Genomic DNA, 60,948 nt, shown 5'->3' on the forward strand with positions numbered 1-60,948 from the left:
AATTCTGGTACCTTTGATTACTAATTAAATATTAAATTTTTCAGTAACTTTTTCATCATGATGAAAACTTATTACAAAATTGTTTAAATAACATCTCTGTGATGTAACAGAAATGCAACCTTATATATAAAGTGGAAATACCCACACATCTGAATAATTGGCGAATTTTTCTTAGGGAAACACAGATGCTACCCCTGCTTACATAAAGCTTTAAAAAGGGTAATAACTCCAGAATTGTATAAGCGACGATACCCAAATTTGTACTCGATACGAGTTTTGTGATATTAAGCATTATGTATAAGTTGTGGCAAACTTAAGTTAAAGAACGGAAACACAAAAATCAATAACTTTTCTATTTTGAAAGGGGCATAACTCTAGAACTCTTAATGTACCGCCGACAAAATTCAAACTTGATCTGATTTGTGTGGTTAACGCATTGTGTATACATTGTACATTTCATAACATTTGGTTTAGGCAAACTAAATTTAGAAATCAGAAATCAATTTTTGTAGGTACGGACGAGCTAAAGATCTCTAAATGATCCCTCTACTACGGCGGGAGCATAACAAAGGTTTGATGTAGTCCATGGAAACTTGGAATCCATTGAACAGTAATTTGGCATTTTTAACTCTATTTAATTAAACCTTTATAAAGATATTTGTACAATTTTCCTGATGTTTAAAATTCAAGGACAAATAGTATAGAAGTTATCATATAATGTTTAAGTACTGATTTTTGTCAATTTTACATTCAAAAGTTTAGTTAATAGGTAGGAATTTTCCTAAATCGATAAATTTAGAAAACCTGAATCAGCTCCATCATATTCCAAAAGAATAATTGAAGCATGAAGAAAGGTACACTTACATGTTAAATGTAATGTGTACCAGGATATGAAATAAAACACACAAATGTATAAAGGCGATTAACTGTAATATAAACACAGCATAAACTTATCAGGTAAAATGTAACACGTATTTTAAAATACAAGGTGTATAAGATGCTCTTTGTGAAATATATGGATTAGGTAGGGAGCATGTGTTTACAAATGATCTTCATGATAATCTCAGTATCGAACAAACTAATTAAATAACAAAGTACAGGTAGGGAAATGCTTAATTTTACGTTTTTTTTTTACTATCTGCTAAAAGTTACTATTTTGGATTGATAATCAGGTCACCAATTCTTGGAAAACAATTATTGCGTTGATCATTGATCTTGTGCTCACGTGTCAAATTTCATTTATTTTTCATCCACGGTCTCAACATATTACCACATTAACAATAAATCCACAAAATTCTTTTTAGGGAGCAATTTTGAGGTTTATGCAGATTGTAATGTTTTTATTTATTTCAAGATGTAATTAGAAAACTGACCATTTTGCCTTGATGTAAAATGATCGCAGTAAACACGAATCTCTCTCTCTCTCTCTCTCTCTCTCTCTCTCTCTCTCTCTCTCTCTGAATATAAGCATTATAGATCACGTATAGCTTCCAACAATTCACAAAATATGTCATTTTAGAGACTCAGATACATTTCGTAGTGGGCTTGTTTTTCATACGCAATGTAGAAAATTCATAAAAATGCAGATATAGCAAAAGAAATCATTAGAATTCAGATGAGCTTAACTCATATGGTTTGCCCCTTGTAGTGTCTGGACTTTCTTCACATTTAAAACATTCTATATATATATATAGTCCCTGTTGTAAATAGAGACTCGGGGGTAAGGGAGTTTGATTTTTATGTCACAGATATTGTAGTAGCTACTAATGATAAGTTGTCGTTTCTCAGTCAGTTAATGCAGTTAATGACATTAGGGTGACCAGTGTGAATCCATAGGATATCTCCTCTTGAAGATAACACGAGCATAAAAACATACTGGTACAGGATGAATAAATGTAAGATCTGTTGTACAATCTTTTAATATTTTAAACCTCTGTTTCGGAGTGCTTTTATCAGAACCTTCTTCGTCAAATATCTCATGTCACTTATAAACTTTAGTGATACACTTTGACAGATAAGTTTGCCACGGCTGGTTGTATTGTTATTCCCAATAGGGTATCACCAGCCAAATAGTCAGAACTTCTGTGTTGACATTAATTATCATTGATATGGTCATAATTATAAATTATGTTTACAAAAATTTGATTTTTTTCAAAACTTAGGCTTTTTCTCCTCAGGAATATATGACCTCAGATGTATTTGACAAAACGTTTAGGAATTTTTGTCCTCGCTGCTGTTCAACTTCGTACTTTATTTTGCCTTTTATTATAAATTTCGAGCGTCACTGGTAAGTCATTATGTAGACGAAACGTGTGTCTGGTACAAATACAAATTTTCTATTCTGACGATTTCTTTGACGAGTTAATTTACAAGTATTGCAGTTAAGACAACAAGCCTGTTCATATGTTTTTTCACACTTGGCATCACGGAACCTAATGTTTCCTTTCAATCTGCCTGTTTTGATATGTTATATATGTTAAATAGTATGTAATATTTGGTCATTCTAAGGTCAATAGAACCGTCCTTACACTTGTCACAAATTAGTAAGTTACACTGAATACATTTCCGGTATATCTTATGTCCACCTTCACATAACTGACTGTGATTTATCCTTTATGTAAAGAACTTGAGAACGCCTATCAAAATTTATCAGTGTCTGTAGGAATAATTCCTTGGCTGCAATCACTACTATATATCAATTTAAATCAGCTTTATATACGGTCTAAATCTCTTTACCATTGCAACAATAGTGAATATTTTCCTTCTCTACATTTTGCACATTTTTTTCTTTTCTGAGCCAAAGGAATTATACTACTGTGTTTCATGTTAAATGATGTATAATTTAGATACACATGTCTGTTCTAGAAAGAAATACCTGATTCTTTCTTAAAATTATTCCACTTCCAGCAAAACTTTATATGAACTCGAGACTGATATCAATTTTTAAAAACCTTTTAACTTAACGAAAAACTAAGTGTTTTCTAACCAAGGAATAGACTACCTTAGTTATTTTTGGATATACATTTTGTAATGTCGGTCTTGAAAGTTCTTTACTTTCGTACTATATTTTGCCGTTTGGTTTGCTTTGAGTTGAGCCTCTCTGGTGCGTCAAAGTAAGAAAGTTTAATTCTGGTATCAATGAAGAGTATATACTGACTAGTGACTTACATTTCAAACAGTAAAACCAACTGTCTAGTTATATAAAAAGTGGGAAACGAGACACAAATGAGAAACTTGTGTCTGTAGAGTCTGAGTTACATTGTACCCGATCAAATATATAACCCATTGTGAGACTGTGTACTCTCGGAAACAAGGAAAGCAAATGCAGTATGTATATGTTGAGTGCATTTTATTTTCAGGTTCAGACATACTGAAGGTAGCCTCACCTCGATGGTATATGGTGATATGAACGGTACTTCCTGCTTCAACAAATTGTAACTTCAAACATGTCAAAGATGCTGGGTCCAATCTACTGAATTGAATACTCATTAACAATACGCAATGGATATAGTACAAACAAACATTGGGACCAAACAGAAGGTGACAAAACAACGTGACGCTGATGACAAGTTCGGACTGTATAATGTTCGGGCTGTTTTATTCCTCATTCTGTGGTATATATTCAGTGCCTTTACATTGTTCTTAAACAAGTATATTTTATCATCACTGAAAGGAGATCCTGCAGTACTAGGTATGTTCTTAAAAAGCTTGTACCTAGAGTTTTACGTTGTTTCCAATGAAACTAAAACTAGGGAATCACATCAACTACTAGTATAAGCAAAATCTAAGATAGAAAATGGAAATGGGAATATTTCAGAGACAACAACCCGACAAAAGAGCATATAACAGACGGAGGCCACCAATGGGTCTTCAACGCAGCGTAAAATCCCGTACCTGGAGGTGGGTCTCAGTTGGTCTTAAATAAAAATGGACGTCACACTAAATTCCGAAATATATAATTAAACAAAACTAAAGTTCATGATCAAGAAACATACAAGACTAACAAAGGCTAGAGGCCTCTGACTTGGGTCCGTTACAAAGGTGCAGCGGGGTTACACTCCCCCTCTCCCTATACCTCTAGCCATTTTTTTTATTAAAAAAACACAACAATACGCACAGTCAAAAACCTTTTAAAGAAGTAAGAGTTCGATGTCAAGATAGGTAACGAAAGAAACTAAGCAAAAGGACAATGAAACACAAATTAACAAAGGACTACTAGCGGTTACTAACAATAAAACTGATTAAGGAAGTATGTCTTCATCATGAGAAAAATCAAGCTCAACCCCTTCCGTTAGTTGTTAAGTATCATAACATCATAAAATATACGAGAATAACATAACCCATATCATGTCAACAACTGGTTTTACAACGGAACAGACGAAAATACTGAACTGCATCTACAACAAATGCTAACTTATATTACTTTTATTTTTTGTCTATCTGATGAGTTAAGCATTTTTCAACTGATTTTTATAGTTCGTTCTTATGTTGTACTGTTATACCACTGTCCCAGGTTAGGGGGAGGGTTGGGATCCCGCTAACATGTTTAACACCGCCACATTATTTATGTATGTGCCTGTCCCAAGTCAGGAGCCTGTAAGTCAGTGGTTGTCGTTTTTTTATGTGTTACATATTTGTTTTTCGTTCATTTTTTTTTTACAGAAATAAGGCCGTTAGTTTTCTCGCTTGAATTGTTTTACATTGTCTTATTGGGGCCTTTTATAGATGACTATATGCGGTATGGGCTTTGCTCATTGTTGAGGCCGTATGGTGACCTATAATTGTTAATGTTTGTGTCATTTTGGTCTTTTGTGGATAGTTGTATCATTGGCAATCATACCACATCTTCTTTTTTATATTACATAAACACTGATTATTTTATTACCACTGCTATATTCCTTACTTGGTACAGGAAATTTTATGAACCTTTGTTTACGGCTAGCCAAACATCCCCCTTATATGGCAATGTTAAAACCGTTTAAAAGAAAACAGCATTACGTGATATGAATACAGTACAAATAAACGCAATTACACTCAGGGCTGAGAAATACATATATAAATAATATAAGAGTACACTATAACATACACCAAACCTCTATTTCTAATGGATCTTTTTGGTAGAATTTTTTTGTAAAGACTTCTTTGATATTAAAAAGATGATTGTTTTGTATAATAAACCAGAAAAAAAGGGAATTTAAGTCATACAATGATTGAAATGTATGTAATTTTGTCTCCCTACCAGAAAATGATACATATCCTTTGGATCAAATGTCCTTTGAAATCATCTAGCCCCTTTGTGATCTTAGGTACAATGAATGGTGGTGTAAGCTTAATTTTTGAATCTGCAATAAAAATTATGTGGTAAATACTTTTGGTTTTATTTAGGTGGCATGCAAATGGTAATGACAACCATACTTGGATTTATACAAATGAATCTTCCATCAGGGTTTTATAAACCCGTCATACGAGAAGGGAAGCCACCTAAATTCTGGAAAAATATGATATTACTTGGTTGCATGAGGTAATTAATATTGAAATATTTCAGAGCGATTAAAATCAACAGGTAACAAGGAAAAATAACTTCATGATAAACTTTAAATAAAACAATGATTCACGAAACACATACATAAAATTACAGATTGAGCCGCATAAATCTAATTATGTGTGATAACGTGCTCTAGTAGAGTAAATAGAAGTTTCTGTTCTGCAGTCGTGACAATAACATATTGGTCTATAATAGAAAAAGAACTGTTGTAATTCAGCAGAAATCTTGTTTCATCCTAATTTTCTGAGCCTTAATATCATCTTTAAGAAAAATATATAGACCTCTGACTTATTGAATTACCTATTAATGTCATATTGTCAGTAGTATATTTCCATTATTGCATTTTGCAAGAAGACAAGTTGAAATATTAAAACTCTAGTCAATATATCAGTAAGAAAAAACTTATCTGAAATTATTTAATGCTTCAAGCCGGAAATAATTAAAACTCTTATCCCTTTATTGCTGGAATAGGCATCTAGTGCAGTGAAATTCGAACCGTTAACGTTTATAGTAATAAAGCATTTATTTCAATTTACATACGGACTTTCCAACACCAAGAGAAGAACCAGTTGTAAACAACAACAAGCCAGCTTGTATGACATTCCAAATGAGAAAAATTAAAAACGTACCATAAAGATCGCCTTTTAAACCCGTGAGAATTCAAATTTCATTCAAATCAGAAATAAGAGATGACTTGTTGAGAACCAAGACCTTTAAACTGTGTCATACCAACATGGATGTATACTACAAGTTCGTGGCTTGCGACAGAACAAAATATTGAGGGCGGGTTAAACATATTTTAAGCATTCAATCACCATATAAAATGTGTGTTATTCTGGCATGAGTAAACCCCATTGAGTTGACTTTTATTTAAATTTTAGATTTTGCACCGTATTCCTAGGGCTAGTAGCGTTAAAGCATGTAGCAGTTTCACTTACAGAGACAGCTAAAAGTTCAGCGCCATTATTTACGTGTTTTATTTCGTATGCTTTGATTGGAGAGTACACAGGAATTTACACATTTATGTCTCTGATTCCAATAATGAGTGGATTGGTCCTGTGTTCTGAATTTGAACTTAGTTTTAATGCTAAAGGCTTTATTGCAGCCTTAGCTACAAATTTAACTGATTGGTATGTATACATAAATGCAGTCTTGAATTTTATACTTATATATTAACTGGTCCAAACACCTTAAATTAGTTTGTATATAGAAAAAGAATTATTCAAAAAGTATACATATTTTATTTTTGGACTAGACATAAAGACAACTGTTAAATTGTCTATCTGAGTATATTTGTAGACACACATACTAAGTATATAACTATAAAAAAAAACAATATTGAAATTACATTTGTGTACATACATAAAGAAATGTGATGATAAGTTAGGAAGGGAAAAGCAAATACCAACATCATTTAAAACAGCCTATGACGACGAAAAATAAATATCAATATAGCAAACAAATTACGCCCAAAAGTCAGCAACAGTCTACAAAACGCTAAACTGAAAACAAAGGACTGAGTAACATGAATACAAACAAACCTCAGAGGAGGGGGTCGTAAGTGCTATGGGGCGGTGATGCACAAGTAGCACTAGATCAATTGTGCATGGCAATTGTAAATTCGGTTGTATTTGTTGACTTCAAAATTGAGTAAAAGAAACTCAATCAATTGCGTACAGGGTACAGGATCCGTATCGTAAATGTGGTTAAACCTCGATAATTCGAACTTGAAGAAGCTCGACAAACACTATTCAGATTAATCAAGGTTTGATTCAGGAGATGTCGTGTAATCCCGTATCAATTATATAATTTTTTTTACTGAAAAAGAAAGGTATGTTAAGGTATCGTATTTCCCTTGGTGATCTATAAAATAAAATTGAGAATGGAAATGGGGAATGTATCAAAGAGACAACAACCCGACCATAGAAAAAACAACAGCAGAAAGTCACCAACAGGTCTTCAATTGAACGAGAAATTCCCGCACCCGGCGGCGTCCTTCAGCTGGCCCCAAAACAAATATATACTAGTTCAGTGATAATGAACGACATACTTATTTCCAAATTGTACACATGAAACTAAAATTATAATAATACAAGAAAAACAAAGACCAGAGGCTCCTGACTTGGGACAGGCGCAAAATTGCGGCGGGGTTAAACATGTTTATGAGATACCAACCCTCCCCCTATATCTCTAGCCAATGTAGAAAAGTAAACGCATAACAATACGTATGTATACATGTAGTGTTTTGCACTTCCTTATTTTGATTTTGAAACAAACACTTTTTTAACAATCATATATTTTTTTGTACCAAGTTGTCCTGTACTGCAGACCTCAATTAGGTCGGAATCTCACCACGCTACTGTTTGAAACACTTTGAGATTTTATCTTTTATGTCTTGTTTTTTTTTGGGTCACACATCGTTATCAATATAATAATATGTAATGCGACTTTAATACAAGTGAGAGGTTTAGCTAGCTATAAATCCAGGTTTAATCCGCCATTGTCTAAATAATAAAATGGCTGTACCAAGTCAAGAATATGACAGTTGTTATCAATTCGTTTGATGTGTTTGAGCTTTTGATTTTTCTATTTGATTATATACGAACTTTGCATTTGAATTTTCATTGGAGTTCTTTTTTTCTTTTTTTTTTCTTTGTGTTATTGGAAGACTTATACAAAAAATTACATCGGGAAAAATGTACTAGTATAAATGTGTAATTTGTAAACCTAAGTTCTCTCTACTTGTATTAGAGCGATTCTGTTGTTTTTGGGTTTGTCAAATATTATTTTTACTCAAATTATTTTCATTTATTGCATACTGCTTTATCTGTCTAGATGAGGAAAATCTACATGTAATTGAAATCTTTTTTCTTTTCAGTTTGCAGAACGTGTTTTCAAAATCATTAATAAGTGGTGAAAAGTACAGATATACGTAAGTAGAATTTATTTCAATTGAACCTCAACAAACAATATTGAGGACACAAATGTATGTGCATCAATTGAGACGAGCGTGATTTCCTATGGAATTGACAGTATATACATCTCTGGTTATATATAGCTCAAGTATGCTTTAATAAATATTGATAAAATCATTTTAGTGTTATTATCTATGAAAGAGGGGCGAGAGATACCAGTTGAAGATTCAAACTCATAGATCGAAAATAAATTTACAACGACATGGCTAAAACCGAAAAGGACAAACAGACATATAATAGTATACAAACCACAACATAGAAACCTAAAGGCAAAACAACACGAACCCCACCAAAGACCGGGGTGCTCTCATGTGCTATGGAGGGTAAGCAGATCCTGCGCCACATGTGGCATCCTTCGTGTTGTTCATGGTACTAAAACCCCGGTAAATAGTATTATTCTGTAGGTCACATTCGTAAATAGGGAATTATATCTGTCTTTCTATTTAATGACAAACAAAAATTTAGGAAAGTAGAGCAAGGACTGTGATAGATGTGAAACCGGTTGCGTCGACAGAAATTAAACGTGAACGTCTCCTGCTTTATATGCATCGCCTACCATGAATAACACTAGTTGTTTACCTAATTTAAATGTGTTTCGGTCGTAATAAGAATACATTTTTGTTTGGAAAAAAAAGAAGGTTATAAGTAGATTGGTTTGCCAATGACATGATAATTGAAAACAAAAATTATTTACTATATTAGATTAAGCACAAATTGTAAAATTTAAGTTTCATAAAAAATCATCTTCCAAAGTTTCAACATCAAAACAATACATGACAGCATACTTATTCTTCAGTTTCACAGTAATCATTTGGCTTTCATTCTTTGAAAAAGACGAATTCCACAAAACACTGCATACAAAACTTTAGATGGATCTTCATGATTCCTAAAAGCAGAAGTGAACTATGTGCTCCGGAAGGGTAATTATTCTCTGTTCAACATGTGGCACTCGTTTAATTTATGATTATACAAGAACATATGGGGTGTTATCCATCCATGACACAAATCAGTTCATGCACAGCAAAACAAGACACAAAAAGCAAAGGAACCGCGATTTTAAACAGACTAGCCAAATTGCAATTGTACAGAAGTACATAATCAATGTCAATTCCAGCTTATATATTCGTGTACAATTGTTCCTCTATTACAGGCCTGTGGAACTACAATTTTACACTAGTATTTCATCATTAGCTGTACAAATTCCAGCGTGTTACTTCATGATAGATATGGGTTCTACTAGTAAGACATTCGATACTTTTACGTTCTCAGCTTACGTAGTTGATGGAATATGCTTTCACTTTCAAAGTCTATCAGCCTATGTTCTGATGAGCTACATATCACCGGTTACTCACAGGTAGGTGTAAACTTATCTATATATATATTTTTGTTATAGATGGATTCTGATGCCTTCAGTTGTAACGTTCTTTGTATGCTTTGATAAGTTAAATGTTGTGTTTCGAACACAAATAAACGGTACAATGATGGATGAGTCACTCTCCTATAATAGTTATCAAAGGTACAAGTTATAATTTATTACGTTAGACGCTCGTTACGTCTACATAAGACTCATCAGTGACGCTCATATCAAAATATTTATAAAGCCAAACAATTACAAAGTTGAAGAGCATTGAGGATCCAAAATACCAAAACGTTGTGCCAAATACGGCTAATCTAATCTATGCTTGTGATAAGTAAATCCTCAGTTTTTCAAAAATTTCAAAGTTTTGTAAACAGGAAATTTATAAAAATTACCAAATTATTGATATTCATGTCAACACCGCAATGTTGACTACTGGGATGTGGCATCGACCCAGTGGTGTAAATAGTTATCAAAGCTACCTATTTAGTTCTATATCCTTTACCAACTGCAGTTTATGGTATTATCGCACCGCGGGTAATTTTATCACGTTGTGATTGGTTTAACGCCGTCATGTGCTGACCCCATATGAGACCGTAAGATGTAAGGGAATTTCATAGGGGTCATGATGCGTTATATGATGCTCCTTATTGCTATTCTGGTTTCTAGATGAATGACATTTGGCAATGAAAGTGTGCAAACAGGATACTATCAACCAACTTAAATTTTTTTCGGGCGATTTATTCTGTGTGTTCTTTCGTGAGTAGGAAAATATCACGAATACTTATCGTCGGAAATATCTAACACTTTTCTCTCTGTTAATACAATAACGAAAATTAAAAAAAAACACGCAAATAAATCAGTATCCGCAAACCTAAGTTAGTTTAAAGTATTCATTCAGAAAAAAGAGGGACGAAACATACCAAAGGGACAGTCAAACTCGTAAATCTAAAACAAACTGACAACGCCTTGGCTAAAAATGAAAAAGACAAACAGAAAAACAATAGTACACATGACACAATACAGAATCTGTATTTGAATTTTCTCAGACATTTCTGTCAAGCTCTTGTAAAATTTGTATATTGTATTTTCTGTTGCAGCGTTGCCAATACAGTTAAACGAGCATTGCTTATTTGGATATCTATATTATTATTTGGTAACCCTATGACATTTCTAAGTGGACTAGGGACTGTTATTGTTACCATTGGTGTTCTCTTGTATACCAAGGCTAAAGAGGTGGACCACAATAGGAGAGAACTTATACAGAGTTATCCAAGGCTTGGAGAAACAAAAGATGTTTGATTTTTAAATACATATGATAAGGTTCGTGTTTCTATAGGATACTTTATGAACCTTCAATAGGAATTCTCAACTTGAACAACAGCTGGTTTCATTTTCCATTTTCTACATTTGAAAATGCCTGTACCAAGTCAGGAATATGACAGTTCTTGTCTATTCGTTTTTGATGTGTTTTGTTATTTGATTTTGCCATGTGATTATGAACTTTCCGTATTGATTTTCCTTTGAGTTCAGTATTTTTGTGATTTTACTGGTACCTTTAATAACTGTTTACTGTTCACCATTGAAGACATAATTTTTTTTTAAACATTACTTACTTCTGTTTGTGAATTACAAAATGTGATTGGCAAATCATGTATTATTTGGTGATTGGATTGTGTTGTTCGTAAGTTCTGTAATTCTTATTTTTAAGTTTGCTTGAGCCAAATATTATTTGTTCCTCTTTTTCTTTTTCTTTTTTTTGGGGGTGGGGGGTCAGGTTTAAAGCAAAATCTGCGAAAAAGAGTTCCCTTTATATGAATTTCTTTATATTGTGTATGGTGATAACCAATGATGAATGATGAATGATGTCTTGCGCTCGGTAGCATAGACTTCGGAGCAAACAATGTGTCATTTCAATATTTGAAAATAGAAGAAATTTGGGATAGCGTTGATTACTGCAATCCAGAAATCTATTTGGAGTCATACCATTTATTAAGTGTTTATTTCATATTCGTAGGCTGAAAATACCTAAAAAAAAAAGCCAAAAATGAGGTTTATTATAGCTTAATTTTTCTATAAAAAATAGAATATCGAATGTTCAAGATCTAGAGATATATTTCCTACTCGATTGATGATATAAGAATACACAAATTCAGTTATAAATTATAGCATATGCGTATGTTCAGCTTATTTCAGTTCTGTTCTCCCTAAAGGGTTGTCAAATATCTACTTCCTGACCTGTGATGTATAACAAACAGCGCAGATTTGACGATGATTACAACCTAGTTAATCAAACTGCAGTGTGGATTTCAAAATCGGAGAATATTTGCTCAAAGAATGATCATTAGCATGCATTATAGATGTAAAAAAGCAAGTAAAGGAAAAGATGAATTTACTACTACATTTAAAGCTTTTGTATTCATGCAATAATACATTTTTATTGGGAGCAATGTATTATTGGGTGTAAATGAAGGTGCTGTTAATAATGCCGTACTTTCTGAATAAGGTTTATTTCTACTTTCATTGTCACTCCTAAAAACACAACAAATTTCTGGCTTCATATCATTGATATAAATTGTAATATTATGGTAAAGAAAACATACAATGAAAACTTTAACTTGTGTTATGTTTTTTTTAGTAAAATTTAAAATGTTATTATGTAAACTTGGTTTTCAGCATGTCTAGGAAAATCCAAATACTATGTCAGAGACAAAATTACTTTCAAAAGAAAATAGAGGAGCTGGATACAAGCTCTTTTTTTGTGACTCTAATATTGCTGATAAAGATAGTCATGGCAATTAACTAAGAACATATCGAAAAGTTAAATATAATTTTGAATGAGAAAAATATATCATACTGGACCTTAACAAAAGTGTTGTTTCAAAAATTGTAAAAATCAGAATTAGTAATAGCAAATTATTATTAGAAGTTGGTAGATATACAAGAACACATTTAGAACAGAGAATTTGTCCACTTTGCAAGGTTTGAATTGAAGGTGAATTCAATTTCCTCGTTATATTTATTAGAAAAATATTTTTTTTATAATTTCAGTGATATAGTTCAATTGTTTGTTAATATGTTTGCACAAGATTAATTTAGTTCCATTTTGAAAAGTAATGATACTGACACTAGAATTGTATGTGTAGCTGGAATAAGCGATATGTATGATTCTAACATTCATTTACAGCAGATTTAATTTTTTACTATTGTAGTATTAAAGTTTATTGGTATAGCTTGAATTAGTAATATAGTATAAATAACACCTCCACGCAATGTAGATATAAAATATATCTCTATTATCATTGAAAAATATGTCTCCGTATATTTGCTTTTTTGTGGGTTTTTTTTGTAAATGTCAGCTGGTATCATTCTTGTATTTGAGTTTACACCAATAAAATGCTTTGATTTGATTTGATTTGATTTATTGTTGAAATAGTTCAGTCGCTTGAGTAATGGTAAAGCTTCATTTTTAAAAAGTTTTTAAGACTGCTTTAAAAAAAATATGGTTAAGACTTAAAATTTATTATATTGCATTGAATTTGAGGTTGAGACCATTGTAAATTTTAAATGATTGAGAGGAGTTGGTTGTGATTATGGCTATTGTTTTAAATTATGCTGTGAGGTTGAAACCACTGTTTTAATGAATGTGTGTGATTCCAACCATTGTTTTGAATGATTGTGTATGATTGAAACCATTGTTTTGAATGATTGTGTATGATTGAAACCATTGTTTTGAATGATTGTGTGTGAATGAAATCATTGTTTTGAATGATAGTGTGTGATTGGAAAATTGTAATGGATGATTGGTTGTGATTTCAACCAGTGTCTTGAATTATTCTGTGAGGTTGAATCATTTTAATTAAATGATTGGATGTGATTGTAACCATTTTTTGAATGATTGAATACCTTCGTAACTGTTGTTATAGGTGAATGGCGTGATTATATTGAATTAGTATACCTTACATATATTTATTCAAACAATGACAGGGAATAATTCAGTTGTTTTTCATTCAATTGCAAGAAAGGACGTTGGAATTGATTTTGTCGATCTTTTGAGGTGAGCCAATTACACTGGATTACTAGTATAAGAGTTTGTTCTTTGTTCTTATAATGAAATAAAGATACAGTATATCAAGCCATATTATTATAGTCGTCCATCGTCATGCTAACTTAAACAGTTATTGAGCACAGAAAATGTAAAAGACATATGTAACTTTGGTGAATTTCAATTCCATGCATCTTTTAACCTCAGACTCGGACTTCTCTTGAACTGAATTTTAATGTGCGTATTGTTATGCGTTTACTCTCCTACTTTGGCTAGAGGTATAGGGGGTGAGATCTCATAAAGTTAACATGTTAAACCCCGCCGCATTTTTGCGCCAGTCCCAAGTCAGGAGCCTCTGACCTTTGTTAATCTTGTATTATTTTTAATATTAGTTTCTTGTGTACAATTTGGAGTTTAGTATGACGTTCATTACCACTGTACTATTATAGTATATGCATTTGTTTAGGAGCAAGCTAAAGGACGCCTCATTGAAGACCTGTTGGTGACATTCTGCTGTTGTTTGTGCTATGGTCAGGTTGTTGTCTCTTTGACACGTTCCTCATTTCCATTCTCAATTTTATTTAAACGTAGAACAGACATGTTGGTAACCAATACTTGATATAGGTTATTATTCTTCTCGTCATATATGTATCATTATGTATTTATTTATTATATATTGTATTTGCATATATACTATATTATATCAAATGGCTAAATTGTACTGATGCGCATTATTTGCCTACAGTAATAAAAGAATAGACAACATTCGAGGTCGATGCATTTCCGTCAAAATCTTTGGTTTTAGTGAATATCATTCGTGCGTTTAGAGGCAGCGTCACTTCTGCTCCCATGTTGAGCGATTGGTTGAGAAATTATGATACTATATTGTACGAATCACTCTGCAAATTGAATTCTCATAATTGACAATCAGCACTGCTGTCATTGGGGAATTATGACTAAGTACTTACAGAATAACCATCATTTCTAGTTTATCCTGCACAATGACGATCACTTAAACGCTCGATGAACGTTAATAGTGTAGGAATCAAGGCAATTTTCTCTATCAGGTAAATGACGTCATAAAGGCGCGCATAATTGAAGAGTTTTTTTTCAGGTAAAGGCCAGTCAAACTCGAAAGTGGTCTATTGAAATAAATTGAACTAAAAAATAGCTCAGAAATTATGCTGCTAATTTTGAACAATTTATTGAAGTCATACTATGTGTTTTACTCACTATTGTTTTATGTATACGAGGGATTAAATATATTTAAATGTTGTTAATATTTGATTATATATCTGTTAATGTGGTACTAGTATATTTATAATTTGTATTTCAAACATTGTAAATATTCTATAAGCTGTACTTGCTTTTGGAATAAAGATATATTATTACTATTATTATGTTGTATCTTTATACTAAATTTGAGAATGGAAATGGGGAATGTTTCAAAGACAACAACCCGACCAAATAAAAAAAAAACAGCAGAAGGTCACCAACAGGTATTCAATGTAGCGAGAAATTCCCGCACCCGAAGGCGTCCTTGCAGCTAGCCCCTAAACAAATATATACTAGTCCAGTGATAATGAACGCCATACTAATTTCCAAATTGTACACAAGAAACTAAAATTAAAATAATACAAGACTAACAAAGGTTAGAGGCTCCTGACTTGGGACAGGCGCAAAACACTGTCTTAGTTTTGGGGACAGTTGAGTTCACACAAACATGTTTCACCCAACCACATTTTGTGTGTGTCTGTCCAAAGTCAGGAGCCTGTAGTAAATCGGTTCAAATCTTAATCAATCCGTATTTTGCTTACTCTTTTTATTTTTGCAATTAGGTGTTGCTGGCAGATTTAAAAAAAATAAGGTTTTAAAATGGGCAAAACAAATTATGGCAACGTGTAAAAACACAGAAAATTGTGAGAATTGTTAATTCTATCGTGACTGTACGTGTAACATTTTATACAAAAATCTTTGCGATACAAGCTTAAGGCTTAGATTAAACAACGAGTTGGAGCTAAACATATTTTTAAAGATACCATGTTTAGTAATTCTCAACATAAGTAGTCCAAACCTTACTCAATACAGTGGGAGGGGGAGTATAAAATATAAAAAATAGATACTTTACTAAATTATGATAATAAGATAATTGCATAGATTTCATCTGAAAGGCTAAAAACTGTATTACCCAAACTATTCTTGCAGATCAAAAAGGATATGTTTAAGGAAGAAATGCGAGCGAGTTCACTGATTCATTCTGGACATGACCGAATATATTGATAAGAAACATAAAGAAAAAAATATATTATATTTAGGTCAACAAAAAAGTTTAGATTGAGGTTGAATGGGTTACACGATGATGACTGCTGCACCCATTTTTTACAATTTATTTATTGTGTCTGTTTGGTTAACGCATTATTGTAAATATAACGGAATTTGATGAGACTGTCATCAAAGTGAGAGGGTTAGCGCTATAAAACCAGGTTTAATCCATGATTTTCTACATTTGTAAATGCCTGTACCTAGTCACGAATAGGACAGTTCTTGTCCATTTGTTTTTGATGTGTTTTGTTATTTGATTTTGCCATGTGATTATGGACTTTCTGAATTGATTTTCCTCTAAGTTCAGTATTTTTGTGATTTTACTTTTTAAATGGGTTGACTTGGCATTAGATAAAATTGGGTACTCTATTATAGCTGTCAATATGATTTAATTTTATGCGACGGTCATACAAGTGAGGAGTATTAGTTAGCTATCAAACCAGGTTTAACCAACCATTTCCTACGTAGATTAATGCCAGTACCGTCAGGAATATGAGAGTTGTTATTCATTTTTTGGATGTGTTCGAGCTTTTGATTTTGCCATTTGCTTCGGAACTTTCCGTTTATATTTTTCACAGTCCGTTATATTTGTTAATTTTTTTTTTATAACGCGGATCAAAATGCTGTTATTTACAAATGTAATGCTACTATATGTATTAAACATATGAATGGGCATCAAGATACTTCGCGATTACGCGTTCAATAGCGCATCTTTTATAAAGCTTGCAGGATGAACTCATGGTATGTACGAAAAACATAAGAATCGAAAGTTTCAAATTATTGTAAGAGGAGTTAGCTTCGTAGAAACTAAATGATTAATGTTTGCAAATATCATCTTAAGAATTTCTGATTGATTGAATTGATACACTGTCCCTTATGGACATATATGTGTACTCATATGAAGCAGTATTCATACAGTACCTGAAGGGGACAAAAAGAAAACGCGTCTGACAAAGTTCTTTAGTCTGACTTTCAGCTTTATACAGTTATGCTGTATTTCATTCAACAACATTACAATAAGTACTTTTATATCATATAATTCGTGGTGAACTTAAGATTTTTCAGCAGTAACATACTCATTTTCTCCATCGTATGTCGTTTATATTTCTCTATTGATAAATGTAATACTCGTGCATGCTTACACTTTACAGATTATATTTACAGGGTCACAGATTCAGATTAAGATTCAATATTTTTTAAAGCCTCTTCGCATACAATTACATATATTTACACAAAAAATATTCATACAGGTACATAAATCATATATATATATAACAAGAAGCTCTACACCATCATAGTTATGCCAATCCGCCAAATTAAAAATTTAAAAGAGACTGTACAAGCAATATTAAAAATTAATTCCATTATGTTCAAATTAAATATAAAAACAAGTCTAAATTGAAAACAACGATCAAACCTATGATTGCGGTGGATAAAAGTGCAATTTTTATACGTGAGTATGTAAAACAAATTTCGTTGTAGAAGGGTCTAAATAAAGCGCAAACAATATTTTCCAATATACCAAAAAAGTGAAAAAGTATATTTTAACAAAACGCATTTGATTAACAGGTCGAACAACTGATATTACTCCACCATTTTCTACATTTGAAAATGCCTGTATCAAGTCAGGAATATGACATTTCTTGTCCATTCGTTTTTGATGGGTTTTGTTTTTTGATTTTGCCATGTGATCATGGACTTTCCGATTGGATCTTCCTTTAAGTTCAGTATTTTTATGATTTTACTTTTTCTTAAACCCTGCTGACTGTAATTGACGATTGCCAAATAAATATTGAACACAAGATTTAACAAAAGGGTCTTTATAGTAATTTAATACCAATTGAAAATAATAATTTAAACTTGCGGCAAAGATGGTAAACCACAAACATGAGGTACTAAAATTTGTACACCATATCCGGATTTCGACAATTAAAGTCTCTGCAGTATATTATGAATATGATTCCTCGAAGAACAACTGAAATCGAAACTACATAAGTGGTACGGACACGTACCACCATAAATTTGTTGACCAACACAATATGTCGGTGTCTTGACCCATTAGCGACATGTTTTTGCGGTCTTAAATCTCCATTTTACTGATTTTATCCGTGAAGATTTGGACATGTCGACTGAGTTTTTAATTCGAATGGCGTGTGCGCATGCACAGCTGATGACGCTTGCCCTTTCGAAACACACAGTCTCGCTCCTTTATGTTCATAAGATTTATAAGCATGTTAACTTTATTTGTTTCTTCTTAATCGGTATAATAGATACCAGGATTGAAATTTTGTATTAACGCCAGACGCGCGTTTCGCCTAAAAAAACTCACCAGTGAAGCTCGAATGAAAACAAAAAATAAAAAAAGGCAAAATAAAGTACGAAGTTTAAGAGCATTGAAGACCAAAAATTTCTTAAGTTTTTTGCAAATACTGCTATGGTAATCTATTCCTGAGGTAATAAAGCCTTAGTATTTCAAAAATTTGAAACTTTTGTGAACAGTTTTTTTTTATATAATTATGACCATATCAATGATAATTCATGTCAACACAGAAGTGCTGATTAATGGGCTGGTGATACCCTTGGGAAATTAATACTCCACCAACAGTGGCATCGACCCAGTGGTTGTAAAGAAACTCGTCATAGATACAAGGATCGAAATTTTTTATTTAAGCCAGACGCACGTTTTGTCTTCAAAAGACTCGTTTATAAAAACCAAAAAAAGGCCATATAGATAAACGATATTTAAACATCGGTAAACTAATGTTGCCGTAATTTAAATGCTTTAATTTAGCTTCCAGTAACTTCAAGCCTTTTTAAATGAGTTATTGATTGTCCGTTACAGCGTTTTTATTACAGGAATTGAATATTTTTTTGTATTTATAGGGGGTAGTACTGAAAAGCGTTGGCCAATATTAATGTTCAACGTTTTTACAATGCTGTGTAACGATCATAAAAAAAACATTGATTTTTTGAAAATTACTTTTTAATGCTACAAACTATAAATAACGAGCTAAGCCAAGCATTTTAGTTGTTTGTTTTTAATATTACTTTTTATTGATATTATACTGTCATAATTGTTATTTGGACATAAAACAATAATTTTAAACTAATCAAAATGGTGGAATTCTTCTGTAACATCTATGTAATGTGATTACTCATCAATAATATCAATATCATAGGATTGCTTTAACATTATTGAACAATCAAGTTGGTATTTATTAGTTATAGTGCAAATCTTAGGTCAGCAATTATACTTGAACCAAACGACCTCATGTACTAGTTTAGTACTGTTTTATTCCCCTATATTGAGATATATTGGAGGGTTTCATAACCCGTCAAATGTTAATGTCCCTAGTCAAAATTAATGTTTGTTTATTTTATTTTTTATGTCTTATTGTTTGTGTTGTTTTTTGTCTTTTTTAAGAAATTAGTGATTATGACATATTCACATCGTGACAGGTCTCGGTTTGATATAAGGCCGAGAAAGTCTTCTATTTGTCTGGTTGTCACGTGTGTATTATTTTGTGTTGGATTAAGGAAACTATATATAATGAGATAAAGACCAACATGTTCCGTCATATAATTTGTTTTAAAAAAATCTTAATATATTGTTCCATTATATAGTGGTCTTGAATCACGTCCTGTTCTCGTACTTTTATAAATAATTTGACCAAATGAAATTTGTAATATGTAAATTAATGCTCACGTCATGTAATTCAAAACGCTATACACTTTTTCCGACGTAGTCGGTATAGTTTCGGTTTGTGCCCTTTGAACTTAAGGACGCTTAACTATGGCAACAGAATAAGCATGCTCGAAAATCCTTTCTGTGATTGGACAAAATGTTGTCATGGTAGGTGATTTTGTTGTGTTTGAAAAAACGTCTCGTTAATTAAATCGTGATGGAAAGCAAGGGGAAAACTATAAATATTTGAACTAGATCTTACAAAGATTTATATTTTTATTAAAATAATTGTTTCTCCAATAGCTCTTTGCAACCATGACAGCTGTTTATTCGGGACAATTATATAATTTTAATGTAAACGTTGATGTACGAACGTACACGACTTTTACAACGCACCTACGCATGTGAGATTTCCGCGTTGTATTTTATTTTTTTTAAATATACTCAAATTTAAATACGTCGGATATCTTTTTTAAAGATAGTTCTTGTTTTTATACTCTCTATACTCATCAACCACAGCCACGAAAAACAGTTGACTGGAGCAGTTCACAGGCCTTTTTTTTTTGTAAAATTCGCTGTTGTCATGGGTGAACAGAAAACAATAGTACTTTCTTCGTTACAATTAAATTAACACTAGAACACACCCGCGAAATCGCGGGCATTCAGAGCGTATTTGAAAGGATGTAAAGTGTTGTAGGAAGAATTTTGTAAAAGATTTAATGACTTGAGAATATCAGGAAAAGTATCAAAAGTCATAGGTAATTGGGGACAGGAAAATGTTTTTTTTAACCCTCCTCCTTTATTTCCAAAATTCCCATTTTTTGTTTTCTATTAATTTCATTATGAACATACATTTAGTGTACATGTATTATGAACATTCCAGTCAGGAGCCTGTAATTCAGTGGTACAGGGATATTTGTTTTTCGTTCTTTTTTTTGTATATAAATAAGGCTGTTAGCTTTCTCATTTGAATTGTTTTACATTGTAATTTCGGGGCCTTTTATATCAGATTATGCAGTATCGGCTTTTGCTTATTGTTGAAGGCCGTAAGGTGACCTTTAAATGTAAATTTCGGTATCTTTTTAGTCTCTTGTGGAGAGCTGTCTCATTGGCATTCATCCCACATCTTCTTTTTTTGTAAAACATTTAGTGACTTGAGAATTTTAGAAAAGGTATCAAAAGTCATAGGTATAAATTTGGGACAGGATAATTGTTTTTCTAGCCCGGCTCCTCCCTTTTCCTCCAAAAAAAATCCTTTTTTTTTTGTTTGTTCTCTATTAATTTTAGTGACACATGAATAATTTTAGCGCTTATCTGTATATTATGAACATTCATTAAAGGGGGGTCAGGGCAGAGGCTGATTTAGAGGACCCGCCCCCCCTTTTCTGGAAAATAATTGGTTGCTTATATAGGAAATCACTGAAGCATCACCAGAGCGGGCCCCTCTTAGGCAGTCAACGGACCCCTGCGTATGAAAATTTCTGGATCCGCCACTGCGGAGGGGCCCTGATCCCAATATCCCGGGCTTAAAAACATAAAATCCCGAGGTTCTGAATTTATACAAATTAAATATCTCGACAGCCCGAAATTCGAAAAAAGAAATCCCGGATCCCAAAAGGATGCGTCCTTAAATTTCGATCTTAAAAACACCCGTTCCAGACGTCCCGAAAGTGTATTTTCTTTTTACAGTCAATTCTCAGTTAAATAATTGATCTACAGCGGTCATTGATATATTATTCAGACCCTCTTTATTAAAAACCCCTGTGACTGCCGTGGATAGTAAATTTGAAAATGATATCAGACAGAAAATACACTTTATTCGTAGTATATGTATTTGTTTCAAAGTAAAAAGAAAAACGCAAACCGGAGGTCTAATCTGACTTAACTTTCGTCCAATGACAGTTATAAGACAGAAAATACACTGTATTCGTAGTATAAATGTATGTTCAAAGTAATAATAAAGTATACAGAAAAACGCAAACCGGAAGTCTGATCTGACTTAAAATTTTGCCCAATGACAGAAATATATCCGGACGTCTTTTTTCTCGTTTTTCACCCAAAATAACACAGGTAGCACTCCACAGTTAGGTGTGTAGTTTCGCATTTTGGCCCCTGTGGATTTTTTAAATATGAGAGCTTGTGTGCAATAAAATTCATTTTTATATGAACATCAAGGTTATGTAATGTATGTAAGATAGGCTGTTTTCTGTATGACAGTCCGTATTTGCATGTCTATACCATACATTGGTCCGGCAATTATTGTAATGTTTTTTTCCAACTTTTTATCGCACGAACTTTGTGATTGGATTTTACGAAAAAATGAGGCGAAAGACACCCATTTTTTATTTGATCATTAGGAAGATTTTAGAAAACAGTTTCTAAAAAGGTATCACTCAAAGGCATTGAAATTCTAGTTTTATCCAAATTTTGGGGGGATATATGACATGTTCACCCCCCTTTTTGCAATATTTTATGGTAAATAAATGCTGAATGTTGCCATGGATACACATAAAAGGAATTAATTTTCACCCTTTTAACTTTGGAAAATGGAATCTATGGAAGATACTGATTACATACATATGCACATGTACAACACAAACAGTTAGGTTAATGTATTAGAAATCCAGGAATAGGAGGTGATAAAACATTTTCTTCTTCTTCTTCCGAATACGGGAGTAGACTCCTAGGTAGGAGTGTAAAACTTCCCGGAACTTGTGTGCTATGTACATATGGACTTAATTTAAAAACAATATGACAAAGAAAAATCGTTATCAATAACATATATACATTATGTACAGTGGCTTTAAAGTTTAATAAGTTGCTGTGGATCCTTCAAGTGTTAGAGTGGATATGCCACTTTTGAAGGATTCCAGGGTGTCAGACATACCTATTGCTTCAGGTAGTGAGTTCCAGTCCGAAATAGTGCGAGGAATGAAAATTTATAGAAATCTTTATTTGTGGATATTTGCCTAAATTGGGGCTCATTTTTAATTTTATTTTCTAACTGTGGAGTGCTACCTCAATCTGAATAATCATATGAATGGATGACAAATGCGATTATGCACTGTTCCCATAGGACACAGAGGCATGATGATTAATTTATTGTGGAAAGAAGAGAAGCGACACCCAAAATGAGGTCTTCTCGTTTAATAGTATAAGATATGCAACTGGTATGACCCCTTAAATAGTAAACATTTAAATAAAATAGTAGAAAGAATACAGAGAGTCTCTATATATTAAAGGAGTGTAATCGTAGTTTACATGTAAATAAACGCGAAAAATAATTTTCCTCTCTAAGGAGGTAAAATAGTTGTGGTTCTTGCGATCTAAACACCATTTTATGGAGAACGCTCTGATTGGCTTATCTATTTTTCATTTTTGTTATCTATCATACGATTGGTTGTATTTGTGTATGTTTCAAACCGGAAGTCTTATCTATGACTAAAAGTCAGTCTGATGACGGAATCATATCCGGACTCTTTTTTTGTCGTTTTTCTCCCAAAATAACTCAATCTGAATAATCATAAGAATGGATGACAAATGCGAATATGCATGTTTCCTATAGGACACAAAGGCATGATGATTGATTTATTGTGGAAGGAAGAGAAGCGACACCCAAAACCAGGTCTTCTCGCTTAATAGTATAGATACGATTTAATTCCTCTCTTCAACCTGAGCTTAGTTTTACCAAAACCATATCATAGTAAATTCAACTTTTAGGAATTTTGGTCCTCAAGACTCTTGAACTTCGTACTTTATTTGGCCTTTTTAACTTTTTTGGATTCGAGCGTCACTGATGACTCTTTTGTAGACGAAACGCACGTCTGGCGTAAATATACAAAATTTAGTTCTGGTATCTATGATGAGTTTATTATTCGCTGCACATGCGGGTGCTGTCAAACCGATCAACCCCGGTAAATGGAATTAATGTTATGATCAAATTAATTCTGTGTACATAATTAAATGCCATGATTTTAGAATGTATGCACAAGTAAATCCAGTTGGCCCACTCCCCCCTCCCCTTTCCCCCAAAAAGGAAATAAACACGCAATAGTTTTATAGCAGTGCTATTGTTTTATCAATTATAATCACCATTACAAATGATTTCACCTGGTTACGCCGGTATTATCTAATTGTTTGTTCCATATATTTTAGAAAGGAAACAGGGTTACATGAATGCTATAAGAAACTGCGAGGAATGTATTATCTAAAAGTTTATAGGGATAATCTCAGAAATTAAAAAAAAAATGCTGTACATGCTCGTGTACATGTCTTCATCGGACGTCTATAGGACTATATAACCTATAGATGGTAAATTTGCTGACAGGTGATAAGACATAATAATTGATTAATGACTACTAGGTGTTTATGTTTATCTACAGACAATTGTTACTGTCCTCACTAATTCTAATGTGGTCACTATATAAAAAGCCAAATACTGTTTCTATGTGAAATGACGTGTGTTTTTGTTATTGGTTTTTTATGTGTAAACAATTTTGGTTTGATTCATTTTCCTTTGAAATTGTTAATATAATTGTTATTGTATATTTTGTCTCGATCCAGTCAAATAGAAATTATGACCTTATGACCTTATGACCATCAAAACGCTTTCAACACGTTTACATTGATTTAAAAGTGGAATTGGGGTGTACGACTTAAACTGCGGTAATTTTCCGAAATTTTTTCCCCATCTTTTTGACGACCACTTGATTTGTTTTCAATTTCTTTAATTTCTCTTTTTTTTTGGGGGGGGGGGAGTATGAAAAAAAATGAAAAAACGGAATATAGATAACTTAGCAAACGGGCATAATGAAAATAAATATACTGCAACACAACAAAAAAAGGAAACACATGTGTCCAAAATTACATTAAATAAAGAATTCACAGCAATCCGACCCACCCCCTGAGAATATAAAATGCTTGTCCTTTAAATTATGCTTAAAGCAGCTCACATATCTAATATAATGCATAAGACCATGAGTGCTGACATAATATTCATCTTATAATTTTGACTTTCATTTAATCTTGATAGTCTAAGAGGAAATTTAGATATCAGAACTTGAAACATATGATTGAGTTCATGGTTGGTGAAACATTATAGGAAAATCTAGCACAGGTAGCGCCTCTTTATAGTTATAGCATATTTTAAAAAAAACATTATAGCAAGATAAGAAAATGAGTTTTGGAGGGAAAGGGAGGAAAATGAAAGGGATGAAAGGGATCAATTAAGATACAGCTTGTTAATACCCAGTTACGGTTGTTTTCGGCGTTGCAGTGCATGAATATATACCAAGACTAAACAAATCTACTCCTTTCAACACATAAACACATGTTTGCTGTTGATCTTTTGAACTATAGGTGTATATCAATCATTTTCTTACAGGTTGTCACCTTGATCACAACATGTGCCGTTAAAACGTCTAGATAGATACATGTTCATTGGATTGGAAACTTACCTGCATTTTCTTCCGCTTTTGGAGAAAAGTTTAGTTTTTGGTGATTTTGCTTTCGCTATTGGGGCTTACAAAAGTTTAGTTTTGGGGGATATCTTATTCTTAGACAGTGTAAGTAAACTCTTATGAATTGGCATGTAGATTTTTAGTTCTAATGTATTTTTTTTTCGATATCCGCCTTTATTAATTAGGTATGCCTTTAATATACATGTAGATATATAACCAATAATTTCAAATTAATTTGCCTTTCAATTTGTTTTATTTTTGGAAGACAAACTTTGTGTAGTATAGATCCTAGTATATACTACTTTCTTCTGAAGCTAATTTAGAAGTGAATTGGTTAATTATTATGCTACAAATAATGATGAAGCTTCAGTTAATCGTATTAAATATTTTGACTTGAGTGTATACGTGAAAACAAGTTAGGTCTTTTAAATCATTCTTTTTTCAATGCAAGTAAATGGTCAGATTTTGGCATTTTCATAAAAATCTTCAGTTTGATATGTAGAAAATGGAGTACAAAAAAACACTTAAGCGCGAGTATGAGGGTAGGAGAATGCCGTCTACTTTACTTGTCGTCCATCGGCCATTCGCAGTTTGTTATGCGATCGAAACTTTTGATAAATTTTAAATAAAATTCTGAAAGGAATTAGATGTACTTCATTTCAGTTGCCAAATCACCATACTCCATTGAACATGTGCCTGGAGCATAAGATAGTATTATGATAAGATAAGATAATGATTATTTTATTAAACTAAAGTGTCACATATTATATAATGTAACTATAAAAAATGAGCAATGCGGAACTACATTTATGTTTCCTTATAACTGACGGGCAACAGACATTCGAGTCCCATAATACAGAAATGTACACGATTAAATTTTTCAGAGTATCACTTGAAAACGAAATTCAATTTTTACATGTTGGGAAACTTTGTAATAAAACATGTATTTATTTATGTTCACTCGTCATTTTACAAAGTTTTTAAATAATCTTCGATTGACCGATAGATTGCCTAATTGATTGGTGTTTGCTATTTGTGCAGTGGCAAATATTTCGTACATATCCAAACGGATCTAAGATAGATATATGTCTAGGAGACATGCTTAGACATACATTAGTTTTCTCGTTTGAATTGTTCTACCAACATTTCGGTACATTTTATAACTTGGTATGGGGTATGGGATTTGCTCAGTGTTGAAGGCCCTTTGGTGACCCAGAGTTGATAACCTTCCACATCATGTTGGTCTCTGGTGGAAATTTGTTTCAATGGACTATTCTGTTGATCTTTAAATATCCATCATATTTCCGTTCTGATTTACCGTTACTTTGGAGTTGATAACATATATCTTGATTATCTATACAACATATCTCCTATGATTTGAGAAACGAATTCTTCTTTTTGTAATTTCATTAGGTTATAAAAGCGTAAACTAATGCAGCATTCGTACGTATACATAGCTGTCCAACCTGAAATTTGCACACGTTCACAACTTACACGCCCCTATAAATACAGAATTTATTGAGTTCAATTATTCATTGCGATTATTGGACAAATGACAAAAATACGAGTCAAATTGCTGGGGTTTCAGGAAATACATCATACAAATTATGCTACCAAATCTAAAGTGAAAGGTTTTTTTTTCATTTTCGTGACACCTATTTCGTCACGCAATTTTCGAAACAATTAAAAGTAAAATAACAAAAATATCAAACTCCGAGGAAAATTTGAAAAAGAAAGTCACAAAGCAAATGGCAATATCAAACACTCAAACAGTTAACACATCAACCAAACGGATAACAGCTGTCATATACCTGACTTGATACAGGCATTTTCTTATGTAGAAAATGGTGGATTGAACATGAATTAACCGTTGCAAACATTTCTAAATTTTACAGTTGCCCTTAACCTTTTTCTTCAAACAACAAGAAAATGAGAATTCAGTATGTGATTGCTGTGCTATGCTTCGTGTCGCCATCAACCCAACTTATGAATACTGGAGGGTCGCCAAATGGAACCGGTAGGTTTGATTATAGTCTGTAAGTAAAGGGAGCTACCATTTGATTTTTATGGGGGGCTAGGATGAAATTTGAAAAAAATAGGCAGGACAGGAGTTTTGAGTAAAAAAAAGGCAGGATGAGACACTTGCAAAAAAAAAAAAGTCAGGACAATTTAGGTAAAAAAAAGTCAGGATAAACTAAAAAAAAAAAGACAGGACCGAACAGAGTGAAAAATAAAAAGGCAGGACAGAGATTACAGCTAAATAAAAGGCAGGACAAAATTTTTCATCCTAGCCCCCCCCCCCCCCCCCCCATAAAAATCAAATTGTAGCTCCCTAAGCTATATATTTATAGATAATCGCTGATCATCATGAGGGTTGAGTTCAATATCGTAGCAGCTAGTCTATAGCTACACTTTCAATAGTCAAAATCTACGTAGCACTACGTAGCAGCTACGATATTGAACTCAACCCTGCAATCGAGTTTTATCGCTATCAAGTTTTACTTATGACGACGTTGTCAATTTCATGTAAATTTTATTAACGACGCCACGTGCCACCTTAGTTTTTAGCGATAATTTTGCATCTAGCATGTCTAGCAAGTAGCATGATATTTATAGATTATCGTTGATCATCTCAACGAGATTGATTTTCTCGCTTGAGCCGGGACGGCGAAAGCGAGAAAGGCAATGGAGATGAGATGAACAATGTTAATCTTTTTATCGCTATTTTACCTGTGACGACGTTGTCAATTTCGTGTCAAACGCCACGTGCATGCTTAGTTTCTAGCGATAATTTTCCATCTCAAGCGAGTAGCATGATATGAAAATTATCACAAAAACAGATCAAAGGAAAATTACACAAAATAGCGATAAGAGAAATTATCACAAAAAAAGATCAAATGCACAAAATAGCGATAAGAAAAATTGTCGCATGAAACTAAGTGAGCACGTGGCGTTGCTGATAAAATCATGGAATTGACATCGTCCAAGGTAAAATAGCGATCAACAGATTTTATCGCTATTTTTTGCATTTTTCCTTTCGTTTTTATTTGTGATAATTTTTCATATCTGATAATCATGCTACTCGTTTGAGATGGAAAATCATCGCTTGAAACTAAGCAGGCACGTGGCGTTGCTAACGAAATTGACATGAAATTGACAACGTCGTCATAAGTAAAATAGCGATAAACAGATTATCATTGGTCATCTCAACTCGATTGCCTTTCTCGCTTAATTTCGCCGCCCCGGCTCAAGCGAGAAAATCAATCTCGTTAAGATGATCAACGATAATCTATAAATATCACTCTTCTCCGCTGAGAAAATATACGATATTAGGGCAGTCAACAAAGATTTAAGGAAAAACTCGAAAATAGCGATAATTATAAATAATTGTGTATTTGATTTTACTTCTATGACATTTTCTTAATTCTAAAGGATTAATTACGTGCATTTTTCATTTCTAGCTGCTATAGGCAAGTATGTAAAGTCTAGACACATGAACATGATGAATGATGTCACTGCAATATAAGTCTGGTATCTTTCACGGCGATGCGTTATATGAGGGGGAGGACAGGGGTACCCTTCTCCCTTCTCCCACCCCTCTTCTCCTTTCTCCTACCCCTCTTCTCCTTATTTTATTTTCTTTAATTCACCGGAAAAAAAGAGAGATATTTTATTTTCATATTTTATTTTTTTTCTCCAACTTTTTCTCCTTTCTCCCAGCCTTCCTCTCCTTTCTCCTACCCCTTTCTCCTTTCTCCCTGTCTCCCTTACCCCTGTCCTCCCCCTCTTATATGATAGTTTTAATGCGGATTATGTTTCGGCATATTCAATATAATAGAGTAGCTTCACAATGAACGTTTGGCAATTTCAAAAATATTTGAATTACTATGTGTTTGGCGCTTTACATAATATCTATGAATTAAATTATTTATGTAAGGTTTAATTGGTTTTCAGATCTTATCCTGAAAAAAAAATAAGTTTGATAAGTTTTTTTGATCTTTCTTTTTATACATTTATATTTACTTAGTATCCTGACTGCATTAACATGTTGCATGTACACACATGTTAGTATGGTTAGCATGTAATAACATATTCATATTGACGCACATAAAAACTGTCACCAGTATAGTATTGATTCCAATAAACGATCATTTTGATTCTTATCTTTTATATCTTTTATTTTATTTTTCAATGAAGTACAATGTTGAGGTTTTTTTTGTTTTTTTATATAGAAAGCTTGTCAAATGTTGCAACATTCTTTATGTACATGAACTTAAGTGACCCTCTCTCTAGCCAGGCGAAAACTTTCACAGATGATGTTGACTGATTTTTTTTTATGATACATACATCTAACTCAGTGCTTAGTAAACTTACCAGGGTCAACAACATTAAAAAAAAACCTAGCAGTTCGTCCATGATACAAAATCATTTACAATCTGTTCTAGTTTCTCGTTTAACAACTGCAATTCCCTTATTTGAATTCAAATGTCATTTTTTCGACAATTTGGTTTTAGATAGCCTGTGATTTGATGATCTTTGATTAGAGACCAGTTTTCTATTTTAAAAATGAAACTATCATATGTCACATGTTAAGCCATTTTGTAAAGTTTGTAAATAAATCAGATTTCATTGGAATATCTTTGTTTTGAACAAGGTTTAATTCGCTTAAAAATCCTGTACGTGACTTGATCAGTGATCTACAAAGAGAGACCCTACAGAGATAAAGAGCAGTTAGAGGCCATATAATTTTATCTCTATTACTTGATAAGATGAAACCATAAAAATATGTTTATGAGCTCATATTCTTTCATCTATTAATTAACTTGCTAATATTGAACTTAAATAATGTAAATTTTAACAATTTGTTTACTATATTGATTTCTATCCACAATTTCAAAGAAAAAAACTTATTATAAAATCCGAGTTGTCACCGTTAACATTTTGCAATTAGTGGGAGTGACTATCGGAAGGTTTCTGATCTTATCATTAAAGATTCCGAAAACTATCGAAATCTCCAGAAACTTACGAACGGATATCAATCAAAACATTTGTTCTGCACAGTTTAGATGCGGAGATATCAGGTTTCAAATAGCAAGAGACTTTTCAAGAAGTGCGTGTGCTCTTTGCCACGTATTCCGAGTGACGTTCTAAGAGAAGCTGCATACTGAATTAACTTTAACATCAGACATCCGGTTAAAGAAGTAACACAAAAAGAGACAAAATGAAATTTTTAGTCTGCTTTTGTTTAATCGGACTTTTGTCTTCTGTTATTAAATGTTCTGATGTCGGTAAGCAAATTTTAATTATGTCGAGAAATGTTGGATAATTTTATTTATGCATGAAATTTGTTTACTACTGTATCATTCACTTTTGTAAATTGTACATTTCCACTTTAAGCCAGACCATTTAGCAGTAACTTGTCAAAAAGAAACTTGAATGAAAAAAGCTTTCTGTTTTATCCCCCTTTACATTTCTCCAGCTTTAGATTAATTTCCATTGAGAAAGATTGCAACTTATTAATAATTATTTAATTTATCGTAATCCTATTTTAAGTCACAGTCCAACAAATTATTTCATGTATTTATGAAGTATACAAACGTTCAAACTGAAAACCATGAACATTTTTATAAGGCAGTGGCTATTTGACCAGCACCGACAAAATAGAAAAAATACTATTTTGCCAGCTCTGATCAAATTATACCCTACTGAATAAAATTAATTGATTGATTGTTGTTTGCTTTACACCACATAATAGCATGTACATATATTACAAATGTATTATAATATAACTGATTTATAATGGCCCACAAACATGACAAATAGATTATAGTCATGATAGTCTTGTTGTTAAAAAAAAAATCATATGAACATGATGAAAAGTCAGCTCACAGAATGCCTCAGACAAACAGTTACAGTATTGATATACCTGATTAGTAGTTATGTAACAGTGGATTGATTCCGCCAGTGTACTTTATGAGGAGGATGAAAACCCTAGTGTATCCTATCCACCAACAAAAATTCACTAGGGTTTTTCATTCAGGTCCAGTGTAAAATATTCACACTTGATAAGATTCTAAAATTCGTTTTTTGAAAGGGAAATATATATAAAAAAATGGGGCTTGTTGCTTATGTAAACATTTTACAAATCCAGTAAATAGTCTAATTTGGTAGGTCACATTCGATTGTATAACCCTACAATGTGTGCAAGTTTTACACAATATCATGTTAATTGATAGTTTCATTACTTTATCTACTATATATATGACTGTTTTTTGCAGAGTTACTTGCAGTGACAATAGCTACCGATGAAACGGATGGATTTACGAGATATGCTGAATCAGCAGACAGATATGGAATTAAACATAAGGTAAAGAATGCACATGTATACAAATTATTTAATAAGAAAGGACAACATCTAATTTACATGACAACATCTTAAAAAGTTATTTAATTTTAAGGATGTGGTCCAACATCCCATCCTTGCATTCCATAAGTTTTCGAGGGAGATCAATTTTGTCTTTGAACTATAACGAAAAAGTCATATTAGAAAGAAAATGGTACATGGAAATGATGTATCCTTAAAAAACATGAAGAAAAACTTACTAAACATACCATAAGATGGTTTGTTAAAAAAATGTAAGAGCTGGAGATTTATTCATTTTATACATGTTATAGTAAACATTTGAATATTCAATAATGTATTATTAAAAAGATTGGCCAATGTGTTCTCAATTCTCAAGCAGATTTCCAGGATTGTAGGTACAATCTAAGCCTTACCCTACATTTTGTTTTTAGTTTGACATGTCCCTCAGGCATTGTCAGGAAAAGTGGATGTTCCGAATTACCATGATTACCCCATACATGCATATAACTGGTTGACTTACATTTAGAAAACTGACATGAACTGCTAGATAAAAATTAGAGGCAATCAATTCATGAATTGGAGATCTCCAAATTTAATATTTTTGAATTTGTCACTTTTGAATATATATTTGATTTTGGGTTTCAATCTTTTTGTCTGCCAAAATTCCAAAAAGGCTCATTTTGAGACCTTGTAATTGATATATGAGCCAAAGACTTTACCCAAAAATAAAATCATCTTTACAATTTGTTTGACAAAGATGCAAATGTGTGTTAAATATAACACCTTGCTTATACATGTATATGTATTGATTTGACCAAAACCTGAATGGGCATTTTACAATGTAGGTTAAATATGTCAAAATATATGTCAATTTTGACATATTTATGATGTAAGAGCAATCACAAGTCTCCTTTCTGCCCTAAAGTGTCAGGATAATATTAGCCTGTCTTTAATATTCATGATATTAGGACAATATTAGGAAAAAAAGATTAAGTTGGCTGATAGATCCTGGTTTTTTTTTAAAAAATCATGTTTTTAAATCAGAAAGATTGTGATCAAGTTTTCCAGTATATTTATTAATTTTAACTATGAATCAATAGTGCAGTATTTTGATTTTATTGTATAGCAATATAATATTTCCCACAGAAAGTAACCAAAAATTAGCGTGCAATAAATTCCAATATTGCACTAGTGCAATAAATCTTCCAAATTCATGACGTCATCAACGTTTAAATCTTAGTTTAAACCATTTTTTACTTTCAAATATTATATTGCTATACAATAAAATGGTTGTTGCATTAATATTGGGGAATATTGTCCCTCGTAGAACATATATTTCACTCACAAGCTTGTGCAATATAACATTCTACTCGGGACAATATTTCCCAATATTCATGCAATAACCCTATAATACTATTCCACCAGTATCTGACATTTTATAAGAATGCAATAAAAGTGTATTAGGCTGAATGAACAATAATGGATTAGAAGAAAGAGGCAGATTTGCCCATTAATGTTCCACAAATGATATTATTATGATACTTATGTGATGGCAACAGGTTTCATTCATGCAATATAATTTGATGAAAAGTGAAGCGAAAAATTATTTTCACAATTTTCCGACTGATTGTTTTAACATTTTCAGGTGACTTTTACAATTGGTCATAAATCAATGTTATGAACATTGTATTAATTCTGTATTACAATGCTAAATTGATTTAAATTGAATTATCTACATCTGATCAAAAGACGTTTGTCTTAATAAGGAGTATTTAATACATGTAAATATACCAGCTGTTGTTTTATACATATTAAAAAGTATGTTACAGTATCAAATCCTGTGGATTTTGTTTGATAAAAGTAAAAATCTGTAGTTTTGTATAATATGTGTCGATGTAAATATACATAATATCTTTATACACTTGATTGACTCAGATTTATTTGGTTACTTAATTTTTAAGAGCCTACTTAACATGCTTAAATAGCAGATCATGTATTTCCTTAACCCTATTGTACTTTTTCATAGTAGTAATTTCCTTAGTGAAATATGCAAACAGTTTCATGACTGAAATTCTTGTTTGACATTCCATTCAATTTTGTGTCCATCTTACGCATTCTAATACTACAAACTGCCTTGAGTCTGAATTGACCAGTTTTTGTGCTCGACCAGTAAAATCGAGCACACATTTTAAGATCAATTGGTGCTAAAATAAAGTTTGATCAAGTTTAATAACATACATGTATGAAAATAAGGTATGGGAATGTGGTAGGGTTGCCAATCTAAATGGGACAACTATCCATAAAGACAACAGGACAAAGATATGAACAATTACTGGTCATCTTACAGCCTTCAACAATGAGCAAAGTCTATTCCATATGATAAGATATTTAAGGCACAGGGAGACAAAATGTGAAACAATTCAAATGATAAAGCCAACAGCTAACAACATGACATTGACAAACACTACACAGACTGATATATTTAGATTTTTTTTAGTAAACTGTACATGAATGACAGCCTTTTAAATGTTCTTCCTCTGAACATACATTTATTTAATGTGTGTATTGTTATTCTTTTACTTTTCTACATTGGCTAGAGGTATACAGTATAGGGGGAGGGTTGAGATCTCATAAACATGTTTAACCCCGCCGCAATTTTGCGCCTGTCCCAAGTCAGGAGCCTCTGGCCTTTGTTAGTCTTGTATGATTTCAAATTTTAGTTTCTTGTATATAATTCGGAGTTTAGTATGACATCCATTATCACTGTACTATTATGCATATTTTAGGGGCCAGCTGAAGGACACCTACGGGTGCGGGAATTCTCGCTACATTGAAGACCCATTGGTTGCCTTCGGCTGTTGTTTGCTCTATGGTCGGGTGGTTGTCGCTTTGACATATTCACCATTTCCTTTCTCAATTTTATGACATCTGATATTCTATTTATTTCCTAGCATTATTATCATGATAATGGTTTGTTGTCTCATATCTAATTACTTTTTATTTCCTTCACAGTATCTCTCCTTCAATCTAGTATATTCTTAGCATTAGTATCATGATTATGGTCTGTCATGTCTGTCGTTTAAATTATGTTCCTGCTTCTGTTTGTCATACAACTTGTTTTGGACCATACTTGTTTTATCTTGTGATACTTAGCCCTTAAGCTGATGTGTCTTGTAAATGGAACATGACTTCATACATGTGGCAGACCTTGAATAATGTAAGACAATTTGATTATTATATCACATTTGTCAAGTTTGTACTAGCCCAAAACCATAAACAAATTTGCTTGCCATCGCAAAACCTTCTCCTGGCAACTATTGGTTAACCTATAGGGCATGGTTAATCCCTTCATCTATTTAATTGTGACTTTGAAAAGAAATGTTTAGATACCCATCCTAAACCAACTTTTTTACTCATTTACCTTCTTAGAAACATTTTAAGCTTTCCCATAGGTTTTGTCTGTGGGGGATATGCAAATCTTTTATTGTAAAACAACTTATAAAATATTATCCCTACCTATCAATCTGATTCTGCATGACAAACCCTCTTAGTTACGAGTGTATATTTTTTTCAATAGGAGTCATACCTTCTCCCTGTATGTTCTTGCTTGTTAAAAGAAACTATTCTGATTCCCACCACTGAACCTAATACATTATAAACTTGGTTCATGCATCAACAATCATATAAAAAAAATTGTTCTATCCGCGAAAATAAACACCCTGTGAAATTTACCTGCTATATGGTATCTGTATTTGTAGTTGCCATTTTTAATATCAGAATTAAAATAACTTAAAAAAGCGGGGGGTGGGGGGGGGAGTAGTTTAATATAGTCCCGCCTACTTTAGTCTGTACTTTGTTACTGTAAATGTAAAATTAGAAAATGTGGTATGGTTGCTAATTTGCCAACTGTTGTCCAGCGGAGAGACCAAATGACATAGACAATGATAGATAATAGCAACTAAATATTATTTTTTTCCTGTAGACCTTAGGAATAGGGCAGATAGATAATAGCAACTAAATATTATTTTATTTCCTGTAGACCTTAGGAATAGGGGCTGGCAGATAGATAATAGCAACTAAATATTATTTTATTTCCTGTAGACCTTAGGAATAGGGGCTGGCAGATAGATAATAGCAACTAAATATTATTTTATTTCCTGTAGACCTTAGGAATAGGGCAGATAGATAATAGCAACTAAATATTATTTTTTTCCTGTAGACCTTAGGAATAGGGCAGATAGATAATAGCAACTAAATATTTTTTTTTTCCTGTAGACCTAATGAATAGGGCAGATAGATAATAGCAACTAAATATTATTTTTTTCCTGTAGACGTTTGGAATGGGACAGGAATGGAGAGGAGGAGACATTGCCAGATTTTCTGGAGGAGGACACAAAGTTAATATACTGAAAGAGAACCTATCACAGTATGAAGGAAGAACAGACCTTATCATAATGTTCACAGACAGGTATAGTCAATACTAGGGTGCATCCAGCATTGAGGATGTGAGGTATCACTTTGTCCAACTTTCTGTCAAATTCTACACCACTTGGGCTTTACTTGAATGACATTCTAATCAATATTCAGATATAAGATTATTAATAAAATTGTCAACCATACATTATTGGGTGCTGTTTTGTATTAGATATGTAGCATGTAAAGTTTTTATACTTACAGAAATACATTTAATAAGAAATTGGTATACAAATGCATAGAACGTATCTTAAAAACTAGCCAAAAATTTGCTTTCATGCGATTTCTGGAAAATACGTCCATATATTGAAAGTAATAGAGTATGACTTTTGACATAAAAAAATTATAATATAGATAATTCACATATTAAATTATAAAAGACTATATATATGTTTGTTTGGTTGTGGACTTTACTAATATATTACCATATTTAACACTTGAAATTTATACATTTTACAGCTATGATGTAGTATTCACTGCAGGGCCAGATGAAATATTGGAAAAGTTTAAGAAGTTTGATTCCAATGTGATATTTTCTGCTGAAGGATTCTGCTGGCCAGATGCAAACTTAAAAGTATGATTTTAACATTATGGTCTATATTAAATTTAATGTACTTTATTTATGTGTTAGGTTTTGAAAGTAAACTATACAATTATAGTTTATAGCTACTTATAACATAGATAAAAAGTTTGTATATTTTTTTTTTTATTTATTTTTTTATGGTGATTAATTTTGTTGTTTAATTTCTGTGTCATTGAATTTTATATCAATTTGAATATTCGTGCGATAAATTAAAGGAAGTGCGGCATGAGTCAATAAGACAGCAACCCAAGGAGACAAAATACCCCAAAAATTCTTGAGGTCATCATATGATTTTCAAACAGACTACAATTAGAAACTTTTTAATGGTGTTAAAACAGAACACACAAAGAAAAAAACCATTTAAAAGCACTTTTTTTAGCTGCTTTGAGTATGTTTTGGATAGACAAAGATTGTTTGAATATATTTATAGATATGAAAACAGTGAGTTTTGTACTAGTTTTAAATTCTACAATTTAGTATTTGAACCCTTTAAGCATCTTCTGATCTGTAAATTGTTTGTTTTATTATTTTTTCAGGAACAATACCCAGAAGTAAAACCTCATGAATGTAGATTCTTAAATAGTGGTGGTATGTATAATGAAACTCTTTTATTTCATGAAAAGTTATCTTTTTGGCATATTTCCCATTTCCATTCTCAATTTTATCTCCAAAATGTTGCTTGACTGACTTGGAAATGGCAATATATGAAAAACAGTTACATGAATTATCTTTTCCCTTTAATTTCAATTTTCAGTTAGATTTAAACATTGCAAAAATGTATATTTTTTTTTATGAAAATATGTGATATACACGGGGTGTATTTACTTTTCTATGACCCTAAATGTGGTTTATTTTATAAAAAATATTGCATGAGTGCAACACTTCAAAATATTGCACACTAACTATAAGTTATGATCTACTTGAAATATTGCAGGTTTCATTGGATATGCTAAAGACATTGTCGAGATGGTAAATTATAAAACTATAAATGACATGGATGATGATCAGTTATATTATACCAAGATGTTCCTGGATAAAACAACCAGAGTGAGTATTATTTAGTCCCTTAATGGTGAAGGTAACAGGGACTTAAAGTTTGCAATCCTTCCGTCTGTCTGTTCATCTGACAAATTATTTTTCCACTCTGTTTTTCTTTGTGCTTAAAGATATTGATTTGTTATTTGGTATATTATTTAATCATGACAGTTTACAGATCAAGTTCAAATTTTGTTCCAGTCTTAACAATTTTTGTGCAGAGTTATGGTCCTTGAACTTAGAAAATTTACATAAATAATCAGTTTTCATCGTTATTTTTTGTTATGCTTGGAGATATTGATTAGATATATAGTATATAGTTTTATCATGAAAAGTTACAGGTCAAGTTTGAATTTTTCCAGATTATTTTGTGCCGCATTAGGAAAATTCACTCAAATAATCAATTTTTCCATTTTTTCTCATGAAATATGCACTAGTTTTAAGTATTAAGTAAGTAGTTCCTGTCAAGTGGAAGAATCTTATTGTGTAACTATAAATGACATAAGCTTTGACAAATGTTACTGTAATGGTATGATTAGGCATTGCATAAATTGGATTTGAACCAAAAGAGAATTAAATTAAAAGAATAAATAATACAAGATACAGGGTTTCTCTGGGTCAATTATTTTTTTTCGACCCCTCTTTTGTCAAAACAATATATTTTTCGCCACTTTATTATTTTTGGCCAAGTAACATAAATATATTTTTCGTTTAAAATTTACCTTTTTTTCTACACCCCCCTCCCTTATATAAGATGATTTTGCCCCATTGAAATGACATAATTGCAATAACAAATGCATGCAATCATTTCTGAATTTACAGTACTTTGTTATTGACAACAACCCAATGAACCATGATTTATGGAACAAAAATGTTGGGCTGATATATTTTTATACCCCTCTCAACCATTTTATTGTCAACAGAGTCAAGGGTGAATAGAAATCCTCATGTCTTTTAAACATTTGTGTAAACATACACTCCAAAACCATTTGTTGATTGGAGGAGTGTTATGCTCACATCTGAGGGCCTGTATTTGTACATGTGGTATTGTAAAAGTGACTGTCAGTTCATCGTCTCACTACAGTGGTCCTAATAACGTTTGCTGTTATTATTATTACTAGTACGTCTTAAGAGTCTTTAACCAGTACCACATCATCATGGTTGGCAGGGGTCCCAGATGACCTACCAAAACAGCCTTTTTAAAGACTACTTCATACCAAATTAATAAAGAAACCCAAAACAACATAATATTCACCAAGCCAACCATGCTAGGGCTTAATAGCCAGTCAAGGTCGTAAAACACACACCATGACCGCGGCTTATTTTGATTGTTAGTGAAATAATTTTTTTGAGGTTTTCCACTTATAAATGTAAAATGCCTTTTTTTATAATTAAAATTTACTCCCAGTTGCTGTGTTTGTATTTATCTGTGATCGCTATCATGGCTATATCACCTTTCTATTTATAGTTTGTTGTCCATATTAACCTTATATCACATTGTTTTTATCAGGATAAATGGAGAATGAAGTTGGACACAAAATCTGAAATATTCCAGAATCTGAATGGTGCTTTAGGTAAGTCTCTATGTTATAGAAATGAATAACGGTTCATTATATTGGATAGCTTGATATTTATTTCATTGACATTGTGAATTCAGTGTACTTTTTTGTCCACCATACTTGCCTATTATTTTCCGCCTCATAAACAGAAGAGCCGATTTTGGCTTCAAATAACAGGTTCATCTAACAAAAGGTTTTGGACTATTTTTAAACATTAAGTGTCTATTTTAATTGATTCAATTAGTTGTTGTAAAAGAATTTAACTGATTTAGTCATTAAAAACGCTCCAATTCAAGCTTAGATATAAAAAATCTATCAAATATGCCAGAAGACGTCACTTTTCAGATGGTTTTGTCAAAAATGAGAGTGGCCGCATCGGTGTTCATCCTCAACCTTTATGTTATGTATTATCATCAAATACCCCTTACATATAGATTTTATGAATGAACACAAATGCGGCCACTTTCATTCAAGAGGAAAACTGTCTAAAAAGTAATTAAAATGCTAAGATTGTGAAGATTTCAGTAATTTAGCATGACTTAATGATGCTAGTACCCAATATATGTGCACTGGATTGTATAAAACAGCCGATATTTATGTAGCAGAAGCATTTGACTTTCCAGTAAATAGCTAAAAGATTACATTTTCACAATTTTGTGAAACTGCTATATTTTGGGGCCAAACTGCTCCTTTCAGTCAAACTGTCGAAAATTTTGATTATTACATTGTTTGTTATGAAATACCTGGTTAGTATTTCCAAGTAAAATAAAAACTGTTAATTTGACATGTGAAATAAATCCAACAACTTCATTCCTCTGATGTCTTAAAAACACTTTCGTTTGTGGATTATGAGCTGAGAATGTGTAGAAAAAATTATAGTTACTTGCATTTTCTACTTCATTTCTATTCAAAAGTCTATGGCAAATGTAATAGAAAGAACAACTTAATTCAAATATCCAACTCATGACAAAACAATGGCATTATTTTGTACACCTGCTATTTTATATTTTGATACAAATAATTTTAAAATTGAGGGGTTTGCTTTGCTTCAAATGTAAGTACACATCTTGGATCCGCATCTCTTTGATAATTGACTGAATTTTAATGAAAATATTAACGAATCTATAACCATTAAAGTTTGTAACATGCTTAAGATTTAGTAGTAATTTCTATGATGGATTAAACAAAATTTGTATCTGCAACATGAATGGAGGCAGCTATGTTGTTTATTTAATGAAAGTAGTCTGATTAATACACTCTATCAAAAAATAACCTGACATATAAATCACTGCCAGAAATAATTGTTATCCATCATGTTAAAGGCCAAGGATACCTAATAATGTATACAGCAGGTTATTTTCGCGGGTGTAAATTTTCAAGATTTTCATTGAATAAGGTATACGAAATATTTTGGCGGTTATTATTTTGGTTGATTAAAAACTTTAATTTCCCTGCCTGTGCTATTTTAAATTGTCAGAATTTATTTTGGCGATTTTGTTCTATATGCAAATAAACAAGATAAAGCGAAATTTTGCATCCCGCGAAAATAACCTCTGATACGGTAATTGAAATCATATTAGAATACATATCCATGTAATAAATTCCACTATATTTTTTAGGTGATACCACTCTGAAGTCAAAAGGGGACCACAGTTATTTGTACAACATGAAAACAGGAACATCACCCCTTATCATACATGGGAATGGTCCAATTAAGGTATGCAGAGCACTTTTGCAAAAGACTATCAAATAAAATTTATAAGATTTAAGTTTTGGCCTATTAACATGATTAACATAATGAGAAAAGGGATTTCAGTTTCTTTTTAATGCTATTTATGCAATTATCTGGTGTCTAGAAATAACTAACTAACATATGCTATATGGAAAGAGGTTTCGAATAATTCTAATGCAGTGTTAAGGGGAGATAATTTTCTAATTTGAACATCAATAGGAATATTATTGTATTTTCAAAGTTTAATGAAGAACAAAATAAGTGAAAATGTTTTATTTTATATTTATTATATTAAACTAAGTAATTGAGAATTAAGAATGTTTTTCCAACTGAAGTTACCCTCATATATGGTAAGTAAAATATACTATACTAAAAGTGCATTACTGATTATGATAATCTAGAAAAATCAGAAATTCTGAAGTATGTTGTATTAATAATAAAAAAAACGATTCATAAAAGATTTAAGTTTTATGAATTGAAGAAGTTCATTTGACATAGGTCATGTAGATGTAATGCATTTTAAAGACAGTAAAGTATATATTTTTTTCAGATTTTTTTTCTAATGGTATTAGGTTGAATTAATATTTGTTGTTAAAACTTTTCAGCAGTATATACTCATACTTATTTTGTACTATTGCTTTATTTTATGACCCATTTGTCTGTTTGTGGAAGGAGTAATATTTCCATAACTTGGAAATATTTTTTTAATATTTTTCCTACTTTTTAGAAACTCAAAATAAAAAAAATAGAGGGTTATTTTTACTAGTATTTTACTTAATATTTTTTCTTAGAAAAAAATGGTGTACCTACTTTCACCTTTATGGATGATTTAAATCTTTTCTTTGATTTGTTTCCTTGTTTTGAGGAAACTTGGGGGTATTAATAATGCATACCTGAAACTAGGTATTTAAGAACGTAAGAATGTAAAACGTGACAAATGTGAACTGAAGGAAAAAAAAAAATGTAGAAATGATGGAAGTATTCTTTTCTAATTTTTTCACATTTCCTGACCTTTGTGAGAAAAATATTTCTCATCACTAGTGAAAAATCTGTTCTCTGCAAATGATTGGTTGAAATTCAATTGTGACGTTAAATTTTCTTGTTTTCTTCTGAATTTTCTTATTGTGACATCACGAAAAAAAGGTGACCGACCATGCCCAATGACATCACATCAAAAGTACACAAACTTCCTCAAATCTTTGAAAAGGAAGGATAAAAATCATTAGAGAAACAGATTTCACCACTGTAACTTGTGTATTACGATATTTCTCCACTCTGAACAGTTAAATTTTAAATATTTAAAAGGCTTGGCAAGCCTAGTGCTTTAAATATTAAAATTCAACTGTCTGGAGTGGAGAAATATTGTAATACACATGTTGCAGTTGTGGAATCTATATTTCTTACTTCAAACAGCAAAGAGAGAGTAAAAACAAAAGTGATAGTATAAGACATATGACATGTAAGAAGTGATACAGGACTGCCAGCAATCAGAGTCAGAATTGGTCAAATTTTCTAAAAAGCACATTATGCCAGAATTGAAAAACAAACATTTCTTAAAATTTATGAAATAAACTTCCATACTGTTTATTGTTATGAATAATTGAATAATTTCAGATTAAAATAAAAAAAAAAATATTATAAAGTGATCAGTTAATCTTCTCATGTATTTCCAGTTTATAGATTTGTACAAAGTTTTCATGCTGGTGGTATTTTTGCAATTTTACATTATTTTGTATAAATAAAACAAAATTGGATAACATTTATCATGTTTACACTAGACAGTATATATATAAGATAAAATAAAACCCCAATAGTTGTGTCGCTACGATCTATATTCATTATTTTGGTCATGTTTTAAAGTCTGTTTTTATGCCCCACCTACGATAGTAGAGTGGTATCATGTTTTCTGGTCTGTGCATCCGTTCGTCCGTCTGTTCGTTCGTTCATCCGTTCGTCCGTCCGTTTGTTCGTTTGTTCGTTCGTCCGTTCATTCGTCCGTCTGTCCCAATTCATGTTTAAGTTTTTGGTCAAGGTAGTTTTTGATGAAGTTGAAGTCCAATAGACTTCAAACTTAGTACACATGTTCCCTATGATATGATCTTTCTAATTTTAATGCCAAATTAGAGTTTTTACCCCAATTTCACGGTCCACTGAACATGGAAAATGATAGTGCAAGTGGGGCATTCGTGTACTGAGAACACATTCTTGTTTAGTCATCCATTGATGATTTACAGTGACACTAACAGTTCTATTTTGTTTCTGAACTTTCTATATTGAATTTTTTGTGAAAACTATCAATGTTGATTTTGTAGTCGGAGTTTAATAGAATAGCCAATTATCTAATTGATTTTGAAGACGGAGTTTGATAGAATAGCCAATTAGCTAATTGATTTTGTAGTTGGAGTTTAATAGAATAGCCAATTGTTTAATTGATTTTGTAGTCAGGGTTTAATAGAATAGCCAATTATCTTGTTGATTTTGTAATCGGGGTTTAATAGAATAGCCAATTATCTTGGTGATTTTGTAGTTGGAGTTTAATAGAATAGCCAATTATCTAGTTGATTTCGAAGACGGAGTTTAATAGAATAGCCACTTATCTTGTTGATTTTGTAGTCGGAGTTTAATAGAATAGCCAATTATCTTGTTGATTTTGTAGACAGAGTTTAATAGAATAGCCAATTATCTAGTTGATTTTGTAGACGGAGTTTAATAGAATAGCCAATTATCTAGTTGATTTTGTAGGGGGAGTTTAATAGAATAGCCAATTATCTAGTTGATGGATGGACTACCAGTGCTGGCTGTTTGTCATGCAAAAGAAAAACAATCAGTTTGGAAGGATTAAAGGTAAAATTATTTGAATAACATTAAACAGTTGATGTTTATTGCAACAGATGCATATTTTAACATATAATATCCTTTTCAGTGATGTCCAAAGCTAAATTTGTCAATTCAAAGCTTAAAACAAGCAAGACAATCTTTGAAGAGCTGATATAACTGAAAAGATATTAAATTATAGCCAAATTCAAACAAGGAATAAGAGCTATGCATAAGAGAGATATATTACCACCTTATATGTAAAAGTGGAAGACCTGTTATATTTCTAATTCATTTGCATTGACATGAATGTTATTACATGGAAAACTGGGGGAAAAAAATCAAAAAGATTGGAAAGAATTTTTATTTACACTTGTATGTATTCAAATTTGTTTACAATTACTTAATACAAGTACTTGTAAAATATTGCAGCACATTTCAAGAAATTTGACGTCAATTAAAAAATGCGTGATGTCATAAGGTTATTGGGAGACAAATCGAGGGTCTCATAATTTTTTGGATTGGTCAATCATCAAATTTCTCTAAACAAACTAAGTTTTATATGCCATCGTAGTTGTTTTACAAACAAATTGACTGACCAATTTACATTGATATTATAGGAAGATGAGTACCCTGATGTCCAGTTATCTATCTTTATTGATCAACCTACTCCATTCTTACCTGAGGCATTGGAGGATATTGTAAACCAGGATTATCCAAAGAAGAGAATCAATCTGTTCCTTCAGAATCAGGTAAGATAATCAATCTGTTCCTTCAGAATCAGGTAGGAGAATCAATCTGTTCCTTCAGAATCAGGTAAGAAAATCAATCTGTTCCTTCAGAATCAGGTAAGATAATCAATCTGTTCCTTCAGAATCAGGTAAGAAAATCAATCTGTTCCTTCAGAATCAGGTAAGATAATCAATCTGTTCCTTCAGAATCAGGTAAGATAATCATCAATCTGTTCCTTCAGAATCAGGTAAGATAATCAATCTGTTCCTTCAGAATCAGGTAAGATAATTTATCTGTTCCTTCAGAATCAGGTAAGATAATCATCAATCTGTTCCTTCAGAATCAGGTAAGATAATCAATCTGTTCCTTCAGAATCAGGTAAGAAAATCAATCTGTTCCTTTAGAATCAGGTAAGATAATCAATCTGTTCCTTCAGAATCAGGTAAGATAATCATCAATCTGTTCCTTCAGAATCAGGTAAGATAATCTATCTGTTCCTTCAGAATCAGGTAAGATAATTAATCTGTTCCTTCAGAATCAGGTAAGATAATCATCAATCTGTTCCTTCAGAATCAGGTAAGATAATCAATCTGTTCCTTCAGAATCAGGTAAGAAAATCAATCTGTTCCTTCAGAATCAGGTAAGAGAATCAATCTGTTCCTTCAGAATCAGGTAAGAGAATCAATCTGTTCCTTCAGAATCAGGTAAGATAATCATCAATCTGTTCCTTCAGAATCAGGTAAGAAAATCAATCTGTTCCTTCAGAATCAGGTAAGATAATCAATCTGTTCCTTCAGAATCAGGTAAGATAATTAATCTGTTCCTTCAGAATCAGGTAAGATAATCATCAATCTGTTCCTTCAGAATCAGGTAAGATAATCAATCTGTTCTTTCAGAATCAGGTAAGATAATTAATCTGTTCCTTCAGAATCAGGTAAGATAATCAATCTGTTCCTTCAGAATCAGGTAAGATAATCATCAATCCAAAGCACAGAACGCAACAGTCAAGCCATTACAAATAAGCTTTGTTTACACAGCAAAACAGTCAATTCTGTTTCGTTTATTTTCTTCCGTTAATTAGCCTTTGTGATAAACAAGATGGGTGCATAGAAAAATGTCACATACTTTAACTTTTCCAACCAATTCTTTGAAATTAGAACTCTTCTACTGCGGCTGAATTATTCTTGATAGGTACCTCAACGTGACCTTTAGTTAAAATATGGTAGTGTCATATATCTGTTTACCTTTTACCTGCAATCAACATACTTCTTAGCAATTCATTCATCACCTGGTGTGATTATTTATTTATTCTTAATATCTGTGTGAACTTTTAATTTCATGTTATGTTAGCTAAACAGATATTTTTATGTATTCATATTTCTAAATGTCAAATAAATCTGCTTACAGTATATTAAGGTATAAAATGGTGAATTTTGAAAATCCTGATTCTATTTATAGGCTGAGTACCACAAGAAAGATGTTGTGTCTTTCTTAGAAACCTATGGTGATAATTATAAATCTGTGACAGTAGTTAATCCTGAGGACAACATGAATACCATAGCTGGCAGGAACTGGGCTCTGTAAGTCATCAAATTTTCTGTTTATTATTGTTGGTATCAAATGCAGTTTTAAAATAACAAGTTGCAAGATAATATAAGTTATATGGTTAGCTACTGCGCCCTACAGATCCATAGAGGGTTAGTAGAATTCAAAGGGGATGAGGCTGAAGGCTGAATCTCCTATGGATTTTATTCACCCTCTTTTGTCCATAGGGGGTGAGAAGCTATAAGGAATTTATTGCACGCTGGACTTTTTCTGGTGCGTTTTGTTGAAAAATAAACAAATGAGACACAAAAACATTAATAGATGACGTCACCATTAACAGTAGATGTGATGTCATGATCTCCCTATGAAATTTAATAATCATAGGGGGTCACCACATGACAACTTTAAACCAATTAAACTGTGATAAATTACCTGCAGGGCGATAAAGCAGCATATTAGAACTAAAAGGTACTTCAGAAGAGCAGGTCAACAATATCATTGAATAACCATATTTAAAAGACTGATGGACTAATGGACAAACTTAGAAATTGTGTTTTTGTATAGTCGATAAATGAGTGTTTTTCTATAGGGAGTCGAAGACGAAGTGTCACTATTTCTTTTCTGTCAATACTTGTTTAGAATATTTATGTGTCTTTAAAAACACCGCAAAGGAACTCCCTTGCACACAAAGGAGCACTAAGGACCTCAAAGAAGTTTTATAAGAGCATAAAGGACCTGATCATGAAATTCCTTTTCAAGCATAAAAAAAATATAATTCCTGAAAAAAAAATGTAAAAAAAAATTAATTTCAATAAAAATTGCAATTTTTATAATGTACGATAGTTGATGTATGTGTATTTTTAAATAGTCAAAATGCAACACAAAGGAGGTCCTTTGCGGTGTTTTTAGAGACCCTACTTTGCATGGTTGATGAATGTATGTTTTTTTTCTACAGGGAGATGTGTTTGAAAACAAAGTGTCAGTATTTCTTTTCTGTCAATACTTGTTTAGAATATTTATGTGTTACTTTGCATGGTTGATGAATGTATGTTTTTTTTCTACAGAGAGATGTGTTTGAAAACAAAGTGTCAGTATTTCTTTTCTGTTGATGGTCACGCTCATATTACAGAACCTACTTTGTTAAAAAGCTTGATAGAACAGAATAGGTAAATATATTTTTAAAACAGACTACAGTGCATACATACATTATTATAAGAAACAAGTAAATTATATATGACATCTATACTATTAAAGGAAGAGACGCCACTCCTCTGGAACCATACAAAATTGAAAACATGTGATATGATGTTTAAATGTAGTGTTTTGATCTTCCTAAATTTATCTTTGAAACAATTCAGAGAATGTTATTGATGGGGGTCCTATACGATTTGCTCAGTCGACATACTATCCGCAAAATTTTAAAAACTTTGTTTCAACCCTTGTTCAATTGTTCAGTGATTTCAGGGGCATCTCCAAGTTGATTTTATGTGACAAAGAAATAACAAGGAGCTTCAAGTCTTTAATATGAATGACTCTACTGTAAGATTACATTGGAGTTTATTAAATATTTTGTCATATTTTAATAAAAATTGTTAGTAGTCTGTATAAATCAAAAATATTTTTAAGATCAACAATTTTCTGAACTATAATATTAGTATAATAATATAATAAATACAATATTTTTTGAGTGCATTATATGATAACAACAATTAGAGTGGGGGGCCATATTAGCTGGGGACACAATTTCGCCGTTTTATGATTTTGAGGTGTAAACACTTCAAAGGATGGCTGAAATGGAAAAATATGCCGATAAATTATAATTTTATAACAAATATGATTATTTTTTAAACTTAAACAAAATTACGGCACTTACTGTAAAAGATCGAAAAACTGACAACGAATTTCAGTTGGATTCTGAATGAAAAACAGGATTTTCAAAGATTTTTTTTATTAGTAATTTTTTGACTGATTGGCCTAATTTTTTGTTTTTTACGCCTTTGAAATGTCTGCTGTTCATCTATAATGAAATTTATTTGATAAATATTATATAAAGCTGCAGTTATTTGGTTTTATATAGATGTGTAAATACGGAGAATATGTGTCCCCCATTGACAAAAGTTTCGGAAATTTCAAACACCATTTAATCTAACTTTACAGATGATTATTTTCAAACAAACATGTTTTCAAGCTTAGGAATGTTTTGCATTTGAAGTTATCTTCATGTAGAAATATCAGTATACTTCAAAAACATATAGACCTGAACAAAAACTGTAGAAAACATGGAAAGATGTTGCGAAAATGAGCACCCCACTCTACTCTATAAAGCGCTTCACATTTAAAAATAAATAAAATGCAAAAATACATAAAACATAGATTACAAAGCACTAACTTAAAAGAATCGAACAAGCAGACTTGGGGTCAATTACATTGGAATGTAATTAATTAAATTACACATTACATTGCAAAAATGATCAATTACACTAATCACACATTACACAGTTTTTGAAATGTAATTAATTAAATTACAATTACTTAACTAAAGTAATTAATCAAATTACACATTACATTTCATCAAAATATTTTTTAACAATATTCAGATATTATACATATTTATATAATTCATGTGTAAAATATTCAAGTAAACATAGATTAAGGGTTGCATTTGATAATAATTAGTAAATTCGGAAACAAGGATATAAAAATTTATAAGATACTTAAAAAAAATTAAAAAAAAGAAATGAAAAATGCATGTACCCTAAAATATACAAAACTGTATAAAAAATCTACAAGAAATCCTTAAAAGCAGTTTGAAATAAATGAGCCTTGATGTAACTAGGGAGCACACTAGTGTTTAAATGGCTTCAACTGAAATTTAAGATCGAATTCGACCAATATTTTAAATTTGGTATAGACAAGCCTTAGTGATCGCACTGGCTTCATGTTCCATACTGATTGTTTTTATCAAAGTACATTCTCATGTTTTTCACACAAGAAACGTCGCTTAACACTGTATACAAGGACAATATTTTTAGTAATCATTTATGTCTAATTTCTTTGGTCTTTAATTGTGAATAACTATTATATATTTCAGGACTGTGATTGCTCCAATGATATGCAGACCACAACAGTATTGGTCTAATTTCTGGGGATCTGTTAGCGACATTGGTTATTATGCCAGATCAGCTGATTACATGGATATAGTTGCATATAAAAAAGAGTAAAATAAATTATCAGTTGGAGAAACTGCAGTTTGTTTTAATGTTAAATTTTAAAGTAGTTTGTATTGGTGATTGTGGAGGCACATATCCTCATGAAGATAAATGGAATTACAAATTCAATTAAAGTTCGAAGTATATAAAAACAATAGTGAGGTCCATATAGTGTGGTTTAATCTAATTTTTGTGGGGACCAATTTTTGTGATGGAGGGGAAAAAATCATTTAAACGGAAACCAAAATGTGTTTCCAAAACTAAATTTGCTTAAAGCCCTTCAGAAAATGTGTATTTCATTGAGAACTTTTTAAAATTATTTATAATATCCACAAAGTTTAACACCACACACAGTTATAAAAATTAATCCAGGATATACTGGCAAATTTTGTAAAATGTTTTAAAGAGTACTTATAAGAATAATGGGTGATTGACTTTCCCTATTCTGGATTTGAGCTATTCAATTTCAGTTTTATGATGATTCCATGTAAATGTTTTATATATAAATGAATAATTTATGGTCTAGATTTGGACACTCAAGTTTAAGATTATTATATTATTATCTGTTAATTTCAGGGGCCTTTGGAATGTTCCCTACATGAACAGTGTTTATTTGGTCCATGGATCTCTGATGGGAAAACTAAAGGATGCCTTTACACGACAAACTGTTAGAGATGCTGACATGCATTTTGCTGAAAATCTTAGGGACAAGGTAAAACATTGAATTTTAAATGTTCAACATGTTCAAGTAGTACTCCTGTATATGTGGCTTGGGATATATAAAATATTTCACGAGATCTTAGTCCGTATTCAAGAAATCACTGTAATATCATGAAAATAATGTTAATGATGTCATGGTCATATGACAAAATTATATCCCTAATCAAATTGCAATGTGGGTATTTTGATGTTTAGTATTGAGTATTTCTATGTATTTTATAAGGATAACTCTATATTTTATCATGATTATATGGTATTTCTATGTATTTTATAAGGATAACTCTATATTTTATCATGATTATATGGTATTTCTATGTATTTTATAAGGATAACTATATTTTATCATGATTATATGGTATTTCTATGTATTTTATAAGGATAACTCTATATTTTATCATGATTATAATATGGTATTTCTATGTATTTTTATAAGGATAACTATATTTTATCATGATTATATGGTATTTCTATGTATTTTATAAGGATAACTCTATATTTTATCATGATTATATGGTATTTCTATGTATTTTATAAGGATAACTTTATTTTATCATGATTATATGGTATTTCTATGTATTTTAAAGAATATTTCTTATGTATTTTATAGGTTTTATTGGAGGCTTCTACATTGTATGTGTTATATAGGATGTTTCTTTGTGCTTTATCATGTTTTTTGTCATGTTTTTATGGTATTTCTATTTATTTTTAGGGTATATTCATGTATGTGACAAATACAAAGTATTTTGGCCACTTGGTGAACTTTGATGAATACCCAACAACACATTTACATAACGACATGTATGAGATTTTACGCAATCCTTATGTAAGTATGATTACTATCCAAATGTTGGCCTTTGACAAAATAATACGTTTGATTCTATATTGCTTTAACAGAATGTTGTCCATGATACTGTTCCTTAGACATATTAGAGTTGCTGAAAGCACATGCATATTAATATCTTTGTGTGGTTGGCTATATGTAATACATATTTGAGCATTAATCAGACAACATGTGTAAAAAAAAATATGGGGCGAGTTCTAAAAAACTCTCTTCAAAAACCTACCAAGTCCCAGTACTTATTTTCTGGAACACCAAAACATTTTTATTTTATCCATGAAAATTAAACTGTTTTTACTTTTGAATCTTCTTTTTTTTTTTTTTTTTTTAAGTTTTTATTTCATTCAGGCTTTTCCAGTTCCAACAGAGGTCGTAATATGTAAACTTAAAGCATGAACAGTAAAATAGGTTTTTGATTAAATCATGTATCCATTGTTTGTCTAGCTTTAATGTTTTGTAGTAACTCATCCATAACTATAAAGATATTTGGTCATTATAACCTGGAACAATTGATTGAAAAATGAGCCGTGTCGGATAGAAATCGACCTTATGCAATTCGACGTCAAACCGAGTAACGTTACGATAAAGTTTCACAAGTTTTCATACAGGTAGTTTCTGACGTTATAAGGTGTGAGCTTTTTACTTTTTAACACCTTGAAAGGTTCAAATATTTGGAGTTTGCGATTAAAAATTTCCAATGCAAACAAATTATTTAATTGATTAAATAAAAATAAAGGACCGATACAAAATAAAATTATTGCACGATAACGTTAATTTCACAACGTTGTCGTGAGATTCTGAAGTTAAATATATGTATCCGTCACAACTTTGAAATAACGAAACTTTTGAAAGAAGAAAGCTAGAGTTAAACGTTTTTTTGCATTCAAATTGTATGACTATAAGCAAAATTAATATGAACAAAACTCAAATTGAGATTTTTTTTGCATACGGTCGATTTCTATCCAACGCGGCTGAAATGATTTAAAATCTAAAAAAATTGAATTGTTTAAAATACTATGTGTTAACTGTAATAAATGTGATATATTTAGGACTGGGAGAAGAAGTACATACATCCCAATTATAACACCAGTTTAACAGAGAATGCTGATATAGCACAGGTTAGTCTGTCTACTTTATAGTTTGCTAATACATCCCAATTATAACACCAGTTTGGCAGAGAATGCTGATATAGCACAGGTTAGTCTGTCTACTTTATAGTTTGCTAATACATAGGTTGAAAAAACTTAATTTTCATCACACTTTTTTCAGATATTAGGGACGACATCAAAAGTTCAATGTAGGATAAAAAACTTAATTCACATAGTTTTTTCACTGACCCCCTCACCCCCTCTTAACTTAAATTAAGAAAAAATGATTTACCAATAGGGATATATGTAAAAATCAATTTTAGATATACAAAACTTGCAGAATTTTAACCTCCCACCCCCAAACTATTTGATTTAAGTTTTTTATCCTACATAGATCTTTTGATGTTTTCCCTTACTGAACAGAATATTGTTAGATTACATTACATGTATGTTTCATTATCATACATTATTTTGATTGGCTTACAGTAATCTTGAGTCATTCTGAAATTAACCTTCATTTCAAAATGAAATGTATCATTCATCATGACACAAGCTTCCACAATAAAGAGATCAGGGTTGAGTTCAATATATTTGTAGCAGCTAGTCTATAGCTACACATTCAATAGTCAAAATCTACGTAGCAGCTATGATATTGAACTCAACCCTGGTAAAATATTGAAAAAAAATTGATAGAAATCATTTTTTAATGATCCTTACATAAACATATAATTATAGTATTGAATGCTTCTTCTAGTAATTTAATAGGGTTGTAAAAGCGTTGATTGTGTCTACATTTTTAAAGTGAAACACTTCTGCACTTCACCCAAAATGTACATGTACTTTTGTCAATGCTAAATAAATTTACGAAAAGAAGCATTCAATTATTGAATCAACTTCACATTTGGTCACCAGTTTAGTAAACAATGATGAATTGTAACATGTGATTTATTTTAGTTTTGAAAAATAAACTATGTTGATTCAAATGAATTTCCTTAGATTATCCTGAATTCTTAGCAAATTAAATTTCAACCAATGTGAGTAAAATTGATAGGTAAATGAGTGTTTTGTTTAGGATTGTTTCAGATTATAAAACAAGATTTTTACAATTTTATTTTTCTTAACGTTTATATTTTCCTAAACTTTTTTTTTCTTTTTTAGCCATGTCCAGATGTTTTCTGGTTTCCAATTGTTTCAGAAATTTTCTGTGATCATTTAATTGAGGAGATGGAACATTTTGGACAATGGTCTGGTGGTAAAAATGAGGTAAATATTGACCAGTGGTCAGTTTGTTGTTTGGCTGCTGTCTGTTGGCTCTATATAGTTACTAGCAAACAAAATGATTTGAAAAGCAACCAAGCTTAACTTAATATTTAGGATTGTTTCACTGGTTTAAACCAATTAACAGGCACATTAAGGTGAATAAGGGAATTCATGGGCAATTAATTCCACCACAACTCATAGTGCAGTAATTTGAAGTGTGAGACATTATTTTGTGATGTCCCATCAATATTCCAACATCACGCTAATTAATATCAAAATAAAATTTGAATACTGTTAGTAAACTTTATGTGATGAAATTCAGGACAAAGGCAGTATACATGGATATAGGGAGATGTGGTATGAGTGCCAATGAGACAACACTCCATACAAGTAACAATTTATCCTTTCACATCCTTTCTATATGTACAAACATGTCTGGTTGCATAAAATACACAATCTCATTCTTCAAATAATTCTTAAATAATTTAATGTCTGCAAGCCTATTCTCATACACCATATGAACCACAATGATTAGAAGAATATTTCAAGATTCCATAGGTCTTTGGTTTAGACAGGATCCACATTGTATACTATCTGTTTTCAGGATTCCAGACTTGCCGGTGGCTATGAAAATGTACCCACAGTCGACATACACATGAACCAGATTGGGAATGAAGAGAACTGGTTACATTTCCTAAGGAAATATGTATTGCCATTGCAGCAGAAAGTGTTTTTGGGATATTTCCATGATGTAAGGCTTTATATTATTATTCTTGTTTATTACCTCCCTGGTTTTTATTAGTGGAAGAAGACGTCAAGTCTTCTGAAGACTTAAGGGGCCGACCCTTGTCATTGAGTCTCTGTATGCCGCATTCATTTCGTATATTACAATTTCAAAACAACTTAGATTCCTGACACCGATTTTTACACATGATTAGGCATCTGAATCATTTAATTTGTAAATTATGATTGTTAAACAATCACTATCGTAAATATGACCCTTTTATTTATGTAAATTATTAGATTTCATCTCATCCACATGAACGTTATTTGTTTACTTGTAACAGGATGTTTTAACTGTAGATATTTGTATTACGCATGCGTGAATTTGGTATCGGGACAACTCGCCCTGTTTACAAGTTCGCCCTTGAAGTTACGAATTTGCTATCCTGCAGACAAGAAGATTTTGTTTTTATATAAAAAATAAAAAGGATATATAAAGTGTTGTCTTTATTCATGGTTTTCCTTTGTCATGTGAATTAGATACCCTTCGTAACATACATTTCAGGGGTCTCCTCCCGTCCTCCCGTTTAGGAGAAAAAACTCCCGAGTATGAAATATTTCATGAATGACAATTTTCAGACGCCATATTTAATCATTTCTTACTACTGTACGGGTGTAATTGACACCTGTGTTAAATTTTACCTGAACATCAAAGAAGATGTATAATTATATGGCTTCACTTGACAGCTTGGGTGTCAAACATACTGGTAATCAACGATGTTTACCTCCGGCTAACTGCCGTTGTGTTATCAAAACGATGTGTATTGGGAATATTGAAATACTTTTTTGTTACTTCCCTTTGTTTTAGCCTGTTTTCAGTTATTTTGCTTTTAAAAATGTAAATTGTAAAAAGACTATAAATGATTAATATTTTAATCAAATAATCAAAAAATGATGTTAATTAAATGTATTTAAATGATTTTGGACAAATAAAAAAATTAAAATTTATAAATTATTTTAGCAATCTAGACCTCCTTTTAAGGATTACATTGAAGTTTATATTATAAATTTGTTTCCATGGTAGTTAACATACAATATGTGCAACTAGACTAATAAAAGGTCTAGTAGTCAGATTTATTTAAATTTAAATTTAAATGTGTAAAAGTTAGTTTATATTAGATTTTATTGTGTAAGCTAAGATATCCTCTTAATTTTACTGCCAAATTAAAGATTTTACCTAATTTTCATAGTCAACTGAACATAGAAAGAGATTGTACGGATGGGATATCCATGTACTTAAGACCTTTTCTTGTTTGAAGAAAAAAATACATTTTAACAATAATGGAACAAAGCAGCCTGGGTAAGTGGGGCTGCTTTTATGGTAATTCAAGTTACTTTTATTCACCTTCTTCCACTTCAGAGCTATCAGCTCTTTGATTGTTTCAAAGAGTAACTGCAACACAGCAGAGAGGTTGATATAAGTTAAAAAGGAAAATGATACTTTTTTTCAAAGCAAGATGACATGATACCAGAGTTCTGGTTGAAATACCTCCTGATTGCCGTTGAAACTTATTTGTAGTGTACTTGAGGACCCAATACCAAAGTTTTTTTAATAGAAATATTCTTTAACTGCTTTTTATTCATGAAGTTTCTAGGGCAAAAACTGTTTGGGATATAATTTTTTTATGTTTTTCCCCCTGATTCTGACCTGTAAAGATAAAGTTTCCCAGATGGGATATATACCGGTATATGAATCATTTAGTATGAATCCAAAAATTAGTGACTTATTTTAAAATCTCTTGCCAAATTTTCCCTATTTTACATTATGTGAATTTTTGGTTTTGTAATTATGATATGATGCGACTCGTTTAATCATTCTATTCTGTAACTTGTAGCCACCACACTCCATTATGAACTTTGTTGTACGATACAGACCAGACGAACAGCCATTGTTACGGCCACATCATGACTCATCAACTTTTACAATAAATATTGGATTAAATAATCCAGGCGTAGATTACACAGTAAGTACAGTTTATAAGACAACAACAAAAACAGATAAAAGATGTGAACTTTATGTCAACCAAACAATAAAATTAACAAATTTAAAATCTATAATGCAGCAGGGAACCAGACAGTTGTGGCCACAGGTGTCTGTACAAAATGTTAAGCTCTAAATCATTCCAATTGTATCAAAGGTTTATTTTCAACACCAAAATACAATAATCTGATTGTATTCTTCTTCCTAGCTAATCTTCCAGTTTATTCCATAAGCAAATTAACTTTCATATCACCATATATGAGAGACTTCACCATAAACTGTGAAACATTTAGTCACAGGAAACAACATATATAAATTTGATCAGATTTTGTTCATGAGTTTTTGAGGTAATGCACAGACACTGTTTAATGCACAGACACTGTTTTATAACCTAATATCACCAGATTTTTCCAAAGGAAATCCGATTAAAATTAGTCTACTGACTGAAAACTCGGTAAATGAAAAAATACTAGTAGATCATATCAAGTTTAAGGATTTCTTGATTTACATGACACAAACTTTGATATTTTATATATGAAACTATCTTTGATATTTTAGGGTGGTGGCTGTAGATTTATCAGGTACAACTGCAGCGTAACTGGTACAAGAAAAGGATGGATGCTGATGCACCCTGGGAGATTAACCCATTATCACGAGGGTTTGAAAACTTTATCGGGAACCAGATATATAATGATCTCCTTTGTGGATCCATAAAATATTCGTCACTGGTGAAGATTTTGGTGCTTTTTATTTTTTATAACATTTATCAGTTGATCGTTTGTTTGTATACATGCAGTATGTAATGAGATTTTGAATGTGCCATTCAGATTGTTTTGTGCTTCAATACTTGGAAATTTTTCATGATTTTTTTGTTGTAATATTTGCATTCACACCATATAAGCCTAAATATCCCTTCACCAAGTGTTTTTGGAAAACATAACTATTGATATGCAGTATGTAATTTCTGATGGATGAAAATATTCACACATGAAGTAGTCGTCATGTCAGGCCTCTTACTGTTTTGGCGATAAAAATAAAGCAGGATAAGGATTCTTGGTAAATGGTGTTAAGTGAATAAGTTACTATAAAATTTTGGTAACTGGGGACCAAGAATATAAATTTATAAATCAGCAATTATAAGGTTGCAGTACTTCACATAAAAATCTATGAACTAAGATAATATCAATGTTAATATGTGCTGCCTTAGCTATCTGTATATATAAAACTAAAAACTGTCTGTATTTGTTGGGTTTGTTAGCATATAACCAGCATACTTCACAAATATATTGCCTTTTGTTTTGTAGTTTCTCAAGAAAGTTTTGCAATGAAATGTTTTATGATTGTGTTTGACAATTTTAATGGTTTTAAGATTATATACATATACTGAACTTACTGAACTAGATTGTACATTTTGACCTCTGTATGTAATATTCAACATCTGTTCTTAAAAGGCCTTGTTGTACAAAGTTCAAATATTGGTTTATTAAGGGTTAAATTGAGGTTGAAAAACATGTTTTTGCTTGTAGAAAATTATTAATATTTTTTTTTAATTATGCAAATTGGTATTAATTTACATTTACCACATGTTTTTTCAGCCATTAATGTTAATAAAACAGTTGATTTTAATTTTGTCTCAATTGAAAATATTTATTTTGTCACAATTTAACATATGAGAAGGTCACAAATGAAAGCTAAAGTGTATTCAAACTATTTAGCGCAATGAGTGCAAATTTAAGGGCATCATTAACTTGGTAGCTTTATGCATGATGAATACATACTTTTTAAAGTTTGTTGTGATGTCGTAAGATGAAATGTGATATTGATGTGATTTTTTAAGATTGGTTTTTATTGATTGACATTTTATAACAAGAGATGAAACTTGAAATGTAAATTTTTACTCTACCATGTGGTTTAGATAATTGGTTATGTGTGTGATGATATACATGGGAGGTTTTATATAATAGCTTAACACAAAATTGTCTATGTCTTTCATATTGTTTTTGATGTTATATATGTATTGTAAATTTGTAGGTTGACTGTTCAAGATAGTTTGAATATTTTCTAGGGGTAGACAATTAGGGAGAAGCAATTTATCCAAGGTTGATTTTGGATATTTTTACTAGTATTTCAATACTGTTTAATTCCTATATTACAGGTATTATATTGAATATTGTTTTACCAATCAAGTTTCTATATAGAAACATATGTCTAATTGTTGAGTTGACAAACCGTTGTATTGTTAAATTTGGTTATATGCTGTACTGTACTAAATTTTAATTTTATAAACTAAATAACTGCTTTAAAATTAAGGTCAAAATGCCATCTGGGACAGTTGAAGCATGCAATTTAAGAACAAGGTTGACCATACATCCTTTAGGGACAAGGTTATCATATGCTCTTAATGAACGTTTAGTTTTACTGCTCATGCAAATGTTATTAATAATAGCTCTTTTAAATCATTTCTTCAAAAATATCCTTTGACTTGTTAAAATAAAACCCGATCATGAGAATTCCACCAAATTATTTGTAGATATCTGTATATAACAAATGTATATGAAGTTGATAGTATATATTTGGATACATTTTCTATTGAAGTAACCAAGGAATTATTGTGATATTAGTACAATTTGAAAACTATACTCTGTGCTTATGACACTTATATGAGTCTGGATTGGTTTAAAGAATATAGAAAAATATGTAAAATATTATAAGAAATAAAAGAATAATTAACCATATGCAGTGGCGTAGCTGGGTCATTTTTACGTGTACGCCCGAACCTTGGCGAGTGATATGATAATGAGATACCGTAATGATTCATGTCAGTTAAAAATCATTGATAGCAACATACTTTTGAATCTAAATGGTTTATTTGTTTTGGTTAAATTTTTTAATATGTTAACTTATGCATCGTGTTAAACTGGAAGCTAGCCTAATAGTCATTTGTTTTTGAGAAAACGTCCAAATCAAAGTTACTTTTAAATAAGTTTAAAGGGTGCAGTGACTGAGTGAGCATACAATCGACAAAAGCACCTTTGAATGAACACGAAAACAAATATTTCTAATTAGAGATGCAATATAAAAAAAAAATTGGAACACCTAGGATTTCTTCCCACAAAAAGTGAATCAATTTATCATTCCTTTGAAGGGATTTAAAAAAAATCTAAAATTTTCTTTTGATATTTTTTTCTTAATCTGGAATAATTCAAGACAATCTATGAAGGTTAATGAATTGAGCATGTAAAACAATTAATTGCTTAAAGAAGAGTCCGGCTATTTGTCTATTAGAAAGGAACAGAAAAATGAACGAAAACAAAATAATAAAAGGTTTCAAAATTTGAGCTTTAGACATTATTCAAAGAAAAAGCTTCTTCAACATTTTCATAAAATTCGATGAAGGTTCGACATATAGTTAATGTAAATGAGAAATAACAAAATGTAAGCCCACACTGCGACCACTTATAAATTGCAGAAAGATTTTGTCCTTAAAATATTGGAAAATAAAAGATATAATTGCATTATTATATTGCTCTAAATTCACATTCAGAACCTAAATATTGACGCCGCTTTGTCTCGCTTTTGGGACATAAATCACAGGCTCGACAAAAATATAAACAGCATATCGAATCTGAGCAGATAGTGAATTGCTTTAGATATATAAAAAAAAGTACGTAGAATTCATAGTAGATTGAGACTTTTACAAAAAATCGGACACTTATATTAAAGGATCAATTTGAGTAAATTAAGCCTCCTTTTTATTCAAAGATACAATCCATTGAAAAAAGAAGTACAAGGTTGATGTGCTTTTGACCAGTTTTTCTTATTCTATGTCGATTATTTGTTTTATTTCAAAATTCAAGTGTACGCCCGGGCGTTTTGACGTCAACGTAGCTACGCACATGATATGAATAGAAAATTATCTGCAAAATAATTAAAGAATAATAGAAATATGGATCATGAGAGGAGGAATAATTGGGTACTTAAATATTGAAACAAGAAAATAAAAAACAGTAAAAATTTAAGAATGAAGAAATAGACCGCCCTCCCTCCCCATCCAGACCCTTCAATACTTTTGATTTACTGTATGTCACTTCAGTTATCAGCACTTTCTTATATAGACTATTATCAAAATATCAACTTTGTTTACAATTTTTAAAATATGTTTAGCTAAGGGAAACAACTCCTAATTAGGACAATATAGTCCCTGCTTTATATTGCAAGCAATGGCAGAAGCATAGTTTATTGCTATAGATATGACAATCATTTTAACCTTATAAGTGCACCATACATTTAAGATATACTGCATAAGGGTGGTATGAAAATTCATAATAGCTTATCATTTGTAGTACAGTACACAGGCTATTTCCATAAGGTTTGCTTTAATAGATGTTGAAATATTATTATTGAGTTTAAACTTTTCCTTGAAAATTTTCTAAAACATTTTTTTAATCATGTCAAATCTTAAAAGGTGTATAATGTACATGTAGTTAGGCCCTGTAGGAAAAAAGGTTATCAAAACTATGTTTCATTATATTTCTGTTTGTTTAGTGTATCAAATACATGTTGTTTTATAATATATGGCACTTAAATGGAGTAAATTTTGCAATTTCTAGTCACACATATTTGAATGAATTGTTTGTATTATATTTTATAGATTTATTGAATCACAAAATTAAATATTTAATTTTCATGTTAAGATTAAATGATTAGCTTAAATTGAGCCATAGATGGAGTAAACATGTTATTTGAATGTTTTTTTATGCAATTTTTGTTGTTGTCTAAAATCTGATTATTTGAATTATTTGAATACTGACCTTATATTTCAATGATAATATCATTACAAGTTA

General features: G+C 31.4%; 2 protein-coding genes across 3 annotated transcripts; both read left to right on the forward strand.

Moving 5' to 3' along the window:
• The first annotated feature begins 3,361 nt into the window (after positions 1 to 3,361).
• LOC134693037 (solute carrier family 35 member E2A-like) lies at positions 3,362 to 11,339 on the forward strand. The gene is made up of 6 exons (XM_063553733.1): positions 3,362 to 3,691; positions 5,386 to 5,521; positions 6,427 to 6,675; positions 8,424 to 8,477; positions 9,671 to 9,874; positions 10,978 to 11,339. The coding sequence occupies exons 1-6, from the start codon at positions 3,502 to 3,504 to the stop codon at positions 11,177 to 11,179; spliced, it is 1,035 nt and encodes a 344-aa protein (XP_063409803.1). The 5' UTR covers positions 3,362 to 3,501; the 3' UTR covers positions 11,180 to 11,339.
• Positions 11,340 to 25,330: 13,991 nt separating this feature from the next.
• Positions 25,331 to 58,835, forward strand: LOC134693434 (multifunctional procollagen lysine hydroxylase and glycosyltransferase LH3-like). Of its 2 annotated transcripts, XM_063554258.1 has the most exons (21): positions 25,331 to 25,493; positions 27,284 to 27,405; positions 31,667 to 31,755; positions 36,084 to 36,220; positions 36,685 to 36,799; positions 37,345 to 37,396; positions 37,743 to 37,855; positions 39,354 to 39,417; positions 41,022 to 41,119; positions 43,877 to 43,978; positions 44,569 to 44,700; positions 46,139 to 46,260; positions 47,290 to 47,391; positions 49,317 to 49,442; positions 50,011 to 50,146; positions 50,864 to 50,977; positions 52,042 to 52,110; positions 53,239 to 53,343; positions 53,945 to 54,091; positions 55,959 to 56,087; positions 56,663 to 58,835. In XM_063554258.1, the coding sequence occupies exons 2-21, from the start codon at positions 27,318 to 27,320 to the stop codon at positions 56,816 to 56,818; spliced, it is 2,196 nt and encodes a 731-aa protein (XP_063410328.1). In that variant the 5' UTR covers positions 25,331 to 25,493; positions 27,284 to 27,317; the 3' UTR covers positions 56,819 to 58,835. The 2 variants fall into 2 exon arrangements, with proteins under 2 accessions (XP_063410328.1, XP_063410329.1); XM_063554259.1 differs by lacking the exons at positions 25,331 to 25,493; positions 27,284 to 27,405 and adding an exon at positions 30,376 to 30,676.
• The last annotated feature ends 2,113 nt before the right edge of the window (positions 58,836 to 60,948 follow it).

Source organism: Mytilus trossulus, chromosome 12 (assembly GCF_036588685.1).
Source record: "Mytilus trossulus isolate FHL-02 chromosome 12, PNRI_Mtr1.1.1.hap1, whole genome shotgun sequence".
Taxonomy (NCBI): Eukaryota; Metazoa; Mollusca; class Bivalvia; order Mytilida; family Mytilidae; genus Mytilus; species Mytilus trossulus.

Coding starts and splice junctions, on each gene's coding strand:
- LOC134693037 (XM_063553733.1), top strand. CDS start 3,502: ATGGATATAGTACAAACAAACATTGGGACCAAACAGAAGGTGACAAAA. Junction 3,692..5,385: donor AGGAGATCCTGCAGTACTAG/GTATGTTCTTAA, acceptor GGTTTTATTTAG/GTGGCATGCAAATGGTAATG. Junction 6,676..8,423: donor GCTACAAATTTAACTGATTG/GTATGTATACAT, acceptor TTTTCTTTTCAG/TTTGCAGAACGTGTTTTCAA.
- LOC134693434 (XM_063554258.1), top strand. CDS start 27,318: ATGAGAATTCAGTATGTGATTGCTGTGCTATGCTTCGTGTCGCCATCA. Junction 36,221..36,684: donor ATCATAATGTTCACAGACAG/GTATAGTCAATA, acceptor TACATTTTACAG/CTATGATGTAGTATTCACTG. Junction 37,856..39,353: donor TCCTGGATAAAACAACCAGA/GTGAGTATTATT, acceptor TGTTTTTATCAG/GATAAATGGAGAATGAAGTT.